Here is a 72,089-nt window from a genome sequence, read left to right on the forward strand (position 1 = left end):
TTCTCCTTTCCCAAATCTGTGCCCTCACCTCCACATACATTCAAAGTATCAGATGTAACCTTGAATCAGATAAATAACTTATACAACACTATAAAAGCCTTAGTGCACATTATATGTGTGAAAAATATCTGAGAGATATCTACATGAACACTTTCAGTGAGGGCAACTACTTCCTTGGTGGGTATTCAGTTTTACTTGTATATGACTTTAGGGCTTTCTATTATTAACTTTCCATATACATAAAAAATAGCCTAAAAAGAGAAAAAGGTTACTTTGTCTCTCTACAATCAAGTTTATTTTAGAGGATTCAGTCTATGATCATTTGAGTCTGTTTCTTTGGGCCCATGAAGAGGCAGAAGTGTGCAGTGGAACCAAGCTGCTTTCCTCCTGGTCAGGGAGTAAGCAAAATAAACAAGAGAATGTATGCTCACAGTGTCTTTTGAGAGCATGTTCCTGGTGACCTATAGACCTCCCACTTGGTTTCATATTTTGAGGATTTCTACCAGCCTCCAATAATATCAAGCTGGGAGTTCAGTATTTAACGTAGAGGTTTTCAGGTATTGTTGTAGATCCACACTACAGCATGTTACTGAATAGTCATCTGGAAGTTCAGAAAAGGGTAGAGGTGTGCTTTTACTGGTGCTACTGCTATGAGATTCCACGATAATGAATACATATACATACATGTAATCCAGCCAGCAGTTAGCATCAGCTGTCAGGAATGTGAGTGAGGGTTTGTTGAATCACCTGCTCTCTAGCAAGTCTATCAGCTAACAACAGTTGTATGAGTGGGTTCTGATGACACTAGGATAAAAAACTGCTCATCCAAGCCTAAAATTCAAACCAGTCATCAGAAACTAATGAATGATTTTAGGGAGCCTGTTTGCATGGAAAACTGCAATAGAGAGCTTATCAGACACAGTCCTGGCCTTCATGAAAATGATTCAAACTCATAATCTTCATAGATATACATTTTCAATTTTTTGTTCCTTCTCATATCTATTCCCTTTTATTTGAAATCCTAAGGTTACTTTTACTAGATATATTAGGCTTTAGCTTTTGAAATGTAGGCAGAAGCACCAGTGGCATTTTTCAGCTGAAGCTTTAGGAGGAATCATGTACATCTTCCTTCCCTCATATGCTTCTGTATCATTTAAAACATTTTTGGGAGATATTATCTCACTGTGGAATCCTATATTTACTACATTTTCTAGATTGGGCATGAACTTTGGAAAATCCTCTTGTCTCTGCCTCCCAAGTGATGGGAATATAAGCATGCATCATCACATCTGATTGGTAATAGTAGATTAAAAGATGCACATAACTCCCTTGGTCAAAATCTGCAGTTTGGCACCAAACCTGTCAGAAACTGTTATAGATGATTGAGTGCTCAGTCAAAGAGCAAACGTGTGAGCAGAGAGAATAATTGTTGCTCTATGCCACAGAATATGCTGTGTTATAATTTTGCTGTTAACTAGCTGATAAAATGGAAATGTTTAAAGCTAGTGACATACCCACAGGATTTTTTTTTAAAGAAACAAAAAGTCATGTATCACAGTAAACAACTGGTTGGATTTGATATACTGATACTCAACTATTCCTTAGACAGGGCGCTTTAGTTGTAGAGTGCGCCTTTGGCATAAGGAAGCCCTAGCTTCAGTCTCCAGTACTACCCATGACAAAACTAAATGAGTGTAATTCAGACAGTTAGAAATCATGGGCTATGGCAACATATGGAGATTGATCACAGCAGATTTGTAATTTTGCCATTGCCACATTTCTAGCTACCAACACTGGAAACCACAGTTGGTACTATTACTGTTACTCAAAGCTGTTCTCAGGCATCTTTGGTACCAATTCTGTGGTACTCCTTCTCTTCCATTATGCCAAAATGGCTGAAGAGAAAAAGTACTTTAATTTAGGGTTGCAAACTAGTTTTCCCATTGCTGTGATAAAATACCTTACAGAGAAAGTTAAGAAAGGAGAAGTTGACTTTGGCTCTTGGTTTCAGGGAGTACAGTCCAGGAAGAATATGGCAACTGTTGGCTTACACTGAAGTAGTCAGACCTTGTAGCTTCTGTTTCTCACATCTTGGTAGGTAATGAAACATAGAAATAGAATGGAACTACAGATTGGTTATATCTTCAAATGCCTGTCCTGAATGGCACACCTCTTCCATCCAGGACCCAGAAAGCCCCCCTCTACTGCTATCAGAAGAGTAGCTGTTCAAACACATGATTCTGAGAAAATATTTTGCATTCAAATTGTAGCAGCATCTATGGTTACCCAGGTGTCAGTTCTTGGTTTCAATCTGTAGCACTTCACAAAGAAAAATAAAACAAAACAAGTACTATTCAAACAGAAATCCTGGATCATTGAAACATTTGGGTAGATAGTAGTTAGAATGTTAAAAAATGTTAGACATTGGTGATGTAAGCAACATTTCCATTCGATATATGTGTAATTAATAAGGATTTCTTAGTCAACACAAGCCTTCAATGCTGAAAGGAGTTAGGAGATAAAGTGGCTTAAATTTGTGGAATAAAATGGTGTACGTTTATGTTTTGTCATGGACAACTTTCTTTCTATGCTAGTCATAAAAATAAATTGAACTGACACCTCCTATTTTTAATATTGACCCTGAAGTTTTCAAAGAAACAGTAAGATGTTTAACTCAATTTTTTAATTCACTGAGGTCTGATAGTTTTGAAAATCACAATAAAAATGAATTCCTAGATATTGCTACATTGTAATATTTCCATAAATGTTTTTAGTTGTGTGTCCTCCCAATTCTGTGCATAATCTTGTCACAGACTAGGGAAACCAAACAGACAAACAGATAAAAGAACTTGACATGCCATAACCAGCCTAGAGACCAAACCATGAACAAGTGAGATATATTGGCAGAGAGTGATGCTAGAGATTGCGTCTCTTTTATTCCCCCCATACATAATTTTATATCTACTGTGTTCTATAAAAGCTGACAGTGGTAAGCCTGAAAAAATCATGCTCAAGAGATATCAATTACACACAGCCCTCCCCCTCTCTCATACACTAACACACATATACATGTTGAACATGCACCTATATACAGTATATTTTTCTGAGAGATAGGTATACACCCCTGTGTAGAATAGAGGAACATTAGCCCAAACAAATATTGATAATAACAAGTCCACAAAATATATGAGTTTTGAACGGACTCTGCATGTTTTCTCTACTGCTGTTAGGATGAATGCTTGATAAACCTCATTAATGTTATCACAATTAATTCTTGGCTTCCTTCTTTCATGACAATTTAGAAAGTAGTTTAGAAGATTTGTATTTATTTCCTGCCCTAGGGTATAAGTTTGGTGCAGTCCTCATTTACTCTTTCAGAACAAATTCTTAAAACTTAAAAGGTACAATGTGATGGCATTTCTGATCAATTATTTCATTTTATAATAAAATGCTTAGTTGTGAAAGGCAAAGGGGGCCTATTTGATGAAAAGAAGATTAGGAGGAGTGGGGAAAAGAAGAGGAAGAAGAATATGAGCAAAGTAAAATAGTAAATCTGTTTGAAGACATTATAATGAAACATATTATATAATAGCAATGCAGAAACACTATGACTAGGCCGCAGACCTAATACTTAAGGAAATATGAGGAACAAAAAGGAAAGGATCAGTAAGATGGAGTAGTGATATAGTGCTATACAAACTAAAGACATCTAAGTTAAATCCTTGAAACCCACATAAAAGTGAATGGAGATAATTGACTCCACTAAGTTAGTTGCTGTGTAACTTCCATGTGTATCACATGAGCGCGTACATGAATCTACATGAATGCACAATAAAAAGCTATAAAGACAGACTCTTGCTTTGAAGAACTACATGTGTGAAAGTAAATGCACAACACAAGGTTTGGCTCACCATTTTCCCCATGCAGACATTTTCTACAACAATACTATAATGTAAATGTACATTATGAAATTTAGAGCACAGATTTATAAAATAAATTATCTTGGAGGCCCTAGTAAAGTCTTTGTAAACAGCTTGTTTTGGACCACTGAGAGCAGGGCAAACACCTTTATTCAAGTCCCAGATCCACCATCTAGAAAGAAATTAAGGTCATGACTCCTGATGCTGCATGATTTAAAACAAGTTACTTAACTGCCCTGGCTTTTTTCTTCATTAGAATAATGACAATATGTGATGGAGATTGATTAACATTCAGAAATTTAGATGCACCAAGATAGGAAAGATGTCTTCTTCAAGGCTGCGAAATACAAATAGCCAAAACACTAAGAATGTAATATATATATAATTCTTGATTGTGTCATGGTTCTTCTTCCCATAGGTAATCTATTCTATGTATGTGTAATGATATAAATGTAAATGTAAAAAATAAAATAATTTAAAAAATTTTAAGAAAAGAAAAAACAGGAAAAAATGGTGATAAAATAGTACCTACCACATCAAGTTGTTATAAGGAGTTTTATGTTTATTGTTGTTTTAAGATAAGGTCTTACTATATAGCATTGGCTAACTTCAAATTTGTGAGAACTCTCCTGTCCCAGGCTTCTTGTTATGAAGATTAATGTTTTATGAAAGGTGCTTAGCCTTGTTCACTATTAATGGTTGTAAAAGTGAATCAACCCACTGAATGTATCTAACTTTTTATGTTTAATTTTCCAATGTTTTGGGAAATGACTTTTAGAAAGGAATTCCTCCTCTGATTGGGTACCAAGTGAGCTGGAGTATAATTTTTTTTTCTTGACTCACATGGCAATTTCTATTTGGGTTTCTTGATATACTTATTTCAATAGCTATGAAAGCATTTAAATATAAAGCTAAATTTCAGAACTATGTCAAGTATTAGTAACAGTCTTCTCAGAACAGAATAGTGGCTTTACAGCACACAATGGAAGACAGTGGAATTCTAAGAAGCAAATTGTAAAGGTCATGGGTAATTGGTCAGAGAAAGCAGACTCAGTTGCTTGTTTCCAGAGCAGAATGTTCTATGAAAATGTTTCTTCCTAACCTGTTCATCTATTTCCTGCCCCTTTGCTGCTACAATCTGCTACTTCAAACCTAGCTAAACAGGGTCACCTTGGTATCACAATCTGTCAGTTGAACAGTCCGCAACATGGAAGAGACTGTTCCTTACTTGATTCAGACTAAAATAATTTGATGAATCTTTCCTTAAAGCTTCAATTCTGAAATGGTTGTAGCTTGAAAGGGCACACTCACCATCCAGAACACTGCTCTCTCTGAACACAGAACCCCGTTTACTGCAAGAAAAATGTGCTGGCTATCATTAGGTACTAAGTAGAGTTACATTGTTACTATTAACAAGATAGTGCATGGGCCACCACAGTGGTGTATAGACAGTTTTTCACAGACAATCACTGTCAATTTAAAAGTAGGTACATGAGCCTGTGGTGGTGGTGCACACCTTTAATCCCAGCACTCAGGAGGTAGAGGCAAGCAGATCTCTGTGAATTTGAGGCTAGCCTGGTCTACAAAGCGAGTCCAGTGCAGCCAGGGCTACACAGAGAAACCCTGTATAAGAAAAAAAGTAAGTGCATGGCTTCTTAATTAGGACAATTTACTATGCCTATAATTATATATATATATGTATATTCATATACTTCTTTCTTACCTTCTTCCTCATCTCTTTCTTTCTTCTTTTCTGTGTGTGTGTGTGTGTGTGTGTGTGTGTGTGTGTGTGGTGTGCATGTGTGTATTGGGGGATAGAGGTATAGAGAGTAAAGAACAACTTGAGATCAGAGAACAACTTGCAAGAGGTGTTTCTTTCCTTCTACTGTGTGTATCCAGGAACTTGAACTCATTTTTTCAAGCTTGGTGGCAGATGCCCTTAACACTTGAGCCATCATGCCCACTCCTGTGTCACATTAGAAAACATTTTAAAAACCTTCCTTATTTATTTTCATTGACAAAATATTATAATATTTACCATATACAGCAAGATGCATTGAAATATGTATATGTTATGAACTTTTCAGTCAGTCAAAATAACATAGGCACTGCCTTACCTCACGTATTTATCAGATCCTCCTTTATCAGTGGTAAAGTTTTGTGCTACTTTTCTTTATTATAAAAAATGTATATGAAAATAAAATTATTTAATTTTTCCATTGTCTTTAGGTTTAACTATTTTTCTTCTAAGTCAGATATGGTACTATATAACTTTAATACTAGAATTTGGGAGGCTGAAGCAGGAGGATCAAGATATTGATGCCACCCTGGTATATATAACGTGATCCATGACATCCTGGGCTACATTTTGAAGGAATTTTTCTTCTCCATTGGGTTATTTGTACAATTATTATTATGATATGGATAACCAAAATGAAAATAGATCACATAAATAAATATTTAACAGAGTAAAGAGTTGATTAAGAATGTGGCCAGAGAGATGGCTCATCAGATGAAAATTCCTGTTGCAAACCCTCATGACCTTAATTCAATCCTCATAACCAAAATGGTAGAAAGAAAGAGCTTATTCTGCAAAACTATCTTCTGACCTACATATACACACCATCTTACTCTTGTACTCATATACACCCAAATGCACACATAATAAATGTAAAATGTCACTGATTAAACATATATCTTTTTTTATGCTCGGAAGGAAACCAAGGGCCTTGAGCATTCTAGGTACATACTCTACCACTAAGATACGTTCTCATCCAAAAATTTAACTGAGTGTAATGCTACAAATTATTTTTTCTGATTTGTTTTTAATATTTATGGGTATATTCTTCTTGAAATGGTGTGAAAAGTTAGAGTTCAATATGTGGTCTATATCCTACTATTTTGTTGAATGCAAAAACTGGAAATTACCTGTCATGATAATGGATTTGTTACTTAGTCATTAAACTCGTTTATTTCCCCAAGAGCAAAACTAATATGTCTAATTATTCTGTTTTGGGCACCACAGAGGTTCTAATGCTCTGGGGAAATATACTATAGTAATATTTAGGATGGAGAATAAAGCAACAAATGGTAGATTTTGCAGAGGCAGGTAGAATAAGGGTCAGTATAATCAATTTTAGAGAACACTACATAAATAGAGGTTGACAATTTGAACATTGATTCTGCTAAAGTTCTGTGGGAACACATTGCATGTTTTCAGATTCAAACCCTTTTAAACAACTGCTATTTAGACAAAATGCACTGAAAAAGCCATGCAATAAGTTTGTACATTTTTAGCATAATTATAATATTTAAAATTATGCTTACCATGAAAAATCCAGATAATATAGAGCTATTAAAATGGAAGAGAAAAAGGGGATAATAGGGATGGAGGCTTAAGTGAGGAGAGGCAAAGAAGCACAGAAGATGGAGTTGGAGGAGAGATAACTAACATTAAGGGTATTTGAAAAGCTATATGGAAACTTCATATATATGTGTGTGTGTGTGTGTGTGTGTGTGTGTGTGCGTGTGTGTGTGTGTGTGTGTGTGTGTAAGGCCAGATCCAGCTACTTAGTGTACAAATAACCCAATGGAGAAGAAAAATTCCTTCAAAACGTAGCCCAGGATGTCATGGATCACGTTATATATACCAGGGTGGCATCAATATCTTGATCCTCCTGCTTCAGCCTCCCAAATTCAAGTATTAAAGTCTCATTGGAAAAGTGAACAGTGAATAAGAAAGTAAGAATGTGTGAGAAGTGAGATGCAGTCTGTCCTCTAAGCGCCACGGTTCAGCGCATGGCTCTACTGGCCTTCTCCAGGAGGCTTGCCAGGCCCCAGTGATATCCAGGTTAGACCCTTCTTCACTAGTCCCCTGCCTGCTGGGTCCCCCCAATGCACAGCCAGGAGCAGTGAGCTGCACACTGTCCCCTGAGCTCAATTGTCTGGTCCACTGCTTTGCCAACCTTCCAAAGGAGGCAAGCTGGGCTCCAGAAATATCCAGGTTATACCCTCCCCCATCCTCTGCCTTCTGAGTTCTTGTGGGGGCACAGCCAGGCAGAAGTGAGCTATGCTCTGTCCTCTGAGCTCCATTGTCTGGCAGGCGGCCTTCTGGGCCTCAGGAACATCCAGGTTAAACACCTCCCTACCAATACCTGGGCTGCTATGTCCCCCGGGAGCACAGTGAACAATGAGCTGTGTCCTTGAGTTGTATTGTCCAGCCCATGGCTGTGCCTGCCTTCCCAAGGAGTCATGCCAGCACCAGGAACATCCAGATTAGATCCCTCCCCACTACACCCCTGCCTGCCAATTCCACCTGAAAAGCACCCAACAGTGGTAAAACACACCCACTCCCTTGTGAGCCATTTTTTTGACCCACATCTCTGGATGGAACTAAAAAAGATCATCCTGAGTGAGGTAACTCAGACCCAGAAAGACACACATGCCATGTATTTATTTCTAAGTCTATATTAGTCATAAAGCACAAGATAACCATGATACAATACACAGACACAAAGAAGCTAAATAAAGGGGGGTCCAAGGGGGCATGCTTGAATCTCACTCAGAAGGCAAAATTAAATAGACATCAGAGATGGCTAGATGGAGGGAACTTTGTGGGAGATGGGATGTGGATGGGAACAGGGTGGGGGAGATAAGTATTTGAGGAGAGAGGTCTGGGAGAGACAAAAGAAATCAGTAGGCGGGATAACCCAGAGATCTGGGACATCAGAGGGTCTCAGGAATTTATGGCCATGACCACAGCTGAGACTCCTAGCAATGGGGTATATGGAGCCTGAAGTGGCTACCTCTTGTGTCCAGGCAGAACTACCAGTGGAAGGATGGGGACACCAACCTACCAAGAAAACCTTCAACCCAAAATTTGTCCTTACAAGATGTACAAGGATAAAGAAGGACCAAAGACTGAGTAAATGGCCAACCAATGACTGGCCCAACTTGAGACTCACCCCATAGGAGAGATCCAACCCCTGACAGTATTAATGTACTCTGCTATGATTGCAAATTGGACCCTAGTATAACTGTCTTCTGCTAGGCTTCATCCAGTAGCTTATAGAAACAGATGCAGAGACCCACAGCCAAACAATAGGCTAAGATCTGGGAGTTTTGAGGAAGAATGGGAGGAAGGATTAAGGTAGCTGGAGGGATCAAGGACACCACAAGAAGACCTACAGAGTCAACTAACCTGAGCCCATTGGAGTTCATAGAGACTGAACCACCAACCAAAGAGCATGGATGGGCTGGACTTTGGCCTCCTATACATATGTAGCAGATATGCAGCTTGGTCTCCATGTGGGTTCCCTAACAACTAGAGTGGGGATGGGGGGTAGGGGTGGAGCTGTCTCTCACTCTGCTTGCCTGCTGGGCTGCCTTGTCTGACCTCAGTGGAAGAGGATGCACCTAGTTTTGCTGAAACTTGATGTGTTAGGGTGGATTAGTACCTGTGGGGGTGCCTTCCCTTCTTTGAGGAACAGGAGAGATGATGGATGAGAGGGGTGTGATGGTGAGACTGAGAGGAGAGGATGGAAGCAGGCTGCGATTGGGACATAAAGTGAAGAAATAAATAAATCAATGAAAAAATTGCTTATCACATTAAGTGACACAAGGAAACCATAAAGTGGAGTTGAACATATGTTTATGGGATAAGTGTGCAGGTGTAGAGAGAGGCCTTGAGGAAGAGATTATCATCCTAGAGCCAGTAGGCGTGGAGCAGGTTTAAAGAGAGCCCAGACTCTGAAAAACATTTCAAAGATAAGGACTTTGATTATTAATGTGGCAGGGATGTCCCCAAAGAGGAGTGACAAGATTTGACCCCTCTACTGCTGCAGACAATAAGCTAGAAGTAGGAAGACACATGGGAAATAGTCACACGCTCTGGTTGAGCAGTGGTCCTTCAGGTGTGTCCTTCAGGTAGCCAGGCATTCTGACAGGTTAACCTTCTATGGCTGTGACAAAATAACAGGGCTCAAACAGGCAAAGATTTGTCTTGCCTCATGGTTTCCGAGGCTCTGCTGATAGTCGCCTGGCCCAATTGCTATTAAGCCTGTGGCAAGGTAATTTGCCTTATGGTGAAAGAATATGATGGAGAAAAAAAAATGTTTGCTCTGTGGCAGCCAGGGAACAAAAAAGCTTTCTGGGAAAAGCCTGAGCCCTTTTAAAAGCACCAGCACTATCACTGCTGTTGGAGCCATGCCTTCACTACAGGGGCTTTGGGAAAGCATTTCAGATCTAAATCAAGACAGCATTGAGTGGAAGCAGTCAATCACTCCAGAGTTTGGGGCTAATTGATGGATGCCTGAATGCTGTCTACGAAGATGGGAAGATGGCAGGAAGATCCATCAGTACATTTCTTAAGGAGGCTTCCTTCTTTAGAAGAAAGATGTGTGTAATGAGGAGGAATGGTTTGCCTAGAAGGAGAGTAGCAGAAACATGGGGACAGAGTACAGATAATACTCACTGGGAGATTGCAAATATAGGTTACGACCTGAATGCTCAGCAGCTGTGGCGATCAGGACAATCATTGACTCCCTTCACACAGTAAAGACAAAAAAGACCTATGTGGCCAGATGGTGTACCTTAGCAACACAGCTGTTAGGCATTGGTGGTGCGAGGATATTACAAAATGTTGTTCTGTGTAAGACTGATACCCAAGAAACTAGCATTATAAAACACATCTTGGAACTAGGAGAGTACAGCAGTTCCTGAGGATTGGCTGAAGATTTTAATTTAATTTATTTTATTTAAATTATATATTTTTTGAGACAGAGTAGTAGTATATAGTCCTGCCTAGCCTAGAACTTGCTATACAGAAAAGTTTGGCCTTGAGAAACTGCCTCTCTTCATACATTTGCTGTGCAAGTGTTCCGATGCAATGCTTATGGGTACTTTTGAAGTTTAAATAGAAATGTTTAATGTATGCTCTGTGGCTTGTTGTCACTCATTTATGGTTGTGAGCCTAGCCTTTAATGGCTGAGCCATCTCTCCAGCCCTGTCGCTCATTCTTTTACTTGTTTTTTGAGATGGTCTCACACAGCTGAGGTTGGTCTCAAACTTAACATGCAACCAAATAGAGCCTTGAACTCTTTATTCTCCTGCCTCCACCTCCCAAGTGCTGGATTTATAGGTGTGCACCACCATTATTCTCTGCTCCATAATTATCCTTACATTCTATCAGGCATTTCTGTACTTGATGTGAGGTAGCAAGGCTGAATCTAGGCTTTGTGCATGCTAGGCCAATGCTTTACCATGGAGCTATATTCCTAGTACTTTATTGTGCTATTAACCTCAAACTGGCTGTTTGCGAGTGTGGAATTTATAAAATGCACTGCTCAGTGTATTGTTTCCATATATGAGATGAGACTGCAGGGTTTGAAGGTATAACTCAACCGTTAATGCCAAACTGTTTCTAAGGTAGCTTTCTCTAAGGCCATGCTGACATCTGCTTGATGAGATTGCACATTCTCACATTTCTGCTACCAGAGTCTTTGTCCATACAGCCAGTATTTAATGATCACTCACACCTCTCCTACCCTGAGGACCACAGAATACTATCTATTACAACCAATAGTCTTTGTCTGGCCACTGATCCATATGTGGCCATTATTACTGTTTCCTTCTTCCAACCTGACCTTGGCTGAGTCTCTAGCAAGGCCTCAGATCCACTCCTGGATTCTTTCCTCCTCAGGCTGTTATTCTTTGTCCATATACCTCTGGGTGCTGCATATTGGGATCAGTTTAGACACTACAGGATATAGCATCTTGACAATGGCTGGTGTACTATTACTCTGGTATGGCTTTTTCTTTTCTTTCTTTTCTTTTCTTTCTATTCTTTCTTTCTTCCTTTCTTGCCTCCACAGTAGACTGGATGAGGGCCTAGGAGGTAGCCAGTTGTGCCCTTAGACACATGACTTGTTGAGGAATATTAAGACAGAAGCACGTTATCTATCCTTATGTAGCCCCTGTGCTGAGATGGGGATGGGAACTGTATGATTCCCATGCTGACAGGGCAACTGTGAGGTCGACCAGAATCTCACCTGCCATGGTTCCAAATCTCATATCTATGTATCTCACAGGCCTCAGAAGTGAACCTAGGACTAATATTTTGCCAAATAGACAAAGCACCAAATTGTCCTCTAATATTTGTATTCCATTGCTCCTAGATTAGTCTGGCTCTCAGATATCATCAGATAAGTGGTGTGTGTGTGTGTGTGTGTGTGTGTGTGTGTGTGTGTGTGTGCGCGTGTGCAGTAGATGATGGTTAACTACTCAAAGTCCAGAGAAAAGTGTCTGTGGAGTGTTCAGCCACAAATCGGACATCTATATCAAAATCCCCCTATCCCAAGGCTTAGGAACCATTGTGGAAGAGGGGGTGAAAAGACTATAAGAGCCAGATAGCAGAGTTGACTGGAGTGAAACAATGTCTTCTGAATATGACAGGACCACTGCAATCATAGCAGGTATGGTTGCCTATAGAAGGTTAACACAAAGTCAAGCCAGTCAATACTCTAGCATGGAATGTAAAGAATTTCATGAGCCCCTTCTCCTAAATGAGGAGCTATGAATAGATGATGTCTTCTTGGGGAGGAGAGTTTGTTTGCTCTAAAGGTGTGTCTCTTGGTGCATGATCTTTGATCTCATTGTGATCCCTGAGATTGTGAACTGTAAATCCCTGCTTCATGTGGTTGAGCCCTAACACACCTTTTATCCAAGAACTTTCTGTACACAGAATTAAAAAAAAAAACTAATCCTAGGTCAAGAGGCGGAGCAAGAAACCAGCTGACCAGGCTTAAAGAGTAGGAGGGACTTTGAGTTGAAGGGTATTTAAGACAGTGTATAGAAGTAGAAGTAGCTCTTGACCTTTTAGCTTTTAGCTCTTTGGCTCTTAGATCTTGAGCTCTTGAGCTCCTCAGCTCTCTGGCCTTTGGCTTTTTGGATATGAAGTTGGGGGATGGGAGGTGGATCTTGGAGTTGTTAAGGGGAGGAGTGTAAGATGAGTATGATAATAATACAGTGTATGTGAGTATAAAATTATTAAAGAAATAATAAAGTATTATATTAAAAATGTTGAGACAGATGACCTAGTCATAGGATGTGGTGACATACACAGGTCACCACATACACATGTGTGGCTATAACCAGCTATTTAGGTAGGTGACAAAACCATGAGAAGAATTCTTTTCTCTTTCTTTCTTTCTTTCTTTCTTTCTTTCTTTCTTTCTTTCTTTCTTTCTTTCCTCCCTCCTTTCCTTCTTTCTTCATTTTACATGCTGGTCAGCCCATTACTCCTCACCTCCCAGTCCCACCCTCTCTCCTTCTTCCCCATCCATCTTCCCCCTCTCCCTTCCCCTATTCCTCAGAAAAGAGGAGCCCACCTCCCACCCACCCCAGTTCATCAAGTAGCCTCAGGAATGGATATGTCCTTTTCCTCTGTGGCCTGGCAAGGCAGTCCCACCATGGGGAAGTAATTGAAAAGCAGACAACAGAGTCCTTGTCAGAGAGCCCCTACACCTTTTACTAGAGGGCCTACATGAAGCCTGAGCTACCATTGGCTACATCTGTGTAGGCGGCCCAGGTCCAGTCCATGCAAGGTCCTTGGTTGGTGCTTCAGACTCCATAGACCTCTCTAGGGCCTGATTAGTTGGCTCTGTTGGTCTTCTTGTGGATCTCCTATCACCTCCAGGTTCTTTTTATCCTTCCTCCTACTTTTTCACCAGACTCCCTATGCTTTGCCCAATGTTTTGCTGTGAATCTCAGCATCTGTTTTGCAGCATTGCAGGGTGGAGCCTCCCAGAGGTACTTCTTTATGGGTAATTCAGTGGACTCTGGTTTCTACAGCATATAAAAGTTTCTTCTCACTCATCACCATGATCCAGGGAAGCTATGGGTTTCAACAGATCACTCAGGATTTAATGTTCCTAGAAGTACATGGACAACACAAATTTGAGCTAATGGGTTATTAATTTTATTTTTGAAGGATGAAAAGTCAAGGATTGTTGCTCTGAGATTGTGGACTGTAAAAACCTGTTTCTTGGACATGGTGATAAATACAGGTCTATTTGCATTTTTCTACATGTGGCCATCCAGTTAGACAGGCAGAGTCAACAGCCAAACTCTGCCAAGAAAGGATAAGCAAGTCCTCAATAGTTCCTGTCTCACAAATATGTCTGTCAGCTATATTGGGCCAGAAGGCTGAAGATGATGCTCCAACATTATAGAGAGTTTGGGTGACTGTTCAGGCAGCAAACTGTCTCTGTCACTTTTTTTCCTTTTTCCTTCTCATTCTGGAAGCTGCTAACCTGCACTTCTGGTTCACTCAAGTAACTAACTTTCATTCCTTCTCAAGTCTCTGATGGGTTTGACGTCCTGATAGTTTAGTCTTATAATTAACCTAATCTGTTTAGGGGTTAAAAGCTTTTTAGGCATAGATAGAGGTTTTGAGTTGGCAGAGATAAGAGAGGATAGATATTCTCATTCAGATTTTTAGTCTCACCAAGATAGGAAAGATGTTTTCAACTAGGTTGCCAAATGCAATTAGCCAAAATACCTTCAATGTAATATTCATATGATCCCTGATTGTTTTGTGGTTCTTCTTGCTGTATGTAATGTTTCTACTTTGGAGACAGCCTGGTCTACAAAGTGAGTCCAGGACAGCCAAGGCTACACAGAGAAACACTGTCTCAAAAAAAAAAAAAAAACAAAAACAAAAAAACTTTATGTGTAATAATATAAATGTATATGCCAAAAATAAATAAGTAAATATAATTAAAAAAAAACCCCTGTTTTTTGTTTGGCTTGGTTGAGCCCTAACACACACCTTTAATACAAGAACTTTCTGTTTATTGTAAACCAGTGATTAAAGTGTGGTTCAGCCAGCTCTAGTACACACCTTTAGTCCGAGAGCTTTCTGTAGACAGAATTTAATAAGTTAACCCAATGTCAAGAGGCAGAGCAAGAAACCAGCCAATAAGGGTTAAAGAGTAGGAGGCACTTCTAGCTGAGGGGTATTTAAGACAGCATGTAGAAGTAGAAGGGGCTTTAGCTTTCAAGTCTTCACCTCCTTGGCCTTTGGCTTTTTGGACATTTTGAACTTTGAGATAGGATGCCTTTGGACTTGTGATTTTTGGCCTTTTTCTCTTGGGCTGTCAGTTGAACTAGTGAGCCTTTTGGGCTTTTTTCCTCTGAAATGTGAACTGAGAAAGAAGGTCAGCTGGGTTCTTTCTTTGCCTATTTGAGCTAGCAGGTTTTCACCCCAGCATCTGGCTCCTGAAGGATTGTGATTTTTTTTTCATTTTTTGAAACAACAGAGGATGGTAGGGAAGTAGGGTGAATCTGTGAGGAAAAGGGGGTGGACTGGAAGTAGTTATAAAATTACAGTGCATGAAAATCTCAAAGAATTAATGAAATACTTTAAAAATAAGTAAAATAATTGCCTCACCTTTTCACCCTAATTCCCAGGGATAACTGCATTATGGCTATTTGCTGTATAACTTCACAGACAATTTTGATCATTTTCCTTTTGCACAGGGGAGTGTTTCATTTAATAGAGGAAATGAGGAAGTTCTGATCAGTAGCCCTTATTTGGTATAGTGTGGAGATTTCCTTTTTACATACCATACCACAGCTGGAGTCTCTCTTAGGTTGACTCACCTAGAAATAGACCTTGAGATGAAGATTCATGTGTGATTTATTAAGGAACTGTTCTGGGGGAAACTGATAAGATACTGAGGGAAACAGGCCAAAGAAGGGTAACAAATTAAACAAAATATGGTATTTTGTGTTTGTAAACTTATCTTTGGAATCTATTTCAATCATAATACATGTGTTTCTGTTTCTATTGTCTATATAACTCTAATTATAGCTTTACAGCACTCCATGCTATAGATGTATCATGGTTAATGTTTATTTATATTCCTAACTAGGAAAATTCCATTTTTTCACTCCTTTGAACCATTTTTTTCTTTTATTAGAGTTTTCCTTTTTTTCCTCTAAAACTTTTATCTAAAAATAAACAAAAAGGAGAAAAATGAAAAATGATTGGAAATGTCATGGATCAAATTGGGGAAAGTGGGAGGCAGAGCAGGGCTGTAGCTAAGGCTCTAACCACTCTGAGTAAGTAGTAATCCTGGTGAGAAATGAGTAGGGCAGCCCCTTCCCACACAGCTTCTAAGTAGAGTAACAATGCCTTGAGGTAGGGGGTTCTGGAGGAAAAGGGGCTGTTTTGTTATAGGTATTACTGAGCTACAGATTTTTGGGGACTATTTTTGCAGGATGTCTCCTGGGGCAAGGCCTCAAAGATGATGAAACCTTTCTAGAGATGCTGGCCTAGCTCCAAGATGACAGTAACATTTCTATAGCTGTAGCAATAGCAGGGTGCTGACCACACAGTGAATATGGTTTCATAAAACTGGTACTTGTGACTTTCTGATCCCAACTAGTCAGTTCAGCAGATCATGTCAACATTTTTTGGTTGATATGAACAAAGCCACCAGGTCAATGCTAAATAGACAGTTGACCTCCACTGTAGTTCATGCCCCAGCCTGTTTTATTCTTCATGTCAAACCACTAGAGTCACAAGATGTGTTCTTCTTAGGTCACATCTTACTTCTCGTCAGTATTCTGGATCTAGTTTGACAGGTTTAGGTAGTTTAAGATCTGAGTGCAGCATTACTGCACATCACAGAGACATTTGCACAAGCATACATCACAGGAGTGGGAAAAATGAGTGATCTGTTGATTCTCATAGGATAGGGTGATGAGGTGAGGATAGGTACCTTTATGCTTCAACCTGAAGAGGAACTTTTCAGTTCTGTAGAAATGAGAGTCCACTATATCCACCCTAAAAGAGGTAGTTGGTTTCTTTTCTTAAAATATATATTTTTTTATTTTCTTACATATCCATTTATATTATTACACATATATAAAATAAGCTGCATGCAGGAGAAAAACCATGCAACAATCAGGTTTCAATATTGCCACCCATCTCAAACAGCTGGTCAAGGTCATAGAATTGTCTGCATATATTGACACACACTGTGATTGGATTGTCCACTTCAGCATGTTTTAAAAATACAATATTTTCTAATTTCATTGAGAATATTAGTTGCATATGTTTTGATCATATTCACCCTCTATTCCTTCTGACTCCTCTAATATCCATTTCTAATCCATTCCTTTTTAAAAAATTTTTTATTAATTTATTCTTGTTACATCTCAATGTTTATCCCGTCCCTTGTATCCTCCCATTCTTCCCTCCCCCCATTTTCCCCTTATTCCCCTCCCCTATGACTGTTCCTGAGGGGGATTACCTCCCCTGTATATGCTCATAGTTATCAAGTCTCTTCTTGGTAGCCTGCTGTCCTTCCTCTGAGTGCCACCAGGTCTCCCCCTCCAGGGGACATGGTCAAATGTGAGGCACCAGATTACGTGAGAAAGTCATATCCCACTCTCCACTCATCTATGGAGAATGTTCTGACCATTGGCTAGATCTGAGTAGGGGTTTAAAGTTTACCGCCAGAATGGATAAAGAAACTGCGGTACATATACACTATGGAATACTACTCAGCTATTAAAAACAAGAAATTCCCGAAATTTGTAGATAAATGGATTGAGCTAGAAATGATCATAATGAGTGAGTTAACCCAGAAGCAGAAAGACTCAAATGGTATATACTCACTTACATCTGCATACTAGCCCAAGGGACATGTCCCACGAAAGCCTTCACTTACCAGGAAACTGGGACAGAGGGGAAGGCATCCTATTGGGACTCTAAATGAGAGACGCATGGGAGAATAGCAAAGTAGAAGGATCCAGAGGGTCCTAGAAACCTACAAGTAGAACATTATGATAGGCAGATTTGGGCCCAGGGATCCCGCTCAAACTAAGGCACCAGCCAAGGACAATACAGGCGGTAAACTCTAATCCATTCTTTTTAAATAATCTACTGAATCCAGTTAGTGCCAACAATATAAGCATGAGTAGGAGATTATCTATTGGAGGGGATGACCTACCAAGGACCACACTCTTAAAGAAAACCCACTCTCTCTCCCAGAAGCCATCAACCATGCATAGTTCCTCAGTTAATGGTGGGAGGCTCCTGAGTCATTCCCATGTTCAAAGTCTAGCATGCTTTTTATGTTTTTGTTTATTTATTTTAGATTTATTATTTTTGAATTTTGTGTGCATGAACATTTGCTTGCATGTATGTATATGTACCATGTACATGCACATATACATATCCTATAGACACATTGGTTTTATTTTTTGGCACAGGGTTTCACTCTATGACAGTCACTGACCTGGAACTCACTATGCTGATGAAGCTTGCCTCTGACCCATAGCAATCCTCCCCTCCGAGCACTCTTGTTGTGGTTCTTTCCTCCAGCCAAATCTCTCTTACCTTTGTGCATAGCATCTTGATTTTGCTCTTCTTGACAAGCCTGCAGGATCCCACTTGTTCCAGCTGCAGCTAAAGTGGCAGGAGTAAATTCTTGAATTTTTAAGAAGGAAGATATCTAGCAAAAACTATTGCTACTGGTCTTTCTCCTTGCTAGAATGTATAGCTCATGTGATTCTTCCATTTTTCTCAACATTGGAATTACTGTTTCTCTGTTGAATAGTAGTGCTTTTGGAAGGTATTTTTTGTCTATTTTTTCTGAGATATGATGACTCTATGTAGCCCAGGCTGACTTTGAACTCTTGATTTGCCTGCCTCTGCTTGAATTAGAGGCATATATCACTATACCCAACTGTTATTTAGGCCTTAACTGACCAGAATTTATGATATTTTTCTTAAGTTTTAAAATACTTTCACATATTTAGGAAAGTCCAATATTTCTAGATAATTTTACTCTTTCTGGAAACAAGAATAGACATTGAATTTTATAATCTCTAACATTCTTACAGTTCTCATGTCTGAGTTTGATGCTCATCTTATACTAGGCCTTTAGAATGTGTTGAGATGAGAAGCTTTCCATACATTAATTATAATTATACTTTTATTAAACTCATTTTTATTTTTTTGACACAACAAAACTTTATTTAAAAACCAAACCACTTGGAAAATATATTGCAGTCTGGACATAGTAAATAGACAGGTATATCACTGTTTCAAGTAATTGGTATAAATTCCACATAGTACTTATCCAAAAGATAAGGTGACATGTTGGGCCAGCAACACTGCACTGCAAAGTCCCAGGAAAAATTTCATTTCAAAGAGGGTGTGTGCCCATCTTGCTCTGTAGTGGTCCTAGTTTTCCTTGGCCCATGTTGCTTACTTTTAGGCCTCCTTGTTGCTAGGGGATTACTGCTATAAGGCTGTGTGAATTCAGGAGCTGAGTAATCCTGGGTTTAGACTTTTTTTATTAAGTCCAGTACTTCTCAACTGTTCCCATTTTACTGTTGATTCTCAGCTACTGGTATGAGAGTGCCAATCAAAACCCCTTGCTTTTCATGGCAATGTGCCAGTTTGCTGCAGAAGTCAGTGACGAAAGCTGTTTCCCACATACAGTGTGACACTGACCAGCTTCTTAAAGAGCATCCAGAATGACAGAATTTGAAATAGACATTCCCATCTTGATAGGCAGAAACTACAAAAAATGATTCCAAAAAGTCATTGAAACTACTCTCCCTCCTCTATCTTAAATCCACTTCACTTTATGCCCTTGCATATAAGACAAAAACAAGAAAAACAAAGAACTGGAAAGGAAACCTTTTCTTCCCTCTAAATTATTAGCTTACTGGGTCATATGCATGGTGGTGTTGTGTTGCTTGTGGTAAACAGGAGCTTAGCAACAGACACACCTCTCCTCTAACTGTACCAGCAGGTTGAAGAAAGCTGCCAGCTTGGATGTCTATGTTTAAAAGTCTGAGCCCTTGGTACAAGGGTAATCTCTCTGCCAGAACAAGTACACGCACATGAAAATGTAAGATCTAGAATTATCCCTTGTGCCACCTGTGATCCAAATTTTAGCACCAGCTTCTTTCCACGTCACCTTCTAAGATCCAGATGTAAAGGAACTGGTATCTAGCAGTGCATGGCAAATGCCTGGAACTTGCTGTGTCCTGAGTTTTCCTCATTCAGAAACATTGCTTATCATATTAAACTGCCATTCTTCCTTTTAAATACCCTGTCTTCAGACCCAGTGGTCACTGGCAAACAATTTTCTTTCCCAGTGCATGACAGAGACTTTTTCATCTTCTTGGTCATTGTTGGGATGAGGTGCATGTGGTTATCCACACACTTGGCCACACAAATGTCCCCCTGTGGCTTCACCTGCAGCTCCTTATTTACTGCCTCCATCAAGTCTTTGGCTTTGTCATTGCAGGGCATGGTGCACCGAACCAGGCAGTCCTGGAACCTTTCCAGCTCACTGGTGACCAAGGCCCAGGCTTGAGCTAGAGGTACACAGCAGTGCTCTATGCATTAGTGTTCCCACTGGCTGCCCTCACAGCAATTGGCACTGCACTAGAACATGAGGCCTTGCATCTTCCGGATGCTCTCTGTCTCCACATTTTCCACCATGGCGTCCACAGCCTCCTGAACTAGGATTTGCTGCACCTCCACCATAGTGACCCTAAGCTGCACTGCACCAGGATCCGCACACTCCTCATCTTTAATTTTAAAATTTATTTTCTCATTTCTTAATTCTTTGAAAAGTACTTACTATTATTTCTTTATTTTGTATAATCTGTCTTAGAAATTTTCTCTTTTTTAAATTTTTTTTTAAAATTAGTGTATTCTTGTTACATCTCAATGGTTATCCCATCCCTTGTATCCTTCCATTTTTCCCTCCCTCCTAATTTTATCCTTACTCCCCTCCCCTATGACTGTTCCTGAGGGGGACTTCCTCCCCCTGTATATGCTCATAGGGTATCAAGTCTCTTCTTGGTAACCTGCTATCCTTCCTCAGAGTGCCACCAGGTCTCCCCCTCCAGGGGACATTGTCATTCTATAGTTGATTAAAGCCCAAAGTTGCAAAGACTAGGAAGTATAAGTGGCTTCAAGGAAGAGATAAATATGTATAAGAAGACAGATAAGAATGTAAAATGATAAAAAATATAATTTCCAGGTTAAGAAAATTAGAACACAGTGAAATTTTATTTCAACAAAGTTTGAATTAAGTCTCGTTCTTGTGTCAAGGACCACATAAGACACTAATAACAAAACGATAAAATAATCTGGGCGTGGTGGCGCATGCCTTTAATCCCAGCGCTCGGGAGGCAGAGGCAGGCAGATCACTGTGAGTTCAAGGCCAACCTGGTCTACATGATAAAATAGGTAAATAAACAATATTATTTCCTTTCTGGAATTTATAGTCCTGTAGGAGAAATAAAAATCAACGCATATTCCTGTTGGAGAAACAAATATTTAATAATTACATAAATGAAAATTACTGAGCGTGCAATGTTTACCATAAAACAAAAAGTAGTTGCCTGTGTGACATAGGGCATAGATCCATGTAATGCCAGTTATTGAGGTAAAAGATTGTGGAATGGAACTGTAACTAACCAAGGAAGAAAAAAGAGTACATGTGAATAGTCAGGAGAAACTATGGTTTCTTAGGGTCCTGAAGGCCAGTAGTCTGACAGCTAGGAAAATAGCATGAGGCAGAGCTTCTGAGAGGGACTGGGGCTGGGACACTACTTGGTTGTTGTTGTTTTTACTGTAAAGTGATGGTGAGCCACTGAAAGTTACAATAGTTAGCTTTAAATGTCAATTTAGAATCACCTGGAAACAACATTTCAATTGGAAATGTTTCTTGGTCAGGTTAGCGATAGGCATGCCTTTAGGAGATTTCCCTGATTACTAAGTCACATAGGAATACCCTGCATATTGTGGGTAGCATCATTCCCTCGGTAAGCAACCTTAAACTATGTAAGAAAGCAATCAAGGATCTACCCATTTAAATATTTTCTCTCTGATCTTGATTGTGATTGTGATGTTCCTGGCTACTTGAATATTTGCCTTGCCTTGTGCAAAGTGAATTACTATACTCTGAAACTGTAAGTCGAATAAGCACTTTCCTTCCTTAAGATGAAAAAAAGAAGAAGAATATGAAATGAACTAAATGCCATAATCTATTAGACTTATCAAAAATGTCTGAAAACTTAGTGATAAATAAGAAACTAATCATATTTGAGGTCTTCTGGTACAGAGTTGCATGCCACTCCACATAGTAACAATGTCTAGCAGCAGTTCTACACGTTATATATCATTATCAAATGCTCATAGCTATGATTCCAAGTCATAGAACATTATCGTTATGTTTGCTATGAAACAAAAGACTGCTTAAAAGTTTCATTCAAAATGTTTAAAGTCATACAAAGGGTGTGATATTTATGGAAGCATATTAATCTATTGGAATTTTTGTTTGTTTGATTTGTTTTTCAAGACAGGGTTTCTCTGTGTGGTTTTGGCTTTCCTGGAACTCACTCTGTAGACAAGGCTGACTTCAAACTCAGAGATCCACCTGCCTATGCTTCCCGAATTCTTGGATTAAAGGCAAGTGCTACAACTATAAAGACAATCTGTCTCCAGAGTTCTCTCAAGTTTAATTGTACTGTAAAATTATTTTAGAAAAATGTGATTTTATTTTCTGGGATTCTGACCTCATGAACAGATGATGAATATAGAACATTAATGTGATTTAAATGCTTCCCAGGAGATTCTAATACAGAACTAAGGCTAGAAATGTTCTTATTTGATTTAACAGTAGCGATCAATGATGAGTAATCATACTCTGTTAGAGGACATGTGGAAATGTTTGCAGACAGTTTTGATTGTAATCACGAGGAGAAAGTTTCTGTTAATTAGTGAGCAGGATCCAGGAATGCTGCTAAACATCCTCAACACACAGGCCAACCCTCAAAATAAAGAATGATCTGGACAAAAATAACAACAGCGTCACCATGGAAAAACTCTGGCATAGGACTATGGTACCTTGCTTTCCATGCATTACCAACTACCAGTCTTGCTGGTCCCAGTAAGTAATCTCTGATACCAGATCACAGAACCTCCACTACCACAATCACCATTTTAGTTCAGGGTATTAACCCAACACACAATAGTCGAAGGTTGAGTTAGCCTCTTGCCAGTCTTTGTGATGCTCATTCCATCTTCTAGTAAATGGTCAGAATGGGGTGGTGATTCCAAGCCCCAAATATTTCCCTGATTCATTACAGAAGCTGAGTAGTGATTTATGGATGCCATGTGGTTCATAGAAGTTTAAACAGAACTCTCAGGGATCCTAGGGCCTTGCATTTGTTCCTGCTCACCTTTAGACCCTCCTCTCCCAGTTTTCATTCAGATGTTAATCTCTAGACACAACTCAACAATTCTCTTTCCAAGGCCCTTTGCTTTTCCTTACCAATTGTTCTTCCTGCTACCTGTTACTGCATTCATTTTCTTTAGCTTGGTTAATCCTTTCCTTTCACTCCAATATTGATTGAGAAATGTCCTAAACTCCAAGTCTGTGTTGCATGACCTTTTATAATCTCTTATGTCAGAAAAGTAATCAAGCTTCCTTACTTTGATAGTCACAATTCCATGGGGGGAGGCAGGAATAATGGATATATTGGTGATTGCTGTAACTTCAGAACCTTACACATGGACCAGCAGGCAGGATGACTCAGTGGGTGAAGGTACTTGCTGACAAGATTAAAGACCTGAATACAGTCCCCAAATGGAGGATATGCAAATAATTTTTCAACCTGTTATTTTATTTCCACATGTGTACATGTGCACATCCATGGACACACACACACACACACACACACACACACACACACACACACAGAAAGAGAGAGAGAGAGAGAGAGAGAGAGAGAGAGAGAGAGAGAGAGAGAGAGAGAGAGAGAGAGAGAGAGAGAGAGAGAGAGAAAATTAAGTGTAATAACTATTTTTGGGTTGAGCTAGGGTTCCAGAAAATATTTGTGTAATGAAATATTTGGTTTCCTAACATCTAGAAAAGTGAAATGTTACTGGATTCATATTCATGTTTATTTGTGAGTTGTAGCTATGCTGTGTAACCCAGGCTTGCTTTGAACAGAGGGTACATCCCAGTCTGGCTTCAAAGTCATAAAAGTGGCTCAGACTCTAGAGTGGTTGGGTTACAATTGTGGGCCACTTCATCCAGCACTTACTTTTGGAGTTAGAAGACTTCACTTTCTTATAGGAATATAATACTATTTATGCAAAAATAAATACAATTTCTTCCTGAGAACAGCCTCTAAATTTAAATTGAGGATAAATCTCTTTACGATAATAAAACAATTTCACAGTAAAATATTTAAATGAAATGTTAAACCAAAGAGTTCACCATGAGCTCTGAACCACTATAGTTGTTTCCAAAAATATCTAAACATACATTTTGTCTTTAGTACAGTTGGTCCACATAGATGTGTGTTAAATAATCATGAAATGCTTGCTGTAGAAAACTCAGAATAAGTATCCTGTACTTTGAAACAATTTCATTTTCATAAGCAAGGTCTGAATTTAAACACTTGAGCATTGTTCCCTATGTTTGTAATCCTGATGTTATATTTTGCACTTCAATGTAAATATGATCATATGAGTATCAGTCCTTTGTGTCAGGTAGATGTGCTGTTTTCTTGGAGTCATCCATCACTTCTGGCTCCTCTTCTGAATAGATACCTAAGCATTGAGTGGAAGGATTTGACAAAGACATCCATCTCTTTTAGGACTGAGTGCTCCAAAGTCTTTTACTCTGCACATTGTCCAGTTGTAGGTCTCTGTTGATTACCATCTACTGCAAAAGTAAGCTTCTCTGATGAGGGCTGAGTGGTGATAAGGGCATGCACCAGATCTCCACAAGTTCAAGCCAGACAAAATCTCAGCACAGAGCTGGGGAAATGGGTACAAAGTCATATCCCCTATCCAAGATGCTAATGGCAGTTGATATCTTCTGAGAAAGGGAACATTATTTTACTGCAAAGACATGTCACTAGGTCTATCAACTATGAGCCAGGATAGGCTTCATACCCAGGAGTAGTTAACCAGTGCAAAACAGACCCCATGTTTTACTTAGTGTGCTTTTAGTTTTCACTTTTTTTCTGTTTTGGTTTGTGGTTAGTTTTGAGAAAGAGAAAGAACATGAAATTGAGTAGATAGGGAGGTGGGAAGGATCTAGAAGGAGCTGGGGGGAGAGGAGGACAACTATGATAAAATATGGCACATAAATTTAAAAATAAATATAAAAAATAAGAATGTTGTGAATAAGCATTTCCTTTCGTATGTTACTTATGAGATGAATGGATCCAGTGAAACATCCTGGCAAAAAAAGATTTTACAAACACATTGACAATAAAAATTATTTTTGTTGTATTAAAGAGTGAACCCAGCATCTTGCACGTGTCAAACAAGTTCTATACCTCAGATTCACATTTTAACTAAAATAACTCTGAAAGTATAGATTTCTTGAAGGACAACTGTGCCCTCAACAGTATTTTGGAAAAGCGCTATAAAAGAAATTACATTGCTCCTCTAAGCTCATCTAACCCCCAGAAAATATATTTAAACATATCTTATGTTGGACTATATATGATGACAAGTAAAAGGTCACAACATCAATTTTCAATTAGCTGTTGACAGGGTTAATTGCAAGTGTATACATGTGTTTATGCATAAATACATATATTTTCCTATTTCTATTCCTCTTGAAGTGATTAATTAGTGCTGTAGCTATAAAGCTTTTATTTTCCTTGTCAATGACAATCTCAAGGCCTCTGAGCTGCCTCTCGTTTGACCTTGGTTTAAAAGCACAAAGAACAGCAACCTTGAAACTGGCATCAACAAGATTCGTTCTACAGAAACCAGATGCTTTACAATAAAGAAAAAGCACGCATTTAATTTTAAGGTTTTACAGACATTTCTCTCGGTATTTCTGTTCTTAAAGACTTTTAAGTGCAAACGTCCTTCATCTCACAAAAGAAAACACTGTCATTCTGCCACTTAACACTGGCCAAAGCAGTCCTTCGGAGACCTGAGTGCATTGTTCCCTTTGATGGACACATTGCAGCAGAGTCCACACAACCCTGGGAGAATAACACAGCTGATGCCATGCAACCATTTAACAGTAAAGCTTCTATTGAGTGGATCCTGACAATGAAAGCACGCTGGAAAGTATTTCATTAACATTTGAACAGGGAGGTTATGAAGCTGTAATAGAATCTTAGAGTTTCAAAGGAGATGCATACATTGTTTTTCACTCGAAGGGAGCTGTTTTCCATTGTGTCATGCCAGTGTTCATTTGAAGGTGCACTGCCACAGTTGTCCTTTGCCCTCGGTATTGTTTCAGTCTTCTGAGGTGACAATATACACATTAAAAAGGTGAAGTTATCAGGTGATGTGGGATGGAAAGGTGGAGAATGATAGAGTGGGGGAACATTCTTTTAGCTGTTTATCTGTTTATCTTCTCTGTCATTATCTCATTTCCTAAAACTAAATCATGCTTTGTTAAGTTGTCATTTGATTGACATTTTAACATATGCTGTATCTTAAAAAAACTAAGCTAAAATGTGTGCATACATTAACTCCTCTATTCTTTCATACATTATGCCATTTCTTCATAACTACATTATTCTGAGTTGAAAATGCACATAGGAAAGTCATATGCAAAATATAGATAACATATGTGCAATAACATTTGAATTGCTAAATATTAATTTGAAAGAATGAAAGGAATATAGCGAGTATTTCATTTTCCTTCAATCAATGATAAATGAATAAAATGGTTAACAGCTTTTTCTCCGGGGCAGGAAAGAGTCTAGATTCACAGTCTTAGTAAAAGTCTTACCACAGCCAGTTTAATTGAAGGTGCTGATGAAATATTCCTGAAGGCCAGGGCATGGGAAGACAAATGCATAATAGGTGCTCCTGACCCAGACCAGGTAGTGCTTGCTGTCTGTCTTTCCTCCTCTCATTTCAACACCTGCATTAGGCTTTTATGACTTCTTGTTTTAAAATTACATTAGAATGACATATGTTGCTTGTAACTTCCATTTCTCCAATGCTCGCTCCTCCTTTTTATTAGTCAGATAATAAAAATCACATTGAAAGGGTACTTCCTGGGAGTAGGAAAAGACTTATTGTAGGATGAGACATGCATTATGGGGGACAAGTATGAGCAAAGTATTATGACACATGTATGAAAAAATTCATAGAGACACACATTATTTCATATGCTAACCGTATTATTTACTTTTCTCTCACTGTGATTAAAACAGCATGGTGAAGGCAACTTATAAAAAAAACAGCTTATTTGGGCTTATGATTCCATAGGGTTGAGAACCATTCAAAGGAGGAAAGCTTGGCAGCTGGCAGCAGGCAGCAGGCATGGGACAGGATCAGGAAGCTGAGAGCTCATATCTTTTAAAAAATTATTTTTAATTTGTATATTCACTTTACATCCTGATAATAGCCCCCTCCTCCCTTTCCTCCCCGTCCCTCCCTCCAACATTCTTTCCCCTTTCCCTGCTCCCCTTGTACTCAGAAAAAGGAAGCTCTCCCAACGTACCCACCCCAGCACATCAAGTTGCATCAGGACTGGGGAGCTCACATCTTTAAACATAAGTATGGAGCTGAAAGAGCAGAAATGACTGGAGTCGTTAAACTCTTAAAGCCCACCCCTAGTGACATACTTCCTCATGCAAGGCCACACTTTCTAAGCCTCCCCAAAAAGTACTACCAACTGGGGACCATGTATTCAAATAGCTTAAGACTATGGTGTACATCGTAGTCCAACAATCACACTTATTAACAATTAATTAAAATGAATAATGAAAACAAAATATTACGACCACATTAGGTCACTATAAGCATTTCCCTTCCAAGCAAACCATGTTTAATACTTAGAAATACAATTTATGATCAGTATCCACACACTGCTTACACTCCAGACAAATGAATGCACTTTAGACATTAAAGTTACATGAGATGAATTTGGTATCAGACTTGTAAAGAAAAACAAAGTAAGAGTTGCTCCCCCCCCTCTCTGTATGCAATAAAGACATTGGCTCTGTTTTGACTTCCAGCTTCTGATCTACTGTCAATTCTCAGATTCTTTTTAGCCTTATTAGTGGAAACAGAGTCCATTTCTTAGTATAACTAGTCATTAAAATACTAAGAACCAACAACAGTTGCTTATATTTATTTCCCTACCAGCCTCAGCAGCCAGGATATGTGTAGTGACTACAGATCAGCCAACTAGGCACACTCATCTCCATGGTTAGATAGATCCAGAGCAGGTGCATGGATAGCAGGCACTACTTAGACCATGTTTTACAGTTAAGCAACATCTGAAGCTACTGCAACTGTTGCATCATTATAGAGAGAACACAGAGGCAGTAATGCATATGTCCCTGTATTCTCCAGTGCCTTGATGCTGATGGCATGGCTCTATCTCTCTGTCTTGGGACTGAATCGAGAGCTACAGGCATGGAACACTCTGTCAATCAGTGCTCCACTATTGAGCTACACAACTAGTCTTAGCTCTGAATGAGGTCTGCATTCTGCTTTTGTTAGATAACCCAGATTCCCTTGGTAAATCTATGAGAAGGGATGAAACTCTGTCCATGGCTCCCAGATGCTTTCCATTTCCTTCCCTTATTTTAGCAACCTTCCTTGTCAAAACAAACGCTGAAAAACAAATGGATAACTTTTGACCCCTTTTAGCTACATTCATCTATTCTTAAGCACACTGTGGACTGCATTCTGCATACTAACATGTCACCATTTGTTTAAGTTTCTCCTCTGTAGAATGCTATTGCATTTCCTTTTAACCAAATTACATCTTTTATTTTTCTATGGGATGGCTAGAGAGCTGTTTTATTTGAAAACTTTTCTCATATTGCTCTTATTCATTGAAATCTTTGTTCTGTTCAAGGAACCTAGTGGTGTCACCTAGCACTTTAAATGGATAGTGAGCTGTACTGTGTGATAATCTAAGTGTTAACACAAATTTGCTTCCTACCTTTCCCACAGTAGGGCAGCATACTTCCTCTCTTTGGTGCTGTTCTTCATCACATGTGAATTGCCATAACCAGAGGAAGGTAAACAGAAAGCTAAATGTGAATTCAGGGTTGGCTTGACTATTTTGTTCCAGTCATGAACCATGAGAAGGTCGTCCTAGCAAACTGTTAGGAAGGGAAACACGAGGGCAGCCTGCAGCCTCGAACAAGCCCAAAGCTGAGTAAGAGAGCACACAAACTCAGAGTGCAAAAATGATGTGCTATTTCAGATCATTAAGATTATGAAGTTGTTTAGGGCATAGTTTATAGCAACAACTGCTGACACACTGCCTTTCACACATTTTCATGCACTAGTTTTCTGTTGTTCTAATTAGATTACTCATTCTTTAGCTTACTGGTAATATTTAATCCATTTTTTTGTTTGCCTCAAAGCACACATTCCAAATGGTGAAAGGATTCTGTGCTAGCAAATATTTATTTTTTATTTTTATACACATACATTTATATAATTACATACATATATACAATAAACTACCTACAGCAAGAAGAACCACAAAATAATCAGGAATTATATAAATGTTACATTCATAGTATTTTGGCTATTTGTATTTGGCAAACTTGAAGAAAATATCTTTCCTATCTTGGTGAGTCTAAACTTCTGAATGTATCTATCATATCTCATCATTATCAAGTTAAAGCATATATCTTGATCGAAAAACATCTTAACCACTAAACAACTAAGCTTAATTGTAATACTAAACTATCTGGTCTTCAACCCCATCAGAGACTTGAGAAGGAATAAAAATTAATTACCCAAATAAACAGGAACTGCTAGTTAGCAGCTTCCAAAATGAGAAGATAACAGAGACAATTTGCTGCCTGAACCGTCACCCAAAACTGTATAACATTGGAGCATCATCTTCAGCCTTCTGGCTCACTATATTTGACAGATATATTTGTGAGGCAGGAACTATTGAGGACTTGCTTACCCTGTCTTGGTGTTTGTTTATTTATTCCCAAATATTTCTTTAGATTCTACCTAGCTCTAGGACAATAATGGCCCAGATACAAAGGGTATAGTGGAAAGTTACAGTTCTTATATGAAAGAATTAATATGGAAAACAATCTGGCACTTTCTCAGAAAACTGGGAGTAGGGCTATCTCAAGACCCAGCTATTCCACTCATTGGAATATACGCAAAAGATGCTCCACCACACAACAAGGTTATATGCTCAACCATGTTCACAGCAGTCTTATTCATGATAGCCAGAACCTGGAAACAATCTAAATGTCCCTCAGTCTAAGAATGGATAAAGAAACTGTAGAGCGTTTACACTATGGAATACTACTCAGCTATTAAAAACAAGGAAATCTTGAAATTTGCTAGCAAATGGATGGAACTAGAAATGATCATCCTGAGTGAATCAACCCAGAAGCAGAAAGACTCACATGGTATATACTTACTTATAGTTGGACACTAGCCCAAAAGGAATGCCCCATGAAAGTGTTCACTTACCAGGAGACGAGGATAGATGTGGGGACTTCCTATTGGGACTCTAGGTGAAGGAAATATGGGAGAATAGAGAAATACAAGGATCCAGAGGGTCCTAGAAACCCACAAGAAAAGCATCATGATAGGTGGATCTGGACCCAGGGGTATCTGTTCAACCTACTGCACCAAACAAGGCAAATACATGCAGTAAACTTCGAACCCTTACCCAGATCTAGCCAATGGACAGGAAATTCTTCACAGTTGAGTGGAGAGTGGGGTCTGACTTTTACGCGAACTCTGGTGCCCCATATTTGACCACGTCCCCTGGATGGGGAGGCCTGGTGGCACTCAGAGGAAGGATTAGCAGGATACCAAGAAGAGACTTGATAGCCTATGACTATATAGTGGGGGAGAAGGTCCTCCTTGGTCTTATGGGAGGGGAATAGGGTGAAAGAGGGAGGGAGGAATGGGAGGATAAAAGTGAGGAAATAATAATTGAGGTGTAATATAAATAAATTAATAAGAAATAAAAAATAAAGTTTTTGATGGGTAAGGAATGATCTTTTACATTGTTTTGCATGTTTACATAGGAGTATTTTAATAATCTTATACAATTAAAGATTTGTGCATTCTCTACATAAATGTCCATAAAAGTTTACATTAAATTTCAGTATCATTTGTAAGAATGTACAGATATATTGTAAATATCTGAAAGGTAGGAGATGTGGGGACAATCTGGGATGGATTGAAACAGAAAAAGTTAAAGTGTTCCTCACAAATACTATCAGTATATTATATAGAAAACATTAAAACATCATCAGATAAATCAGGAAAATCTAACAAATTTGGGTATATAATCGACATTGAAAACAAGTTCATTGATTATATATCAAATGATTCTTTACATTATCATAAGTAAACCATAAAATGAGCTGAGGAAATACCTTAATCAATGAAGTGCTTACATGAGAGCCTACATCTCTGCCTCCCCAATGCTGGGATTATAAATTCATTTTGCTTATGTAGGTTCTCGGGAACATAGGTGTAAAAACTAGACAAAATTGTCTTAAAGGATATTGGTAAAATGGGAATATATGCACTGCTAGATAAGACTACACTAATTACTGTATTGGCCACTTTTTCAGGAAAATAGAACAGAGGGACAGATTAGAAAAACCAGATATGATATTGAGCATGATTTTACCCTTGATTGGTAACAAATAGTAGGAAAGGAATAGTCTTCACTAAGTGAATCCAAGGCAACTAGGTAATAATACAGATAAAAAGAAATAGCAATCTCTTCCTAAAACCATAATATGAATAGTTTTTAAGTGTATTATAATCTAAATGTAAAAAAAGTGAACAAACAGTATCCCAGAAATAAATATACAAAATGTCCTCTTGCCTTTGGGCTTGGGAAGTATTTATTGACTTTAACAATAACCAATTAAATTTAAGGGGAAAAGCCTGTGAATTGAAATTAGAAACCTTATCAAGTCACCACTACTGTAAGATTGGAAGGACAAAGAGTAGATGAGATTTTTTCCTTATTTCTTTTTCTTTTCCTTTTATTCTTTCTTTCTTTATTCTTTGGTTGTTTTCAGACAGGGATTCTAGATAGCCCTGGCTGCCTGGACTCACACTGTAGAATAGTCTGGCCTTGAACTTACAGAGAGCTGCCTGCCTCTGCCTCCTTGAGTGCTGCGATTAAAGACATGTGCCACTGTACTCTGCTGAGTAGATGAGATTTTAAGTATCTATAGCCTGTGAAAGGGCTCACATTGAGAATATATAAAGAACTTTTATAAATATATGACAATAATACCAATAATACATTAGGAAAAGTGGTCTAGAATTATTATAAATATCTTTTAAAAAACAAAATAAACTGATAAATTATATAAAAAGTTAACAAATTCAATTTACTGTAAGGTAAATGAAGATGTACATTCCAATATAGCACAAAACATAACTACCAGATTAGAAGATATACTTAAATTTAGCAGTATCGATTAATAGTGAAGTTGTGGAACAAGTTTAATTCTCACAATGCAGATGAGACTGTATGAGATCATTAATCTCTCATGTTAAACTTGGTATGACTTATATGGTTGTACTATTTTATTTTATTTTTTTAAGTTTTATTTTATTTTATTTTATTAATTTATTCTTGTTACATCTCAATGGTTATCCCATCCCTTGTATCCTCCCATTCTTCCCTCCCTCCCATTTTCCCCTTATTCCCCTCCCCTATGACTGTTCCTGAGGGGGATTACCTCCCCCTGTATATGCTCATAGTTATCAAGTCTCTTTTTGGCTACCTGCTGTCCTTCCTCTGAGTGCCACCAGGTCTCCCTCTCCAGGGGACATGGTCAAATGTGAGGTACCAGAGTATATGAGAAAGTCATATCCCACTCTCCACTCAACTGCGGAGAATGTTCTGACCATTGGCTAGATCTGGGTAGGGGTTTAAAGTTTACAGCCTGTATTGTCCTTGGCTGGTGCCTTAGTTTGAGCGGGACCCCTGGGCCCAAATCTGCCTATCATAGGTTTCTAGGACCCTCTGGATCCTTCTACTTTGCTTCTCTCCCATGCTTCTCTCATCTAGAGTCCAAATAGGATGTCCTCCCCTCTGTCTCTTAGTCATCAGGGAAATGCAAATCAAAACAACTCTGAGATTCCATCTTACACCCATCAGAATGGCTAAGATCAGAAATTCAAGTGACACCACATGCTGGCGAGGATGTGGGGAGAGAGGAACACTCCTTCATTGCTGGTGGGAATGCAAACTAGTACAGCCACTTTGGAAATCTATCTGGTGCTATCTCAGAAAAATGGGAATAGGGCTTCCTCAAGACCCAGCTATTCCACTCCTTGGAATATACCCAGAAGATGCTCCAGCACACAACAAGAAACTTTGCTCAACCATGTTCATAGCAGCCTTATTCATAATAGCCAGAACATGGAAACAGCCTAAGTGTCCCTCAGTAGAAGAATGGATAAAGAAACTGTGGTACATATACACTATGGAATACTGCTCAGCTATTAAAAACAAGGAATTCCCGAAATTTGTGGATAAATGGATTGAGCTAGAAATGATCATAATGAGTGAGTTAACCCAGAAGCAGAAAGACTCAAATGGTATATACTCACTTATATCTGCATACTAGCCCAAAGGGTATGTCCCACGAAAGCCTTCACTTACCTGGTCGTACTATTTTAATTAGCCAAAATAGGTATGGCAAAAATTTATCATGATAGTTGGAGCAGAAAGAGTTGCAAGGAATTTGTTAGATGAAACTAAGTTTCTGATGGCAGTTGGCTGGTCACATTAGCAAAGACAATAAAAAGTTCAACAAAGTTTTAGCTATTTTAAATTTTAACTATTCTGTCTTTGTTAACGCCTCCAAGTGCTTGATGTTTGTTGAGTACAATACTAAGACTGTCACCTAAGTTATCTCATATGGTAAAATCAACAATATTGTGAGAGTAATAACTGAGGCAGAGAAATTGAGCAAACTTATGCTGGAATCACATAAGAAGTTTAACATGAATACATAGACTTTATATGCATATACTATTGCCTTTGACTGTCTGTTTCTATCTCTATGTGAGCTTATCTTGGTGTACCTCATAATATCTAACAGCATTTTGTAGTATACTTAGATTGTATCTCAAACACACACATATGTGCATATATTCTGTAAAATGTTGACATGAACTAATAAGATGGAAAAATATTCATTGTCTTTTATCAGTGTTGGAAACAAACCTAGCTAGTTTTATATGTACATGACGAAAGTGAACTACATTCTCAAACTATCATTTTTCTTCCTTCCTTCCTTCATTCCTTCCCTCCTTCCTTCCTGTCTGTCTATATATATACAAATATAGGAATGAGCATATAATATTAAAGTAAAATTTCAATACAGAATAAGTTTTAGAAACCATAAAAATCCATATCTTGACAAGTTTTTGCATTTTAATAACACTTTATATTTTTATTATAAAAACCTGTAAACAAACAAACAATGTCCATTCAAACATTGTTACAAAGGAAAATTTTGGGATATTGAATGATTTTCTTGGTGTAACATTTTTCTGAAGGTCTCTTTTCTGTCTTGGTGAAGGTAAATTATTCTCAAGTCAGAGAATAGTAATATTTCTAATAATTCACTTTCTCATTACAATAATTAGTATGTAGAAATGATGGAAGCATTCTTAATGTTCAGAGGTGGGTGTGTACTATCTTAGCACTGGGGAGGACAAATCTTGCAGATATAGGCAGATCTGTGGGCCTCATTTGTTAGTAAGCTTGGCTTAATTTGTGAATCACCAACAAATTTAGAGATTCTGTCTGAAAAAAACAAGACCCAAAGAAAATTCACCAAAAATCACACACACACACACACACACACACACACACACACACACACACACACACACACACCACACAAGTCTCAAATGAGACTTGTATATATTGAGATTTGTTTTGGCTCAGTGGTTATTGAGATCACCAAACAACCTAATGCTCTCTTATTGTTTAAAACTGTGGCATACATTAATAATACAAAATGATCTTTTTATTTCCATTGGCTTATAGATCATTTTAGATTATCCTCTAAAGTTTAGCAACCCCCTTTTTGCTACACTTGCTGTAAAGTGCTCCTGACCCATGTCCTTGCTACTCTATCTCTGGTTATGCAGTGTATATTCAGTAATTATTCTATGAAAGACACAAATAACCCCAAATTCAGTATTTCATTGCTGCCCATTTTCAGGGGAAAAAAGGGCAAGGGAGAGAAATAGTAGTAAAGTGTATGTTGGAATAAACTCCGTTGATTTAATCAGAATGAAAAATTACTATAAAAGCTTCATGAAGGAGATTGGAAAGATAAAAACAAAAAATAAAAGTTATACCTAGTTTAAGCAAATATTTCCAAATCTCAAAGACAGAGGCCTGCATTTTGCCAAATTGGGTAGAAACAAGCAGAGTAGGTATTACTCTTTATAAATTTACTTATAAAAATATGGAATAGTAGTTTAGAAAAATTTTAAACAAATGACTTTTGTTCAAAGATCTATTGATTCAGCCTTTTGGATTCCCATATTTTATAGAAAGAAATATAATTAATATGATAATGGAAAAGAAAATAGCAGAGAGTAAACATGTAGTTGAATTATGCTCCTATTGTATTTTACTTTGTGTTGTACATGGTGTTCAGTTCAAGAATAATGATGTTTAAAGAGTAAGAAAATAAGAGTACTTTGGTTTTCAGTACTTTATGCAGTAATAAATAAATAAATAAATAAAGAAAGAAAGAAAGAAAGAAAGAAAGAAAGAAAGAGAGATGGATTCCAAAACTAATGTATAATGTTTGTTTTGTTGATATTATTTGGGCACTTTCAATGACCCCACCACAATTCCTTGTTTAGATTATAAAACTTATGCTTTTTTTATATTGAGGTTATGTAAAAGGTATCACAAATACCCCCCAAGGGTACTAACATGGTTTTAGGGAACAGTATGCACATTTTATCACCATGTATGTTGACTGTCTGGGAAAGCTTTTTAAAGGGAACTGACTCAGAGTAGATACACTGCTTTACTCTTCTGGTTTTCTCTTTTCTTCCTAATATTTGAAGGGACAAGAGATCTGGCAGTCGTTTGTAGAGCATAAGAATAAGGCAAGCGAGGGATAACAATCAAGACGTAAGAGGAATAAATTATAATAAATAATTGGGCAACTGTTTAGGCAGCAAACTGTTCTGTCATTATTTTCATTTTGGAAGTTCCTAACCCACACTTTTGATTCACTCAGGTAGTTAGGTTTTATTCCTTCTCAAGTCTCTGCTGGATTTGAAGGCCAAATACTTTAGTTTTACAATAAAACTTAGTGACTTAGGGGTTAAAATGTTTTTTAGGTCTAGATAGATGTTTTAAGTTGATAAAGATAAGATATGATAGATATTGATTTACATTCAGAATTTTAGACCCAAGAAGATAGGAAAGATGTTTACTTCAATGTTGCCAAATACAAATAGCCAAAACACTATATAATTCCTGATTGTTTCATGGTTCTTCTTGTTTGATGTAGTTTATTTTATATGTCATAATATAAATGTATATGTAAAAAAGAAATATAAAATATATAAACAAAAATGTATTCATTAAAAAATAAAGCATGTACCTTAAGAATTATAAACAAAAACAAAACCACAAAGAATAAGGCTCACATTCTAAAGATGGCAAAGCTAGAAGGGCTCTGTGACACTGAGGATATCATGGAGCTACCACGCTGAATTCTGTTTTAAGCCTTTGATTTGGTTAGGCATTGATTTTCACCTGCATGCAATCCTCAGTCACAGGGGTGAATTCCAGGCAGGGTCCCATGTTATTTGACACATTACACTTTAATTGGGAACTGGAGTGCATAATGCAGAGTAAATCCTTTAATTTGTTTTGCTTTTGGCTCTCTTCAATGTGGCACATAACTGTTCGCTTTTCTGAGCTTCCTCAACTCACATGAGTTTCACAATGACAGTAGCAACTTCCAGATCTTGCTTCGTTTTAGTTATACTCCCGATAACCCGATTTTGCAAGATGTACTATTGATTTTTACAAAGAAATGTAGATTTTCTTTTATTTCTTCTGTGGTTGTGAAATATACTACTTTGTTTTAAGTAAAAAGTAAAATTACAATTGTTTTAAGTTGATAAAATTGAAATCATCTACATCTGTAGGCTCAAATTTTAAACTTTGAAAAGTTATACACTATACATATATACATATAAACGAAATATATTTTCACTTGTTCAAAGAGATACATATTCTACATTCTATATTTTAGGAATATTTAATATCTTGTCACTATGTTACAATAAGATATTTGTGAAAAATCATCAATCACAGGAAACCAATTCAATAAGCCACATGAACAAAACTAACATATTACAATTCCTGCCTACAGAAAAACTCTTGTTGTTAAAACTATGAGTTACATATAAATAGATACTAGTTTTAGACATACTAAAGAGCACAGTATTTGAGGAGGGAGTAGAGACAATAACTTTATTTTATTTTAGAAATTTTACTTTCCTAACAATATGAGAAGCTTATGTGTCCTGTCAGCCATGACCCTTTTACTTCAAATGTGATTATTATTATCTTTTCTGCTTTTAGGAAATGGAGATAATTAAATTCATAAAATTAATTAGAGCCACATTTTTACAAATATAATCAACATTCATTCAAAGATTTGTCAAAAATGAATCTCAGTTTTACCACTTTATTTCTTTCCTTTATTTTCTCTGATGCTGCATGGTTAAAGGGCTATGACATTATGCTATTTACTTACAACAATATGTCCTTGAGAAAGTTACACTGACGAACCCTTATTCTCTAAAAACTAAAGATAATGGTATTGACCTATGATAAGTACATGAAATAATGCGTCTATGACAATTAGAAATTGTATCCAAAGAAACACCAGAAATTCCTTACACATGTAACTACAGATTAATTTTCCTCTCGGAAATAACAAACATGTTTCAGTTATTTTAGTAACTCTCAAATGGTATATTCTCAATGTTAAAAAAAAAGGATAAATTATGACAATCTGTCAAGAAATAATTAGACGTAATCACTATTAACATGTTGTTGTTTAAATAAAAAAATACAAATTTGAATCGCAGAATCTAGTACTCATGTAAACAAAATTTGGCTACATAAATACTTATACAGACATAGAACAGGCACATACATAATCTCATCAGATTAATACAGTACATATCAATGTATATTTATCATTTACCAGTTATTAGTCCATAGTGGACTTAAGTGATAAAATGAACACTTTAAAATACGTACACCTTTGGGCCGGCCAGATGGCTCAGTGAGTAAAGCATTTGCAACAAACTCTGATAATCTGAATTCAATCCCTAAAGCCCACATGATGGAGGATGAGAACCAGTTCCCACAAGCTGTCCTCTGACCTCCATGTTTGTGTCAAAAAATGTAAACTATATTTTTTGAGACAGGGCTTCTCTGTGTAACCTTGGCTGTTCTGGGCTCACTTGTGGACAGGCTGTTCTTGAACTCACAGAGATCCTCCTGCCTCTGCCTCCCTAGTGCTGGGATTACAGGCATGTTCAACTATGCTTGGCATAAAGTCCTTTTAAAAAAAAAAGATGGAAGTATATATCCCCCACACAAAATAAACAAAAATTTTAAATTAAAAATAAGTAGAATACATTTAATATGTACATTTTTATATGTCTGTCTATAATTATAAACACATAATACTTATCATTAACTCATGGGGTTTTTAACTACCAGGAAAGCTTTTTCGCAGGAAGAGAAAGCCTTTCTATCATGTTTAGGTTATGCCAGAGCACTCCTCACAGCATGTGTGACTGTCAGGCCAGTATCTGAATACAGACATATTCCTCTGTGGGTGTTCTGAAAATTTTAGAGAAATGAAAGGACTATTAAGCACCCTGCTTAGAGGTGTTTTTGTTTTGTTTTGTTTTTAACAGAGTCTTTATAATACTAGTGGTGGGAAATATAATGTAAAGAATGTTAATAACTCCTAGGCACGTGAAGCCTCAAACTTGCAGTGAAGGAGAAGCAGCCAGAGGTGATGTCAGCACTCTTTGGTGCTAATAGCATTCACATCCAGTAAAATTGCTCTCATCAGCAGGAATGGTATATGAAAGCTTAAAGTACAAGCCTGGAGTATGGGAAATCTGTTCAGGAGAATGAGACTAATGACATCATTCATTCATGTTGTTGGAACTACCAACTATACATTTGGCCATAGAAGCGAAGGTAGATTATATCAACCCCTTTGGCTCTGGCTTGCTTGAATCATAATTCTTGCTTATAAATTATTGTAATTAAATATAAAATTGTACACTTAAAATGAAATGTATTGATTCTAGGATAATATAAAGATAACTACCATCTGTTGAGAACTCTTTGTTTACTGGCATCTATTCTGCATCTGGCTATAGTGGAGTTTTTTTGTTTTGCTTTGTGTTTTTGGTTTGTTTGATTGATTCCTTTAGTACCAGTGTTCAGAAAGCTGAATTGAAAACTTATTCACTTGACATTTGAACTCAGGAGGTTGAGAGAAGTCTCAGCAAAAACCAGACACAGAGAGGGAAGGGTTCTGGGGAAATAGCTCAGTGAATAAGAGCATTTGCTCCTCAAACATGAAGACTTGAGTTTGGATCCCCCAAACCTATGTAAAGCGCCAATATGATTGCAAGTGTTTGAAATCCCAGATCTGCAGGAGGAGGGGGTATATAGAATTACTGTGGCATGCTGGCCAGCCAGAATTAACCAACAAAACAAACAAACAAACAAAAAGGGAAGCTATAGTGAGAGATCCTATCTCAAAAGACTAAGGCAGACTGTGACAGAAGACATATGACAAACTCCTTGGGCCTCTTCATGTAGCAGTAAAGATATATGCACTTATATATACATATACCTATCTCTCACAGAAACACCACATACTCACACACAGAGTCATACACACACACACACACACACACACACACACACACACACACACACACACCACAAGAAAGGGAGGGAGGGTAGAAGGCAGGGAAGAGTCTGATCTTATGTGTATTTATTTTCTTAATTTGTTCACAAGTCTATAAAGCAGATACTCATTTTATAAATAAGGAAGCTGAGGGACAAAATAATGCTTATAGGTATGCAGATATTAAGTTTGAAGTTGGCTCTCAAATTGATCAGAGATGCTCAGTAAATAGTTTTTACACAAATACCTGAATTGGGCTGAAAGTTATAAATGTAAGGCAATCAGTTAATAGGCTTGTAAGTACTATATATAATAAATCTTCTGTAAGTTTATTTCTTTTATCATAACAATGACACCTTAGCCTCACTTATTTTTGTCTTTGGGTCACTTAATGAACTAGTTGTGAATAGTCTATGTCATTAGGTTTTACACTTTGTGCATATTTTACACATTGGAGATGAATAGCCTAATGTCATATATGAAATGATCAGCACAGAGATTATAAAGTTGCTTTTCAAAATCCATTTAAAGTTTAAGGACTTTAAATTAGGGTGTAGAGGAATTTAAATCTAGTAATATAGCTGCTCTGGCAACAGATCACATCCAAAGACCTTCTAGGTGTATGTGATCCAGCTAGAATTCAGAAACACTCCGGATTACAGTAGGATCTGCTTGGAATACACCTACAACCTTACTACACACCTTTACTCACACACAATGAAGATAAGGTTAGTTTATAAAAGGAATAAACCATGTTTGGAAGTAACGTCTAGATGAGGGTAAGATAAAGTGACAAATCAGAGAAAGATTTGACAGAAGGACTAAAAGATAGGATAAACTCAACACTCATGAGATTAAGACAGGAAAAGAGAGGCTACTTAAGATCAGCATAGGAAGAAAGGAGTTTTTTTTTACTATAAATTCATGGATTTATTTTTACATTGCATAATTTATTTCATCTATCCATATTTCTAACCTTATGTCATATTTGCATCTTCTTTATTACTATTACTTCAGAGTAATATATATGTATATAAGTGAGCAAATTATATATATATATATATATATATTTGAGTATAAGGTAGAGAATATATTCATGATTGGGGGTCAATAAGACAATGAATAGACAATGGAGCTTCTAGAATACCATAACAAGATGAAAAATAACTGTATTGACACTTTACTTATCCTATCAACACTTGGTGCATACTTCTGTCATAGTCAGTGAGCACCAAGTCCTTGTAGGTAAGGTGTCCCCAGACTCCTTTCTCCAGGGAATACATTCAGCATATATCACACTAAGGTTCAGCTCAACATGGCAGACAAGTGGTCTCTTGACCTCTAAACCTTGCTATGGCTCCCTTCATCCTTGTGCACCAAGAGGAATATGATCCCTTCCCCACCTTTAGAGCACACTCCAACTATGAGATGTACTGACCAGGGAAGCTAAAGGTTGTGATATACCTATACATGGTGCCTATACATAATAATCTACACCCATGAAAGCTCATGGAATTAGAGGATACAGGGTCTCCAGCTTCAATACACATTCCCACAACTCTTTGTGAACTTTGGCTCTGAAGATCAAGTTGCTGTTCTTGCTATGTCTCTCCTATCCATACTGTACAGACTGGTTTATGAGATAGTGACTCCTCTCTAACTCCATGAAGCCCTGATAAACTTCACAATTCACAGATCAACACCAAGTCTCTGTATAACTGAATGTTAAACAGCATAAAGCCCAGCAAAGACTCATGAAGCAGAAGAAATATGAAGCATCAGAACACACACACACACACACACACACACACACACACACACACACTCAATTCAGGTCGTCAGAATATCTTTAAAAACTAACTCCATATGGGGGGACCTCAATTAAAAACGTGGACTGTGAAGTCAAATTAACCCACCCCAAATTAATTGTCAATGATAATGACTTAGTTAAAATTTCAAAGAGTTCAAAACAATGATTATAAGCTGTTCAAATATTTCAGAGAAAACAAATAAATACATGAATGAATTTAAAGAAGATATGAAGAATCTGAATGAATTCCAAGAAAAGACAAACAAGGAATTGAATGAGATAAGGAAACCAACTCAGGATATAAAAATGTCATTCAATAAAGCGATGAAAATACTGAAGGAAGACCAAACATAAATGATACTGCAAGTGAAACTTTCAGTAAGCCAAACAAAACCATAAGTGAAAAGCCTCACCAATAGAATGGGTCATATGGAGGACAGAATAGTAGGACTTGAGGATAAGGTAGAGGAAATAGATCATTGAATTAATGTCAATGACATATTTCAAATACTATATGTAGGGAATAAATGGGATCTGTGTGGCTTCATGAAAACACCAAATTTAGGAGTTATGACCATAGAAGAATACTATGACAGAAACACAGTTACATTTTCTGGAAAATCATAGAAGGTAATTTCTCAAATCTAGAAAAGAACATGCCTCTTGTAGATTTTCTATTGACCTGATAAATAAACACCATGAACAAAAGTAACTTGGAGAGGAAAGAGTTTATTTAAGCTTGCAGTTTTAGTTGCTCATTAGTGAAATTAGAGTGGGAACTCAAGGCAGGAATTGGGATGTAGGAACTTAAGCAGAAGCCATGGAGGGGTGCTGTTTACTGGGTTGTTCTTCCATAACATACTCAACCCATTTTCATATACCACAAGACCAACAGCTCAGAGGGTCCCTCTTCTCAAATGACATAAAATGGGCCAGAACATTACACACCCAGGTAAAAGAAGCATACAGAATACCAAATAATTAAGGCTAGAATAGAAACACTTCATACCATTTTACAGTTAAAACACCAAATATACAGAAAATATAAAGGGAAATGAAAGTTGCAAGAGAGAATGCCTAAGTCACATACATAAAGCCATTCTATCAGAATAACAACTGATTCACCACTGAAAAAAATTTAAAAGCCAAAGAGGCTTGGATCAATCTAGTTTAAGTCCTCCAAAGCCACTAATGCTAGAACAGACTCCTCTACCAGAAAAACCACTATAATAAAAGGAGAAATAACTTACTATGACAAAAGCAGCTTAAACCACTTTGTGTGCACTAGGCTAGCTCAAGAGAGGATACTAGAAGGAAACTCCAAATAGAAGAAAATGGTAAACACACTCACGAGTTAGAGAAAAATAATAAAAGATATTTATTTGTTGATCAATGAAGACTAAGAAAACATGAAACAATACAATATCAACAAAATGACAGGACTAGAAACACACCTTTCAGCAATCAAAAGACTCAACTTCCCAATCAAAAGATACGGACTGTCAGATTGCTTTAAAAACAAAACAAAACAAAACAAAACAAAACAAAGCAAAACAAAACTAGGATTGCTCTTTTTGCTGCTTCCAGGAAACATTCCTCACCACCAAAGACAGGGTCAAAGATGAACAAAGGAATTCCAAACAAACGGAACTGAGAAATAAGCAGGAGTTACTATTTTAATACTTCACAAAAATAAATATCAAATTAACAGAAGTGAGAAGTAATGAATGTCACTCCATATTGGTTAAGGAAACTATTCAACAAGAACATCTTAAACACACACCCAATGAACATAGATACCCTCAATTGCATTTAAAAAATACTGCTAGATTTAAAGTCATATATTAACCTTAACACATAAATACTAGGTGATTTACATAGCTCACTCTTGCCAGTAGATGGGTAATCCAGGAAAAAATATATGAAGAGTGGTGCTAAATAACACCATACAACAAATAAATGTAATAGATATCTACAGAGAATTCAACAAAAATATTACAGAATACATTCTTCTTAACAGTCACGTTCTGTACTCTAAAGTTGATCACCTCATAGGACATAAACTGGTCTTAACAAATACAGAAAAATTAAAATAACTTTTTATTAGATTTGACTACAATAGTATGAAGGTAGAAAACAATAGTGGGAGAAATCATGGAAAACGCATAACTTATGGACATTAAAGAAGATACTATAAAACAATAATTGGGAAACTGAAGAAATCAAGAAAGGAATCAAAAGTTCTTATGAAATAATTGAAATAAAAATACCATATTAAAACAAAATATCAGTCCTGAGATAGCAGTTTATTGTTCTAAGTGCCCATATTATAAAATCAACAAGACCTCAAATAATAACTTTGAGATGAATCTCAGGGTCTTGGAAAAGTAAAATAAAACAAAACAAAAGCAAAGTGTAGAAGGCTTTACTGAAGAATTTAGGTGATCTTTAAAGAAGAACTAAAAGCAATGCTTCTCAAATTATTCCATTAAAAACAGGGAAGAAATGTTTTAAAATTCATTTTATGAAGGTAAAGTTACATGGACATCTACAACCCATAAATATATAACCACAAAAGACAATTATAGTTCAGTCTCCCTGATAAGCATTGTCATAAAAATTCTCAAAAATACCTGGACACTGGATTAAAACAATATATCACAAAGGTAGTCTACTATAATCAAGTGAGCTTCAATTAGGAGACCAGGAATGGGTCAACATAAATTGAGACACACCACATCAATATATTTAAGAACAGAAATCACATAGTCATATATGAAGATGTAGACAAAGCTTTTCACAAAATCTAAAAACCTTCCATGATAAAAATCTCAGGATAGTTTAGAGATATAAGGAATATATACTGACATAATAAAGGTGAAGTACAATAAGCCTATTGGCAGACTAATGCTAAATGGAGAAAAACTCAAGCATTTTAGTAAAATCAGGAACAAGAAAAGATATAGTCCTTTTCTGTATACTGCTTGAAGTCTTAACTAGATCAAAAAGATAAGAGAAGGCAATGAAAAGATAAAAATAGAGTAGCTCAAGTCCACTCACAGAGAGGAAAGGATGACTGTATGATACAGAGGACCAGGATATTTGCTGTAAGATATTGTATATCCTCTTTAAATGACAGTTAATCAGTATCCATAGCATCTGAACAGTGTGATCACCTAAATAAAATCAGTACAATGGACACATAAGGTGACAAGCCAGTGTGGATGGAGGAAATTACAAGGATTCACTACTAAATAAAGAGCTACAGGCAATTAATGGTTACTGAAAGAGGGAAAGTCAATCTTCTTCAGGGACAAGCCCCCCCTCGACACATTATTCAATCTCAGTGGTCAGCCCTACACATAGACATATATGCGCAACACTAAATGGACTCAGGATATTTTAAAAATATACAATATGCACAGTTTTATAGCAGTAATTTAAAAAAATATCATAATTTAGACAGGGAGTGGGGGAGACACAGAAGGTTTTTAAGGACAAGAGTAGGGTAGAAAATATGTGAATACAGTATGCATTATGGCACTCTCAAAAAATTAAGAAAACCATCCTTGTGTTATATTTGTTAATGACTCATTCTCCAAACTAAGCATGATTGTGGGAATAGGGTTTATACATAAAATTACAGAACACCAAATTAAATTTGAATTTAAGATTACGATCTAGTAGTTGTTGAAGCGTAATTATGTGTGATAACTTTATGTGACAGTATACTACCAAGGATCCTGGAAACAATTAAAGTCATTAATACAATCCATTATTAATTGGCCATAGGCACCTCACAATCTTAGTCTTGTTCTCTGTTCCTTTATTCTAGCTATATCAAAAGCCTTGGGTTTCCTGAGATAAGTCACATTCCTTTTCATGTGCCTTAGTGTTTTCAGATGTTATTTCCTCTACCTAGATGTTTTCCTACATTTTGATATTTACATCTTAAACATATTTAAGGTTCACCCCACACTTAGTATATCACATTAGGATGTGTTGTCTTACTTGGTGTTTCTTTACATTCCTAGGTATAGTCATTCTTTTGGCATTAACTAATATGCATATAATCCACTGTGCACCAGCTATTCATCTTTATTTTGTTGTTTGGTTTTCTGTGATAGGTACTCACCATGTAGCCTTGACTGCCCTGAACTTCACTTTGTAGACCAGGTTGGCCTTGAACTCACAGATGCACCTACTTCTGCCTCCCAATTATTGAGATTAAAGGCACGTGTCATCAAACCTAGCTCAGGTACTCTTTTGAAGTTTTTCATTGAATATTAGTTTCATAATTGTCCTGCTATCCTTATGATACATATTGTAGCCTAGTATCATGACCTTTTCTATCTACTGTATCTTTTATCAACCTCCAATCTACTGGAGGTCATCGTTTATATTATATTCTTTTCTTCACTTAGCACAATGTGAGGCACATAGTAAATATGCCAATTGGAAACATTTGTTTCCTATTCTACATTCTACATAAATGTCATTCATACCTAGCATGGCAGTGCATGCTTGCAATCCAGCACTCACTTCAGAGGCAGAGAGAGGATTAAGTTCAAGGCCAGTCTATTCTATGTAGTTTCAGGCCAGTGAGGGTTATATAGTGAAACTGCTTCAAAACTATACTGGGGCTTGATAAATTGGCATAGAGGATCAACAGAACAGGATAGCATATGCAATTCTGCTGTAAATGGGAGGAGAGAGTGGGATCTATGCCTAGAAATCTTCTGTAAACAAAAAGCAGCATCAGGGAACTGGCTTTCCAAACAGGAATAAGGAGCAGCACATGTGAAAGGAAACAGTTTGTCTGTGTAGTTTTGTCCAGGCTCATCTCTAAAGGCAAGGCTGAGGAATGCAAGGCCAAAGAGTTATATTTCCTAGGTTGTCAGGGAATCCAAAGACCTTCCATTTACAACAAAGAATTATAAGGTTGAAAAAAAAAGGATGTCAATTCCATCCTTAGTAGACTGGTAGCTAACTTGTCATAATGCTGCATATCTTCCCAGCCATTAAAGACTTCTGGGCAGATTAGGGCATCACATTTGGAGAATTAAATATCACCTTCTTTAGTAGACTATTTCAGAGTCTATTCTTTCTAAGAGGCAATTTAACTTTCTAGTATGTTTTAGAGATAGCTTTTTTTTTTGTAGAGTTAGATAACAACTAATCAAATTGCTTAATGACTCCTTCATATTCAGAAAGAATATTTTAAAAATTACTATAATAGAGGAAAACCTCCCATGAATTAGGTATCACCATTTGCAAAGAAAAACTATTATTTGGTTCTCATGCAGCATTGTTCATTACATACTAGTATTACCCTTATTTCTTAGAAAAGAAAATGAGCCTCTGAGAAGATAAGCAACATGTTCAATTTGTCAACTGAATGTACAAGTAATTTTTTTCCAGTACTTAACCCTCTTCATTCTTAATAAAAATAAAATCACTGAATAGGACCAAGCCTGTGACAGACTGAGGATTTAACTATATAAAATAATGATGGTTTCTCAACCTCCAATCCAGAGATATTCTTATGAAATATTATTTCTTCCCATAATGACTGGTGATGAATCAGACTGTTTTTTTTAAATTTAGCAGCTTTTCTAGGGATTCATTGAATATATTAAGTTTTGCATATGTGTGGCATAGACATTTCTTAGGTGCTTATTCTTATAAATGCAAATATAATCTAGGAACTATCATTTCACACTCATTAAGATGACTGTAATAGAACAGATCAATAATTGATGAGAGTGTGGTGAAAAGGCAAACTTCATTACATTGTTAGCAGTGGTGTAAAATGGTGTAGTTACTTTAGATAGCAGTGGGCAAGTCCTTCAGCAACATAGCACTGCCATGCAGTCCATCATTTCTAACCTTAAATACACACTAAACAGAGCTTAAGTATGTCTATACAAAAACTTGTATAGAATTTTTCATCACACTATTATTCCTAATAGTATAAAGGTGGAAATAATCAAAATGTCCACCCTGATGGACAGGCAAATGAAATATATATCCAAGCAAAGGAAAGTTATTCAGTGTCTTAGTTAGGCTTTCTGTTGTTGTGATGAAACATTGTGACCAAATAAAACTTGGGGAGAAAGGAGTTTATTTCATTTAAAACTTAAGGTTCATAACCCAGGGAAGTCAAGGCAGAAGTTGATGCAGAAGACACAAAAGGAGTTGATGCTTATTGGAGTGCTTCCTCCTGGCTTTCTTATAACATCCTAGGATCACCTGCTCTGGGATGGCACCACGCACAATGGGTTAATTCCTTCCACATTAATCAGTAATGAAGAAAATGCTCTAAAGACTTGTCCATAGATACATTTTGTAGAAACATTTTCTCAATTGGGGAACCCTTTTCCTAAATGTCTCTGGCTTGGGTCAAGTTGACATAAAATTAACCCTGACATTTAGCTATGAGCAGTAATGTACTTCTAAGCACATGCTAAGCACATGCATGACATTTGAAAGTATTATGCTAAATATAAGAAGGCACTCCTAAAAGGAGACATGTTATGCACTGTTTATAGAGTTATACGAAATGTACAGAGTAGACAAATTTTCACAAATGAAAGTGGATTAGTGGTTGTCTAGATCTGGGAGCATGGGGTGATGGTTAAAGGGTGTCTAGGTTTTTTTCATTCAATCACAAAAGCTATTAGATACATGGCTTGATATAAGCTTTAAAACAGTTGGACACTTTATATAGATGAACTTAAAGTATGTGACTTATATATCAATAAAGCTATTTACAAAGGGGACTTTCTTATATTTACTCCTTTTAAATTTTCCCTCCAAGTCACAGTGAATTTTAAAATTCCTTTATTTTGTGTTTTTATTTCTTTTATGTATATGAACACTCCATCTGCATATTAGAGACTGTATACCAAAAGAGGGCATCAGATCCCTTAATAGATGGTTGTGAGCCACCATGTGGTTGCTGGGAATTGAACTCAGGACATCTGAAAAAACAGCCAGTGCTCTGAACCACTGAGCCATCTCTCCAGACCCCTTATCTTTACTCAACAAAAGTTATTAATATTACATATCTTGATATGTTATCAAGAAGTGATGTGAGAGTTTATTTGTGCCTTCAGTACTTTTCTCTACAGTCAGTTATTAGATACAAAGCAATAAAATAAAATATTTCTCACTGTAGAGAAAGAGTTTTTGCTTAGTTTACAGAGGAAATCCTCCAGTAATGTCACGATCCACTCTGGTCATCACGTTGGATTGCCAGTAAGAGTTTACAATGCAGGGGAGACGGAATATTTTCTCTTTTTAATTTTCAGTCCACTCTGACAGCCTCATGTCTTAGACTGTTAGATGTAGAAACTTAAAGTAGGTTTCCTTGACCCAGTGGCAGCAAAGTAATAAATAATGCCAAGAACTGAATTTAAGAAGGAAACTTCATCTCTAGGGAATTAGATCACAGAGCTGGCCTAACAACTCCCTCACTTCTCAGCATAGATCCCACACATTTCCCAACTATAGAAAACAATTCTCATGACTTTATCTTATCAGCCCAGCAACATCCCCTTGAACACCAGGTTCTCTTTTTGTTCTTAAGAATACAAGTCATTCTGAATGTCAAAAAATGATATGGGAAATATGTTTATACTCACACTTGTATGTAGCTCAACTTCAACCAGTGGAATCTCAAGGGAGAGAAAGACATAAATCTAGGGACCATTCTCAATTATATTCTCATAACAGCTAGATGATTGACTAGCCCATCTCCAATTCAACCTTTAACAGAGGGAGACACAATTTCAAATGAATACTGGGAATAGTTATCCAGCTGCAGGTACATTTTTGGATGTAGTTTGAGAAACTGTCAACTGGACAAATACTTAAAAGTTAAATTTGTCAGGTCTGTTGATTGTTTAGATATAAGGTGAGAGATGGGAATAGATGAAGAGTCACAAGAATGCCTCATGTTTTAGTAGAGAAACTATCTCATGAAAGATTTTACAAAATCAGCACGCTAGAAGCCACTGGGTTTAGCATGTATGGAAAAGGTAAGAGATAAGCCTATTTGTGTAATGGCCCTTTTATCTATGTTAAATCTCCAGATTGATACTTTTCAGAAAAGCTATGTTTAAAGCACAATTCTTTAGAAAGAAAATGTCTCATACTGGAAGAAAGAAAGCATCTCACTAACGAGAGTTAACAAGAAAGTCTATTTGGTTAATCTTTGGATGAAATGGAATAATATTTCTCAATATTGAAGGTTCTTGGTGCCTCTCCCAGGGAACTGTGAAAATGTGTATATTGGTACTATAGGACTGAATCCCTCTGAATGTCCATATTGCTGAGCAATTTCAAGATGGTGCTACAAGATATCTAATGGGTATACTTTGATTTTCAATGACAGAGTAAATCTCAATTAATTAATGATTAATATATCAGTTCAAAAGGTTGTTAATAAAGATTTAAAATGGAAATAAAGGAAGTATCTGAACCATTGTAAGTAATAAAACAAACACAAGCTTTTTATTAATTGTGTTTGAATTATAATATGGTATATATGATAATTATCATGCATTTACTATGAGACACAAGCAAAAATGGTTGACAAAGTATGATTCTAGAGTACCAGGATGGATAGATAATTTAGATAACTGCTTAGTCTCTTTCCTACTTTCAAATTCTATAATTCTGTATAATCTTGTATCTCATATTCTGAAGGAGCAGTCTAGTCTACTAGTTTCAACATCATTTTGTGTACTGTGGTGTTTAATTGTCTTTGTCTACTTGATTAGTTTTGGAATAACCTAGGAGACACGCCTATGCACATTTCCATGATTCTACTTCCAGGGAGGTTTAAATGAGAAGAGAAAACTCATTCTCAGTATGGGCCCTATAAGTGGGTTTGGGTCCCAGACTAAATGAAAAGAAAAGAAGAATTGAAATGAGCTGAATATCATCATTCACCCCACTCTGCTTCCTGCTTGGAGGAGACTACCAAATGCTCCACTACCTTATGCCCTTGCCATCATAGCTAGTCATTCTCCCTGGCCATCCCTTCCATAGTATGATGGACTATGCCCTCATACTTTCAGCTAATTAAACCCTTCCTTTTGCCAGGTGTTTTGCTATAGCAAGAAAAATGTTACTAATATTGTTGCTGAGGTAAACATGATTGCATGGTCTGTATCCCTTTGAAACTGGCCTATAGAACAAATGCAGGGAGCTGAGGGCTAAAGAAGCCTTAGAAGGCTTTAAACAGCTTCATAAGTCTTTGCAGTAGGCATTTGGAAGAGCAGAAAGTTTCAGATAGGAGCAAATACTCTAATGAGAATTCCCCTAAAGGGAATTGGGATAGAAGCCATTCATGTCCCCTTCTGGAAGTGAATCTGTATGCTTTCTGCATCCCAAAAATTTGAGTGGGGCAGAATTCCAATGGGATGAATTAAGCTGTACTGCAGGGTCCATGTCAAGACAATATAGCATTCACACTGTGCTATGGTTGATACTTAGTGATCTTACCCTGGTTTGTAGTGGGAAAGGACAAGTAAGCAGTACAAAAGCATGATGTTTAGTTTAGTGAGGAAAGGAAATGGTTAAATTTTCAGGCAAGGAAGGTGTGAGGAAAAGACCTATAATTGTTAAAGAGATTAGCACAATTAAGAAGGAACCTCAAGTTTGCCCATTTTTAGGCAGATTTCTGTCTATGGTAGAAACGAGAACATTTTTCCCAGTGGCTGGTTTGCCACATTTAAAGCCATCTCCATACAGAGGTTCTTTGATGCTTATCATCTTCTTTGAGGTAGGCTGGGTGTTGCCAGCAGTTATCCTGTCTCATTCAATCTTTAAAATAATGAAAACATTTTTAAATGTCACATTCTGTAGGACTCTGAGGGGCAAGCTTGGAATCAGACATAGTCAATGGTCAAACTCTGCCAAGACAGGGTAAGCAAGTCCTCAATAGTTCCTGTCTCACAAACATGTCTGTCAGATATATTTGGCCAGAAGGCTGAAGATGATACTCCAATGTTATAGACAGTTGTAGGTGACTGTTCATGCATCAAACTGTCTCTGTAATTCTTTTTTTTTCCTTTTCCTTCTCATTTTGGAAGCTGCTAACCTGCACTTCCGGTTCACTCAAGTAATTAAGTTTCAGTCCTTCTCAATTATCTGATGGGGTTGAAGACCAGATAGTTTAGTCTTACAATTAACCTTAGTTGTGTAGGGGTTAAGATGGTTTTTATGTTTAGATAGAGGTTTTGAGTTGGCAGAGATGAGCTATAATAGATTGATTTTCATTCAGAATTTCATTCACCAAGATAGGAAAGTTGTTTTCTACAAGGTTGCCAAATGTAATTAGCCAAAACATCCTGAATGTAACATTGATATGATCCCTGATTGATTCATGGTTCTTCTTGCTGTATGTAAGTTTTTTACTTACATGTAATAATATAAATGTATATGCCAGAACCCGGAAATAGCTTAAGTGTCCCTTAGTAGAAGAATGGATAAAGAAACTGTGGTACATTACACTATGGAACACTACACAACTATTAAAAACAAGGAATCCCAGAAATTTGTGGACAAATGTATTGAACTAGAAATGATCATAATGAGTGAGTTCACCCAGAAGCAGAAAGAGTCAAATGGTATATACTCATATCTGGACACTAGCCCAAGGGGCAGATCCCATGAAAGTCTTCACTTACCAGGAAAGTGGGACAGAGGGGAAGACTTCCTATTGGGACTTTAGATGAGAGAAGCATGGGAGAATGGGGAAATAGAATGATCCAGAGGGTCCTAGAAACCTACAAGAAGAACATTATGATGGGCAGATATGGGCACAGGGGTCCTGCTCAAACTATGGCACCAGACAAGGACAATATGTGCAGTGAACATTGGACCCCTACACAGATCTAGCCAATGGACAGGGCATTCTCCACAGTTGAATGGAGAGTGGGTACTGACTTTCACATGAACCCTGGTGCCCCATATTTGACCATATCCCCTGGATGGGGAGACATGGTGGCACTCAGAGGAAGGATAACAGGCTACCAAGAAGAGACTTGATACCCTATGAGCATATACAGGGGGAGGAGGTCCCCCTCAATCACAGTCATGGGGAGGGGAGTAGGGGAAAATGGGAGGGAGGGAGGAATGGGAGGATACAAGGGATACAATTGAGATGTAATGTGAATAAATTAATAAAATATATAAAAAATGTATATGCCAAAAATTAAATTAAATTAAAAAACAAATTAATAAAATAAATAAAAGAAGGAACCTCACTTGGTACAGGGAAAATAGGAAGGGTGGCCTCAGGTTAAGAACACACTTACCAGAGGCTCCAACTTGTGCAAGTGTAAATTTGCTTGGAAGTAAACAGCCTGAATTGAAAATGATGCTGAAAAATCCCTTGCTTGAAAGTAGCTCTCCACTAATGCGCCATTGCCAAGGTGCATAGAGCTTAGCACAGATGTAGATACCAGAGTACCATAGTAGTTGGCAGCTGACATCAGCAGCATTGTGCACATGATGATTGTTTTATAAGCATGTAAACTTTAAGAGTTCCTGGAGACTCATACCAAGGTTCTTCAGTCATTGGAGCCACTCAGTGGGTTGCAGGTTCAGGTTTCCTACACGAAGGTCTTGAGATGCCATTAAGTAAAGGGAAGAAGGTGAAACTTAAGTTGCTAATAGTGACTATAAGATGCTGGAAATGACAGTGCCATGGGATTTTCACAGAGGAAAGCACAGATTGGAACCTAGCCATTACAAGTGCTGTGGATTGCTGGACTGGAGAAGCTGGCCCACTGGAAGCTCTTAGAGGCCCTATGACTTCACCACAAGATCCAGATACCAGAACAGAACTGCATGATTTGGCTTTCCCTGCTCACTTTTAATCTTCTTTTGGTCCAATCAGTCCTGACTATTTTCCCATTTCTTTTCTGGAATGGAAATATTTACTCTGTGTCATTGTATTGTGGCATATTGGAAGTATGTTAGCTTGATTGCTTTCTAAAAACTTTACAGGTGGCTTACAGTAATGAAATTGCTTCAAAATTTAGAAGAGCTTTGAACGTACAGGCAAAGCTATTGCTGCTTTCATTGCCAAGCCTTTCCTACCATAACGGACAGCACTCTCAAATTCTGAGCCAAAAGAAATCCCTCCATATGCTGTTTTTGTTAAGTGTTTTGTTGTATTTATAACAAAAGCAACCATTCCAGGAGCTAAGGGTGGTGCAGATGGCCATGTGTCATCATGTCTGATTTTGTTGTCCTTTCAACTTTGGAATTAGTAGTTAAAAATGGTAGTTGACATAAATTTGATACTCTGCTATTAAAAACGAGGAAATCTTGAAATTTGCAGGCAAATGGATAGAACTAGAAATGATCATCCTGAGTGAGATAACCAAGACTCAGAAAGACACACATGATATTTACTCACTTATAATTGGAAACTAGCAAACATGGATGTCCTCTGAGTGTCTTTACTCAGCAGGAGATTGGGACTGGTGTTAGGACTTGCTTTGGACTCCAGGTGAGAGGGGTATGGGAGAATGGGAAGATAGAAGGACTCAGAGGGTTCAGGAACCCCGCAAGGAGACCACCAAGGCTGGCTGATCTGTACCCAGGGAGGCCTGCACAAACTGCTGCACCAACCAAGGAAAAAGCATGCAGTAAACGTAGACCCCCTATTCATATCTAGCCAATGGACAGTGCATTCTTCACAGTTGTGTGGAGAGCAGGAACTGCCTCTGACATGAACTCTGGTGCCCGCTATTTGACCACTTCCCCTTGGTGGGGAGGCCTGGTGGCACTCAAAGGAAGGGTAAGCAGACTATCCAGATGAGGCTTGATAGGCTGTCATCATATGATGAGGGAGGAGGTCCCCTTTCTGTCAGAGACTTAGGGGAGGGGAATAGGGTAAAAGAAGGAAGGAGGGGGAACGGGAAGATACAAGTGAGGGGATAACAATTGGGATGTAATCTGAATAAATTATTTTTTAAAAATCAATAATTCAAAAATAAACCCATAGTAATAAGTAGTAAGGCCAGAAGCACCTAGTTTGTTGTCAAAGAATTCCTACAAAATTTAGGTGTTTTGGTACAGACCTGCAGAGTAGGAATGGGAACTCCTGAAGCTCCAAATGAATCAATCGATTTTTGACAGAAATGCTAACAATTGAATGTCTCCACACTAAGCGCAACCAAGAAGTGTAAGTCAGCAATGTGCTAAGTATGCTATAAAATAGAGACGAAACAGGAAATGACTCATCTTGGTTTTTTTTTTTTCTGAGTTGCTAGATCAGAGAAAAGGAAAGCTGAATGGACATACACTCCATTCACTTGAACACATTTGCATTTAATTTAAATGGAAAAGGCTGGCCTTCTGTTCTTTTTCTCAATTACATTACCATTTAGCATATTCTTAGTTTGGCTAAAAGTCTAATTACATTTTATGTCTAAGGGGCTAACAATTAACCAGCCAATAAACTGTCCTGTGTTGTTAACTCTTAAACTAATTGTTGACATGCCACTCTATTCCTTGATTACAAGTCAGGAAGAATCTTTAGGAGCTAAACAAGATGAAACAAAACAAGGAAGAAAAATTCAAACCCAAACCCAAATTATACTTTTATACTATGATTAAATTTTACAAGTTTCACATTTTGTGTCACTGAGCTAAATGAACCAGTATTTTAATATTGAAACTTCAGATAATACACTATATTAATGTGAACATATAGCTCATAAATAGTACTAAAGTTGGACTTTGAATGAAAGCAGTCTTTAAGGGTTTACTAATCACTTCAGGTACTAAGTGGGTAATCATTGGATATAATACACACACTTGCCCTATCATTGTATATGTATTCAGATGATATATTTCCAATTTCATTTGTTATATTGAATTTCAAAATAAAAATAATGAAAAATACAGATAATTACCATTAATAACAGTATTTCATTGAACATATAATGAAGAACAGCTTTTTGATTATAGATAGACCAAGCTTAATCCCAAGTGCACTGATTATCAGTGAAACTAAGCCTTTCCTTTATGTGTGCATACAGAAAAAAAAAGCTTAAATTATCTGGGTGTCAATTACATTATTGAAGTCTAAGATTTTATGAAGATCAATAATCCAACAAATGCCTAATTTACTTAACTAATTCATACTAGAACTGTTGAATAAAAAAGAACTATCCACCTCAAATACAAAATAATAACAATAATAATGATGATGATGATGATGATGATAATTTCGATAGTTCTGCATAAAAGGTAAAATGGCAGAAATTTTAGGTACTAGAAAAGATTATTGGCAGGGACGTTTAGTATATTGAATCCAGTCAATACATTTATAGATTTCTAGGTAAAAAATTGACTGAGTATTCACATAAAGGAATGTTTTTAAATTGAAAACATTCAAAACTAAAAGTTATAAAATCAATATTTAACATCTGACTGTCAAATAAAATTTATTTACATCGTTGTTAGGTAATCATTGCAACATGTCACATAGGTATATGGATTATTATTAAACAGATAAAATATTTTTTGTACTCTGATTTTTATATTGTCTTCCTGAAGAAGAACTACATATCCACCATACATGTAAAGAAATTTTATCTTCTCCATATTTTATTTTCATTTTTGCTTATTATGTTTTAGTAGTCTGTTATACATAATGGGTTTCAATATGACATTTTCAAATATGTATAAAATGTGTCTTGATCATATCATCTTCATTAACTTTTGTTCTGTTTCTACTCCTATTGATCTTCTTCTTCCCTATTACCAGTCCTCTTCTTATTTTTTCTCCTTCTATATTCTGTTATTCTGTTGCTTCACACTTTTCCTGGGGATCCAATGAGTTTATTTGGATTACTTATAGGAAGATGAATGAGATATTCCTTACAAGAACATAGATAACTCAAAGGCAACCTCATGACCAAAGCCTACCCCAGCACAGGTAACAACTCACGAAAGCTCCATGCTTGGAGCTCTTCTACAATTTTCAGGCAGACACATCAGCTAGTCTGTATTGTTTATATATCCTTGGGGATGGATGGTACTTGAGCATCAAGACAGTTTCAAGGACTTCATAAGATTCGTGAGTTTGATTTATTGAATGAGCCTCTTTTTATAACTTTTAGAGTCTTAATCTTCTATCCAGGATGGAACTGTTTCAAATGGGAGGAAATTGTTACAAAATATTTTTTCCTTTTTTTTTAATGATCCAGTAGATCCAATAAGTTTCATTCACTTACAAGGAGCTTCACATTACTCACAGTAGCATGCATGAAGTGTTGTTTACAGGAGCAGGAACAACATACAAGTGGTTATTCCATTGCAGAAAAAAATTGACCCTCCTTATAAGTCCTCAGAGTGGAATGAGGCCTTGTACCCTCCTTGTTCCTTTATGACATGACATTGAAAGCTCCAATCCAATGCTGATAATTGCAACTCTCTGATATCTTGAGTGTAATTGCCATGACATGTCTGGAAGTTAGCATTCTTCAAGTCCCTCTGCATTAGTTACTTTACTGTAGGTGTGATAAAATACCATGACTTGCATGGAAACAAACATCAGGCAATAGGAAACTGCAAGCCTACATCTTGAAATGCAAGCATCAAGGAGAGAAAGCAAAATGGAAGTAGGGTGAGGATATATACCCTCAATGTCAGCTACTAGTGATGTACTTTTTTCTAACGAGGCTATACTTTCTCCTCTAACCTCTCCCAAAAGTGTCTGAACTGGTGACCAAATATTTATATGTTTGAGCCTATGGAGGACATTTTTCATTCAAAGCATCACATTGCCCTTCTGGCTCTTACATTCTTTTTATCTCATCTTCTATAATGTTTTGTGAGCCTTGGATAAAATGATATAGATGTCCCATGTTCCCAGCACTTTGGTTAGTTATGAACCTCTTCAGCAACCCATGGCAACAAAATATAGTTTCTCTCATCAAAGGTGACAGCAGCGCTAATCTATTGACATAAATACAATTATTTAGAAGGCAATTTGATAGCAAATCATGTCCATTTAACAAACAAAACAAAATAAAAACAAAAACAAACAAATAAAATTAGGCCTCTGTACTAGGGCCTATGACCTTCTCAGCCATAGACCTTTGATCAGGCTTACAGCACCAGATGTAGAGTGGGTCTGAGACCCAATCTGGAAGCAATTATATGCCTCTTTACCTGTGAAGCCACTATTGCTCCAGGGGCACATCTTATGTAGGTAGTCATTACTGCTGCACACAGGCTCTATAACTGAGTGAAACCATTGATGATGCTTTCCTCTGCAGTGTGTTCAGCACTGGCTAGCATAATTAGGGCTGTATAGTGGGGAGGAAACTTCCAGCCCAGCTCTAGCTTAATTTCTCTATGTTCTCCATCAGAACATTTGATGTCTTCAGTTATAAGATCATGCCATCCAGTTTTGATGGGCAACCAATAACAGTGGCAATTGTTTGTATTGTTTGGTGGTCCACCGAGGTCCCTCAATTAGGAACAATACTTAAGGAGACATAAAACCCTTGGCACTGGGATTTTCATTTTATAATTCATGAGTTCTGGGAACACCTTTATTCTCCAAGTTTTATTTCTAAGAATTTTTTCTTTCAGTTTCAGGTCATCAGAGAGAAAGAGAATAAAAAATGCAGAACCTTTATTATTTTCAAATATTGTAAGTTATATTTAATTAGAAAAGTGCTACTTTAATCATCTCTTAGAAATATGGGGTAATAAAGAAAATGATTTTTATATTTACCCTTGAAAGAAGCACTTATTGTGAAATGGTACATATTGCATACACAGACACACACAAAATAAATTGTTACTTTGCCAGTCAGCAAAGTAGTAAAGTGTAGCTGAACAAAATGTTCACAATAATATTTACTAACCACATTCAAAGAAGAAATCAGGTATAGATTCAGCTTTAATCTTTTGAGGAAATAGAAGAGTAAAATATATATCAGAGCCCATGCCAAATTAGAAAATTTCACAAGTTTTAACTCTTAAATGACATAAAATACAAAAGAAACATTTTGAAATGCCTCTAAATACACACTTTATGAATTATTTTCTTATTTTGTTATGTGTTGCTGATAAGAAATTGAGGCATAGGAACCATTTTCCATGTCATGGACTGAGTATTGCCATGTCATTATTTCAAAGGTAGGGCTATTTCCTCCAAGACTACATAAATGGAACAGCTCAGGAACTGAAGGTAGGAGAGGGCTGATGAAAATTCTATGAAAGGCACTGCATTTTCAACACTAGTTCTGGAGCATATACTAATGCCTTTTGTAAAAGTAGGGAGATAGGAATCTTAAAATCATATTTTCAACAGCTGAAATGTTTTCTAAAGCTTGAAGTGCATGTGATAGAGACAATAAAAGGCCAAAATGAGCCCTGTCAAACTCTCTGTGTTGAAATATTATCCTGTAATGTGAAGTAAATAAAACAGAAAATAGAAAGACCTTGATCGTCCTTGGCCTGCTGTCTGAAATGAGTTCATTACTTGTTATCATTTTTGCAAGTTAATTCACATCTCCAACTTTTTTCAGATAAAGATTATTCCATATTTACCATACTTTCCCAGAGATCTCACAGAAAAAAACAAGTAGTTTTGTGCTATTTTCACATTAGAAGAAAATTATGAACTTCGTACATAACTTTCTGTTTGTGTTCTTTTAAAGTTAACCTTAACCTTGTATGTGTTATTTTGTTTCATGTCCTTGTGCCTGGTTTTAATCTTCAATAAAGGGACAAGAAATGCTACCTTTCCCCCCCCCCTTTTAATATTAATTTATTCATATTACATCTCAGTTGTTAGCCCATCCCTTGTATCCTCCCACTCCTCCCTCCCTCCCGCTTCCCCCTATTCCCCTCCCCTATGTCTGTGACTGGGGGGGACCTCCTCCCCCTGTATATGCTCATAGGGTATCAAGTCTCTTCTAGGTGACCTATTATCCTTCCTCTGAGTGCCACCAGGTGTCCCCATCCAAGGGACATGGTCAAATATGGGGCACCAAAGTTTGTGTGAAAGTCAGATCTCCTCCATTAACGGCGGAGAATGTCCTGTCCATCGGCTAGTCTGGGTAGGGGTTCGAAGTTTACTGCCTATATTTTCATTGGCTGGTGCCATAGTTTGACTTTACCTACCAGGAAAGTGGGTGAGAGGTGAGGACATCCTATTGAGACTTTAGGTGTGAGAAGCCTGGGAGAATGAGGAAATAGAAGGATCCAGAGGGTCCTGGAAAACTACAGGCAGGTCTGGGCCCTGGGGTCCTCCTCAAGCTACCTTTTTTTTTTAAAGAGAAAAATATCTGAAAAGTCACATCAACACACCCAAATACCACAATGGTTTTATTCCACTTCAATAACATCTCCTACTTGCTAGGAGCTTTGATTTGAGCTAACAAGGTTATCAGATTGTGTGTCTATTGTCCTGTTATGACTTTCTTGGCTGGGATCCTGCAGCAAACACTGCTGATGTGATGTTTTGTTCAGGCAGCAGCACAAGAAGTAACAGAAGGAGGGCCTGTGGAGAGCGACAGGGTCACTGAGATGTCAAGGCCTTCCCAGTGGAGGAGCTGCAGCAAGTGCTGCCTATGGTCATTCTAATCAGGGCTTCAGTGTGCTGAACTTAAGGCCAGACCCCCCCACCCTCTGTCCCAGAAACAGGGACGAAAATTCAATACTTTTTCTTCTTAAGTGAATTCTGAGAGTAGTCACCAGAGGAAACAAAATAAGAGGGTGAAGAAAAAGTGGCAAGAGAAACCATCTTGTTAAGGTGAAAGAGCTCAGGACTCAGTTCTGTATAGGGTTACTTTTATTAATTCTCAATCCATATTATCATGCATAACATTGTTCCAGATTACATTCTCCAAAGGGCAAAAGCTGTCGTCTTTAGAAGAGAAGTTTGAATAAAATACTGTGTGAGAACACATCTAATCAGTTGTTCATGAAAAATGAAAGGCATATATACTTTTAATATCCACTCAGGATTCCTGAGTATTCTGATGTATCCCTGTTGTTTTGTCAAAACAAGCATGCAGTCATGGCGACTGAAAAGCACAAGTTGAAGGAAATAAAATGTTTTTAAAATATTTTTTTATTCAATATTGTCTCCTCTTCAGCAAAAATCTTAAATGATGTCTGTCGCGTTTGTCATATATGTTTATTGTTGTTGTAGTAAATAACCCCAAATTTAGTGGTTTGTATTAACAATAGAAAAGCTTTAGAGGCCAGAAGTCTAAAACAGGATTCACTGGGTGTTGGCTCTTGGACTGATTTCATTTTTTTTCTTTTTCACTTTTTCTTCTTTCTTTCTTTCTTTCTTTCTTTCTTTCTTTCTTTCTTTCTTTCTTCTTCTTCTTCTTCTTCTTCTTCTTCTTCTTCTTCTTCTTCTTCTTCTTTTCTCTCTCTCTCTCTCTCTCTCTCTCTCTCTCTCTCTCTCTCTCTCTCTCTCTCTCTCTGTCTCCCTCTCTCTCTCTTTTTGGTGGTCCCTAGGGAAAATCTAATTTCTTGTTATTGATGGTTAGTTCATACTTCAAAGTCACAAATTGTCAGGTAGATCTTTTTCATCATGCCATATTGCCAGTTCTGACTCACTGCTTCTTTCATATTTTAAGGACCCCTTTGGTTACATTGGGTCTTTTTTTGTAATCCAAGATAATCTCTCTATGATAATATCAGCTGTTTGGAAACCGTACATTTACCTACAGGTGAATTATCTCTTGACAAGGAACATAGTACACTCAGAAGATGTGGACCTAGTGTTCTGTCTACTGTCTGTGATATAGAGAGAAGCAATGTATATTAGGACAATACTATGATTTAAACTTAAACTAACAATATGAAATAGCATCAGATACAGGAGATGTTTATAAGACATTAGCCAACTTTTAAAACTCATGAATTAATTCATGAATTATTATCCAATTCATCCTTTATGTTAGGTCTTCACAAATATCATTTCTCAGAGAAATGTTGAGCTGTTGTTAAACTCGGTTGTTTAGATTGTTTATTAATCTAAACAGATTTGGACAAAGAGAATCTATTTACAAAGTTAGTTTCAAGATACATACACAATGTTACTATTCTATTATCTATCATCAAGGAGCACGGTATAAGAGATGTGCTATGATGTTAGCAAATATATACCCTCACAATATTATATAATTTTCTTTGTAACAACAGAAGTAATTAAAGACATGCTATTTTCTTTACTAAAAGTATCTAGCACAGGGCAAGCAACTTTCTTGTACAAAGGTATTCTTTATTCTACAACACATTATAAAATCAGAAGACTTCATTATAAAACTAACGGTTGTGAGACATCTTAATCTCTTTAATTCCATGAATTATTCCAAAGTGTAATGGAACTTAGTGCATTGATTGAATTTTGGCACAAGGTAATTTTTGGCCTTTGTTGTTGTTGTTGCTTTGTTTTGTTTCAGACTAAGATTTAATTTCAGTGCACTGTGATTATCTTTATTTTCAAAGGAGGAGATCTGACAGAAAACTGACTGTTTTGAGATAGAATCACCTGCCCTGAGTAAAACAGAAGATTCCTAGAGACAACTGTGATTCTTATAATATCAAACAATTTTACTTTTCCTTTCTTCTTTCCTACTTCCCTCCTTTCCTGCTTCCATTTCTTCTTCCATCTGTGTTTTAAAATTTTTAAATATTTATTATTGTTGTCATGAGTGTGTGTGTGTGTATGTGTGTGTGTGTAAGTCAGAGGACATTTTTGGAAGACAATTCTTTTCTTGCACTTTGGGTTCCAGGGAAACTCAGACTCCAAGTGAAACCCTTGCTCAGGTCTTTATACATACACAGCAAGTACTATCACCATTGGCTGTGTAACTGGCCTCCTTCTGTCTTTCTTGTGTGTTTCTTTTTAAATATAGGGTCTTATGTAGTCTGGGTTAGCTTCAAATTTTCTCTGTAGATGAGGAAGACAATTCTTGACCCTCTCATCTCTATTTCACAAGTGCTTTCACCATCAAAACCTGCTTTACACTTTTTCTATAATAATTTAGCTAAACACAACTTGTTTGCATGATATACTTTGCATAAACTACCCTTTGTTAGAATTTCACTGTAAACTTATTTTCAAACAATTGGCACCAGACAATGTCTTTTAAACTCATATCAAACTTGTCTTAATGCTCTGAACAGATCGTGTCATGTCTTATGTTGTTTCTCTTGCTTGGAATAACTTTTCCAATTCCTTTACTTGATTCAGTCCTAGTCAGACATCAGGATTTTACATAGGCCTGACTTCTCCTAGGTGTTTTTTATTTTTTTAATTTTGCTTTTCTCATTCCATTTAACTATCTTGGATGGTAATTTTCTTTACCTGTTCTATGCTTCACTTTTAGTTTTGATATATGTTATCTCACATACATACATACACACACACATACACATTCTAATTTACTTATTCTCTCTGCCAACTCTCTTATATTACCCTTTCACTCATATCAATTCCTTATCCACATACTTGCCCCTTTCCCAGAGTCATGATTTATGGGTTTGTAATCCATTTAGTTTAATCAGGGCCATCTTTAGGACCATTAGATTGTGACTATGCATTGGAGGTAGGTTGGACCATCAGTAGTATGCAGTGGAAGACAATAACAGCCCCCTTTTCTGAAACTATCACTATGAAATAGTTCAGGCACCGATGAACAGGGCTTCCTGGATTTTTCCTCCATCAATACTTGGCTGTTTATGGGCCTATTCTTCTGCAGGCCTAATGCCATCATCCACTGGTGTTTAGTGTTCATGATTACAGTTGCTATGTAATACTCAAAAGGTATCACTTCAAAGAAATGTTCTCCATCTTCTTGTTCTTGCATTATTTATGTTACAATGTTCTTTTGGAATGTTCCCATAGACTTTGAGGAGCTGGTATAAAATGTCTTACTTAGGGCTAAGCACTCAACCAACCACCGCTTTGCTTAACTATAAGTCTCTGCATTCACCACAGTGCATAGGAAGACTAAGCTTCTCTGATTAAAGCTAAGAATGGTATAATATATTATATATATTATACACACACACACACACACACACACACACACACACATATATATATATACAATATATATATATATATAGTACAGAATCCCTTCTTTGGAGTAGGTTTCAAATCCAGAGAGTGGTATTGATTAGCCATATAACAGTGGTGTGACTTCTTCTTGCCTGGCAGATTAGTATTATAGTTCATAGTGTTCACAACTGTAATTGACTGATAAATCCTTTTATTTCCCAGTACCCTGCATAACACTTTCTGTCACCATGAAAGCTAGCTGGCAGGGACATGGCATCTAGTTTAGTTCAAGCTTGTTTCCCTTTTTTTTTTTCAGGAGTAGTGTAGGTAAAGCATATGGTATTCTATATCTTGGATTTTTATTTTTTGGAGAACTGATTTACAAAGTTAAGCCTTACATTTGGAAGGTGACAATATTAGTTATTTTATTCTATTTAAATACTTTACAGTAATTTATAAAGATTTGCGAATATAACAGTGACACTGATAAAGTATAAGTAAATCTAGGTGAGAAGTTTTACTCAATTCACCTCTGTTGTAAATGACAGGTTATACTGGAGACAATCAGTGAAGCATATCTCTGCTGTTGGATTTCCAAAATGATCATTCATCTAAATCTTCCAAAAGCCTTTCTGATAGTTGTTTACCAGATACTGACTAAATGAGATGATAATGTAACCTCTGACTTGAGAACTCCAACATATCTGATGATGTATAATAAAAGCCATAATTAGTCCTAGTTTCTTTAAAATTCTCCATATAGTTTCATACTTGGTGAGTCTAACTGTTGGATTTTTTTGATTAATGGAAATATAGAACATCTAAGCTTCTTAGAAGAACTAACACAATAAAAGGTAACCCACCATCCCGCCTTAGCAAAGTCCCCTACTTGCTGGAAGATGGTGAGAAAATATTGGAGCTATGGTCTTCCTTTCTTTTGTTCTAAGTCAATAAATGAGAAAAAATAAAGAGCTATTGAGGTGGGGAGAAAGAACATATATATTGATGTAAATTCTTCTTTTTGAAAGTTACAACACAAAGCAAAACAATATGTGTGCCACCTGAGCCCAGTTCCAAAATAATAGTTTTTATTGCAAAATAATAACGTGTTAATAATCAAAAGTGGGGACTAAAGAGATGGCTTAGTGGTTAAGAGCACTGGCTACAAATCTATTCAGTGGAAAAAGGATAGCATCTTCAACAAATGGTGCTGGTCTAACTGGATGTCTACATGTAGAAAAATGCAATTGGACCCATATTTGTCACTATGCACAAAACTCAAGTGCAAGTGTTGATCATAGACCTCAACATAAAACCAGAGACACAAAACCAGTTAGAAGAAAAAGTGGGGAAGAATCTAGAACACATTGGCACAGGAGACAACTTCCTGAACAGAACACCAACAGCCCAGGCCTTAAGGTCAACAATTAATAAATGGGACCTCATGAAGCTGAGAAGCTTCTGTAAAGCAGGAGACACTGTCAACAGAACAAAGCAACAGCCTACAGACTGGGAAAAGATCTTCACCAACCTTACATCTGACAAAGGTCTAATATCCAAAATACATAAAGAACTCAAGAAATTAAACACCACCAAACCAAATAATCCAACTGAGAAGTGGGGCTCAGAATTAAACAGAGAATTCTCAACAGAGGAATATCAAATGGCTGAGAAACACTTAAAGAAATGCTCAATGTCTTTAGTCATCAGAGAAATGCAAATCAAAACAACTCTGAGATTCCATCTTACTCTCATCAGAATGGGAAAGATCAAAAATTCAAGCAACCCCACATGCTGGCAAGGATGTGGAGAAAGAGGAACACTCCTTCATTGCTAGTGGGAATGCAGACTAGTGTAGCCACTTTGGAAATCTGTCTGGCGCTATCTCAGAAAACTGGGAATAGGGCTTCCTTAAGACCCAGCTATTCCACTCCTTGGAATATACCCAGAAGATGCTCCAGCACACAACAAGAAAATTTGCTCAACCATGTTCATAACAGCCTTATTCATAATAGCCAGAACATGGAAATAGCCTAAGTGTCCCTCAGTAGAAGAATGGATAAAGAAACTGTGGTCCATTTACACTATGGAATACTACTCAGATATTAAAAAAAAGAAAATCTTGAAATTTGCGGGCAAATGGATTGAACTAGAAATGATCATAATGAGTGAATTAACCCAGAAGCAGAAAGAGTCAAATGGTATATATTCACTTATATCTAGACACTAGCCCAAGGGGCATGTCCTATGAAAGTCTTCACTTACCAGGAAAGTGGGTCAGAAGGGATGACATCCTATTGGGACTCTAGGTGAGAGAAGCATGGGAGAATGGGGGAATAGAAGGATCCAGAGGATCCTAGAAACCTACAAGAAGAACATTATGATGGGCAGATTTGGGCCCAGGGGTTCTGCTCAATCTATGGCAACAACCAAGGACAATATGTGCAGGCATCATCAAACCCCTACTCAGACCTAGCCAAGGGACAAGACATACTCCACAGTTAAGTGGAGATTGGGAACTGACTTTAACACGAATTCTGGTGCCCCATATTTGTCCATGTCTCCTTGATGGGGAGGCCTAATGGCACTCGGAGGAAGGATAGCAGACTACCAAGAAGAAACTTGATACCCTAGCATCATATTCAAGGGGAGGAGGTCCCCATCAGTCACAGTCATAGGGAAGGGAATGGGGTGAAAGTGGGAGGGAGGGAGGAATGGGAGGATGCATGGGATGGGATAGCAATTGAGATGGAATATGAATGATTTTATTTTTCAATTAAAAAATTCTTTAAAAAAGGAGGAGCACTGACTACTTTTGCAGAGGACCCAGGTTCAATTCTCAGCATTAATGGAGGCCCACAACTCCAGTTCCTGAGGCTCTGATACCATTTTCTGGTCCCAGTTGGTAATGTATTCACATGGTGCACAGACATATATGCAGTCAAAACATACACATAAGACAAAAATAAATATTTTAAAAGTGATTTATAGGATTGGTATATATAAGTGTCTTACATTGAAAGAAATAAGTAATTATGTATGCAGCTTAAACTCTTCTGAGATGTTATGAGACTGAAATTTTTAACTTTTAAAAATTAATCTTAGATCTGTATGAAAATTAAATGTATAAGAAATCTCTTTGACAAAATTATGATTCCATATTTTATTCTTTTTCATTCTAGCATACCCTGTCTTTGGTGCAACTGTATAAAAAAATTTGCAGTCTTGCAGCATACTCATGAATGAAAGGAACATTTAGCCATATCCAAAATAAAAGCATTTATTTAGTGGAAACATCAAGCCCTGCTGGGCAGATGAATCTTACAAAGTTCCTTTTTAGCCTTTGACAGTAAAACAGGATCTTTAGAAAGACTGAGATTGTCACCAGGCATCTAAGAGATGTCTCTTTTATTCAAACCTGGGGTCAACGTCAGTCATCTTGGGAGAATTTAAAGACTTCTTTTCTTTTTACAGAATTGACCATGGGAAGCCAGAAGAGGCAAAGGGTCTGAATACCAAGAACTAACTTTATGTGATATGAATATAGCCTTTAAAGTGTAAAGGGCAGTAGGCCAAATTCCAGTTACTTCAATGAAAAAGAATTATAATAAAACCCAGAAAGTCTAGTTTTTCAGGTACCTCCGTCAACTAGAAATTTTTATTGATGAGTTCTTCCACTCAGATCCTTGGAAAATGACAATGCTCCCAGTGACCCTAAGGTTCTAAAACATTCCAAAAACCTTTATAAATTACCTAAAAAATGGAAGCACTTCACAACCATTTGAACATTGAATGTAAATGCTTTAAAAAGAAAGGATTTGAAAATGTACCACAAAATACAAAACCTTCAGGTTTACAGGACATGCCTAGGAGTAATAACTTGTAAACATATTCAATGCACAAGTTCCTCTCAGCCATTAGCACAGATTTACTGAGTATCTACAGAGAAAGTGTTCCAGCTCATTTATTTATTTATTTTTTCTATGATAGAAAATTTTTTTATTAATTTATTCTTGTTACATCTCAATGGTTATCCCATCCCTTGTATCCTCCCATTCTTCCCTCCCTCCCATTTTCCCATTATTCCCCTCCCCTATGACTGTTCCTGAGGGGGATTTCCTCCCCCTGTATATGCTCATAGGGTATCAAGTCTCTTCTTGGTAACCTGCTGTCCTTCCTCTGAGTGCCACCAGGTCTCCCCCTCCAGGGGACATGGTCAAATGTGAGGCACCAGAGTACGTGATAAAGTTATATCCCACTCTCCACTCAACTGTGGAGAATATTCTGACCATTGGCTGGATCTGGGTAGGGGTTTAAAGTTTACCGTGAAAAGAGTAAGAGTTTTCAGTACAGAAAGATGTGTGTAGAGTTAAGTACAACAAAAGATTCTTTTATATAAATGCATTAAATACACATAAACTAGTGGTACAAGGTACCATACATAAATTATTCAGAATATTTTCAGATAGTAAACATAGCCAGTGTTGGTGACGCAACCACCTTAGTGTTTCAATTTTGTCCTGACAGTAAATCCATTTATTGGAAATTGGTTTGGTTACTTTTCTTGTTGCTGTGATCAAATACGTGACAGAAGCAATTTAAGGGAGGAGAGATTTATATTTGGCTCACAGTTTAGAGGGTATAGTCTATCATGCCCAAGAAAGGCGCTATTTGTTACAATGGCAGTTTGTGGCATGGTTTGTTCATATTTTTCTGGATCAAAAAGCAGAAAGTAAAACAAGAAAATATTGAAAAAAGCAGAAATCTTGGGCTGGAAGTGGAGTTGGGTTACAACAGTCAAAGTCCTCCTTTATGTGACCTACCTTCACCAGCCATGCCTTCTTCTCCAAGGGTTCTGCTGTCTTCTAAACCAGTACCATCAGCTGGTAACCTAAGCATGCAAATACATGAACCTGCTGGAGTCATTTTTCATTCACACCATAACAATTAGTTCTGTGATGTGCTTAGAGCCTTTATATCTCTTAGTTGCTAACTGACAGCCAGGTTTTTTAGCAAGAGGATATTGGAGGCCAGTAACATTCAGCTTATTTTGAAAGATTATTTTTCATTAGTTGTCTATGCAGATAGTCTCTGTGAGCTATTGAACTCTTTTAAAGCTGTAAACTCTATAATAGCCATCCCAGTTTGAGAAAAGTCTACCTCAGTCACTAGTAGTACTTTTTGTTACCTTCCTGGAATATTATTTTAAGTGTTCAAGAAGGATTGCTCAGAGAAGTTTACAAATATAATTCATTTCTGGTCATCTGCACACATATATCACATATATCATATCATATCATATCTTTCACTTAGTTGTATTCCTATTGATTGCTCACATATCAACCTCCTGGTTACAGAGAGCTTTGCAAAAAAGTGGGTGAAAGAAAGTGTCTGCAGATGGGGAGCAGAGTTATGAAATACTGGCTTCTGAATATGACATGGCCTTTGCACACATCAACTCACAACAGCTGTGGTTCCCTGTACAATATTTGCACAAGATCAAGCAAATGAAAGTTTCAGAAGGAATAGGGGAGGGGCCCCTCCAAGCCTCATCCATATATAATGAGCTATTTAAAGTTGATGGCTATTGAGGGTAGGAAATGGACCTTCCTGTGGGGAAATAGGCATTGGTAGGTTGCTCATATTCTAGTGAATGGCCATACAACCATGCGCATATGGGTACCATTAATTGGATCCAAGATTTATTAATAACAAAGAAAAGGTAAAAAGAGGACATGGAACTGAAATTTGAGAAGTGATCTGGGAATACTGGAGAGGAAGAGGAGAGAGATAATGGTGCATGGATATGATCAATACACACTACAAAATAACATGAAACTTCCAAAGACTAAAAAATATTATAAAGCAGACATTATTTTGCAGTGAGTTTAATATATTAGCACAAGTGTTTCATTAATCACGGTATTTAGGGAATTAATCCTATTTTATTTATAAACCATAGGCATGTCATTTGACGTGTGTTTCTGTGTTCACAAAGTTTTCAGTATGAAAACTCTGCTATCAGTGATATGTTTTTGCTCCATTCAATGTATTTACTTTTCAACTTTCATTGGTCTTTTACAAAAGATACTTATCCTAGGGATGAGGAAATGGTTATTAAGTAACAACAATGCCTCACATTTATGTTTTATTTTACAAATAATATATTGTAAATATATAAATATATTATTGTCTATGTATTTTATTAGGCAAAACTATAAGAGTCCAGCAAAGTATTCATATGTTAAAAAAGAAAACATTTTAACAATAATGACAATATTACTTAGGTATTTTGACCAAAAGAAACTGTGTTTAATAACTTTCCTAACTTGAGGAAGAGCAGAGACCTTATTCAAGAGGTGCTAGGCTGAAAGTTATGCTTTTATGATTTAGGGATAATTCATCTTTAGATATTACTTGATGGTTTTGGAATAGTTGTTGTCTTTTGCAGGATTATGGTTTGGTTCACAGGTTCTACTTTTTGGATGCTACATGGTGCTACAGAAAGTAGGCCTACTTTCTTAAATCACACAACTTGCATGGTTAAGTCTACAGTGTGACAGATCCTTGTTGATTGATATCATTTTAGAGGTTATGTAGGTAGTAGTGAGTGTATACTAAAAGAATTCTTTAAGTTTCCTTATTGTATGGGGGGTTAAGGAGAAACTTAGTCCAATATTGTACATAAATTTTAAAAAATCATTTCCTCAAGAGAGATAACCAACACTCTGACATCATCTGTAAGTTTATGGCAGTACTGTGGATACTCAAGTGGAACTTCAGTCTATGTCCACAATACTACCTCATCCTAAGCAAGGAATGACACTAGTTAAGGTCTTGTGTCCCTTAGAATGCTCTAGCAGATACACATGTGGTGTTTAACACAGGCTATATCTTGTGTGTTGCAGATAAGGTGTGGATGGGGAAGTCAGGGTTACTTGAAAGGGTAGACCCTGGAGAGAGTTGTGAGAAGTGTGGGTACTGAGCCAAAAAGCTGCTTCCATTCCTTTATCCAAGATGGCAGGCTGTGGAAGTTGCCCGTGTTGGTCACATAGACAAAGACAGCAGCATGCACATTTTTGCAGTAGGGCTATACTGTGATCATTCTCAACAATTCTTGTCTTCCCATTTCCTGTAACTCAAATTTGATGCACATGGTTCTCCACAGCTTGCTATAAGAAATTCACTCTTGATTGTGACCTTAGTGGGGCCTGGAAGCCACTACACAACAGACATATCTTGCCTAGGTTCAGGTTGTGGATTGTGATGATTTTAAAGATGCAAGAGTCTATGAAGGCAGAATTCTAAAGACCCCAAAACTGCATAGCTGGACTTGATAATGACCTCATGAAATTAGTCCATCTCCAAAGATCTACTCCCAACACTCAAGTCAGGCAGCATAATGTTCTACTCTACTCCCCATAGAGACTGGCAACACTTTGATGCATATTTATTTGATGGAGATACTTGGGAGTTTAATAATCCACTTCTTTCCATATTGTATCATTTACATTTAACAGTAGAATGGAGTATATAGAATATCAGTATATGATTATCTTCATGTGTTCTGTCAACTCCAAGGCCTTAGTGGTAGCTATAAATTTGGCCTATTGAATGAAACTTTTTAGAGACAAAAGATTGTTCTCCATGTTTTCCTTCAAGGATGATAAATGGAAGCTACTCCAGGAGCACTTCTCCCTTGGGCCTGGACACGCTGAAAAATACTCTTCCTTGAGCTGTATCTCACTCTTCCCTTGCACACTGGCTTTGCACCAGCACTAGAGGTGCCCTTGCTCTAATATCATCATGGTGCAAAGAAAACAGCTATGCATTTGCTGGATATTATCAAGTTAATGAGATTATACTGAAGTGTGCCAGTCCAAACCAGTTGGTAAGAAAGGTGGTCTCCAGAACATGCCAGAGTTTGAAAATGCTATGATCATCATAGTAGATAATATCAAGTTCAATATGGACTGCTGTACCAGAATCACAAAATAGGTGGCAGGGCAGAGAGGCATACCATGACCACTGTTAAGACTGGTCATGAGGATCTCAACATTGCTACCAGCAACCATTCACAAGAAATGTTGGTTGATATCCATAAAAGCTTGAGTGGCGCTTGGAATGATCTCACAAACCCCAAGTATCTCACCCAGCATATGACCTTTCCACTGCAGAAAAGAAATCTATTTTTAACAGATTATCATGAGTAGCCTTTAGGAAGCTTCTAGGT

General features: G+C 37.1%; 1 pseudogene; it reads right to left on the reverse strand.

Moving 5' to 3' along the window:
• Nucleotides 1-20,025: 20,025 nt before the first annotated feature.
• Nucleotides 20,026-20,499, reverse strand: LOC127185220 (protein FAM136A-like; annotated as a pseudogene).
• Between the last annotated feature and the right edge of the window lie 51,590 nt (nucleotides 20,500-72,089).

The sequence above is a fragment of the Acomys russatus genome, chromosome X (assembly GCF_903995435.1).
Source record: "Acomys russatus chromosome X, mAcoRus1.1, whole genome shotgun sequence".
Classification (NCBI taxonomy): Eukaryota; Metazoa; Chordata; class Mammalia; order Rodentia; family Muridae; genus Acomys; species Acomys russatus.